Here is a 72089-nt window from a genome sequence, read left to right as displayed (position 1 = left end):
AGGACATCTTCGAGGGATTTTTCATGGCATAGCCCTCCGACTCGGCGGGCCAGCTCGGCGATGGATTTGTCGGTGGACAACTCGGAGGGTTGGCAGATGGCTTTCACAACGGGTTCTCTGGTAGCGGACGAAGGGAGGGAAGAAAGAATTTTGTGCCAGAAGGCATTCTTTTCATTTTCATGAAGGGGATGCCCCCCGGCAGGAGGAGGAATGGCCGGGGCGCGAGATGTTTGAGCGGGGCTTTGAAGTCGTGAGGATCTTTTGGTGCAGCATTGAGGAGTCATCTTTTGCAGAAAGGAACTGAGACGGAAGAGGAGAAGATGCTGGGGTAATAGCTTGGCTAACTTTGCAAGGCTGTGGAGGGTTTCAAAAGTGGCAAGTGAGAGAAAGAAGTTGAATTTAAAGGTTAGGATAAGAAACAGTTGGGAAATCGTGTCTCATCATGGCAAAGGTGGAATGATTACCTCAGGTAACGTGGCACGGATTTTGGGGAAACGGGGGTGCCGCATTAAATGAAAGTCGCAACGGTTGCTGCCGATTGGTTGAAATTCAAATTGTCAAAGTTGTGACATGGCTGGAAAGGACATATCAAAGATAGTGGTTGAGATTCTGTGGATTCACTGACCCCGGCGTCACTTCGAGGCACGTGCGTACCTATGCAGAGGCGGGCGGACTAAAAGCCGTCGCCACAAGCCTGCCTATGGACTCGGGTCGCCCGGAAGAAGAGGGCACGGCTGGAGATCCAAAGTGTTGATTGCAAAGGCTTTATTTATCAGGCCATGTTGGCCATTACTTTTCACTTCTAGATTTTTAAGGTTTTTATGTCTTAGTCAGTATTCTTAGGGATTTCGCCTTATTTCTTACTTAAAGACACACTTAGCTCTCATGCTTCGAGCTCGGTGTCTTGTGGACTTGTGAACTGGGCGAGACCCCAAGGTCCCTCGCCCAGGGAACCCGACCTCAGGCGGGGAACGCGCCATGACATTGGGTCGCCCTTTCCGAAGCCCAACAGGCCCATTTGGATGAGATAAAGGCGCCAAAACCCAACTCTACCTCTATAAATAAGAGGGAAATACCAATTGTAAGGGAGTCTTAGCTCATTTGAGTAATAATAGCTTTGAAATTCAGTTATACTTTCTCTCTCTAAGCGGTTAGAGCTTCTCTCTCTAAGCATTCACATCACATTCCTCACACTTTGGGTACTACCTTCCCTCTCTATGTTCTAGCACGGAAGAATCTGGTTTAGTTTTGTGCAAAAACCCCTTAATAAATCTAAATTAAATCTTTCAACCCACTTTTTCTCTCTCCTAGTCACTATTCACGAAAATTTCAATATTAATAGATTTATTTTTAATTAATTTTTATTTTGATGACTTATTTAATTAATTTAATAACAATCCTAAGTCCATTTCTAATAAATATTCATTTCTGCTGTTTTAACGACAATTGTCTAACTACAGAATATTTGCCTACGCTACATGACACAGTTTAGCCCTAAAATATAACAACAATGCTAATGACTTTAGCTCATGAGAACTCCCTACATTCTCATGCATCATGCATTTCGAACATTCTCATAATTCCAACAACAGTAAATCATTCAACATAAATCCATTTACGGAAAAACAAACAACAGACAAATTTCATATATTACCATAATAATATACTTACTTCGTAATAACTTATTTAATAATTTTAGTGTCTTACAGTGGCGGCGGTCGGCGGTGGCGGAACGACGATCTGACTTGGGGGTTTTGTTGCGGACGGCGAGCGGAGTATGATGGTGGTGGTGGTTCCCTCATATGGCTCGTGGTTTGGCCGGGATCAGAGAGAAGGTTCGTGACTTAATCCTCTTCCTCCAGTGCCTGGTTCTAGAACGGTTTTTCCAGATCTGTAATCTTTTTTCTTTCTCTTCTATCTTCTGCTTCTTCTTACGACCTGGACAAGCCACTTCCTTCATGGTGGAAGATCTGGCAGATCTAGTGTTGGTGGGTGTTGTAGCATACCTCATAATGCTTCTGATCAAACTTGGGCTTCTTCAAAGGCTTAGCTTTTCTACCTACAAACCCAAACAGATCAAGCAAAAATCAGATCTAATCGGGGAGTACGAAAATCAGATTCGAGGCGGCTCATTCCATGGTCCTATTTCTAAAATACAGAAAGAAAGATCTGCCAGATCTAGATATTCTTCACTATGTTTTTAGTTTTTGATTTTAGTTCATAAAACTCAAATGGCTTAGTTTCTGCAACTGTTTACTGGAAATTTGTTTATCAATGATGGAGATGGAACCAAGATCCCTAATTCGATTTCTATGAAGCTAGGAATGGAAGAAGGAGAAGGTATTTGATGTTTGATGAAGGAAGAAGAATGAACATGAACCCAAAATTATGGGTTTATTTTTTATAATTTTGTATTTTATCATTTTTTATTTTTGTGATTAATAAATATTTTTTTTTTAAACAGGGAAAGCCTGCAATAGCAGGTCAAAAGTGGGTGGTGCAACCTTGCACCACTTTTTAGTGGTGTATAATAAACGACTCCATAAACAATTAAGAAAATAAATCTGAAGAGAGAAAAACGTGCTGAGCAAGTTGTTCATTTCCAACGTGACTAGGTTTCTGTTTTCTCAGAGTTTATTTAATTGATTCATTTCCATGTATCAAGGGAAAAATAATGAAAGAAGAATATGAAAATAATAAAAAAATAGAAAATACATTAATTGCGGGGCTTTATGCCTTTATCCACTTGGGCCTTGAGCGGTGACTAGTTTTAGGTTAAAAACGTTTCATTTCATCTTTCCCTTACACAAACAGACATTGATAGGCCTTATTTATTCTTCACACCATCATCATGCAGTCGCTTATGGTGCGACGATTTGGAACCCTCGTCCTCAACTCGCTCTCCCACCACCAATCACTAATTCCACACTCCTTCAAGCAATCGATTCTTCTCATCGGCATTTCATCGAACACTTTTCCCTACACCTCACCCCTTCCATCCTCCCCTTGGTTCTCGCCTCCTTCAACCTCACCGCTCGATGCCTCGCCTTTTTCACCCTCTACCTCCTCTCACACCCCGAACGCTCAGTCCACCGCCTCCTCCACCCCCTGATTCTCACCGGCGCTGCCAACCTAGAGTTGATACTCGAGGAACTGGCACGTGCCCTGGAGCGTCTCAACGTCAACACCACCAGTGTCTTTGATGCTCTCATCACGGTATATTGTGAACTCCAGAAACCCGATGAGGCTCTGGGAAAAAGGGTTTCTGCCAAAGATTGAAACTTGCAATCAGATGTTGATGTTGTATCTCAAGTTGAATAGAAACCAGGCTCAGGAGTTTATTAGGCACTTGGAGACTATTGGGGTGAAGCCTGCTATTTATACTTATAACACACTCATACACGATGGAGAGTAGTTCGAAGCAGTTTGTGTGATGTTTCAGGAAATGAAAGATGATGGAGTTGTTCTAGACGCTTACAACAATAATTCTTTCAATTTTGTGATGTATAAATAAGGAAGGCTAGAGGAAGAATCTGATTTACTTCCTAAGATGTTAGAATCGCAGTCAGGGTTGGTGCCACATGTAGTAACATATGATGCCTTGATTGTTGAGTGTTGCAGGAAAGAGGATATAGGTAAGGCTATTGCCTACAAAGATGAGATGATAAATAGAGGGATAGAGCCATCTCTTGTCACTTACAATTTGTTGATTGATGCACTGTTCGAGGTAGGGAGCACTTGGGAAGGTAAGGAAATGATAGAAGAAATGCAAGAAACAGGATTGAAGCCGGATGTTTATACTTATAACACATTGATGAGTGGGCATTTCAAATGCCGTGACCAGAACTTCCGCCTCTATGATGAAATGGTGGAGAAAAGGATTCAGCCCACAGTGTTGACATATAATACCATGATGCTAGTGTACTGCTTCAATGGTAAAATGAAGGAAGCTCAGAAACTTTTGGATGAGATGAAGACTGGGATTTCAAACCTGATCATATTAGTTACAATTTACTCATTAGTGATTACAGTATAAGAAGAGGTGATATGAATGAGGCTTTTAGAGTCTGTGATGAAATGTTGAAGATGGGATTTGATCCTACCATTACCAGTTACGATGGTCTTATAATGGACTTGTGCTTTAAAAACGAATTTGAGCATGCTGAAGAGCTCCTCAAAGAAATGGTTAGTAAAAACATTTGTACTCCTGATCATCGGAAATACTTATTTTTAACTAAATTTGTACGTAGAGAAATATGATGGTATTAACACACAACATTTTTCCTTAGCTCACTTTTGTTACTTTTGTTAGGAGATTATAATTTTTTTTATTTCGACAGTGATATTAGTTATGAGAGACTTTGACAAAATATTTTCTAGTGTTTTTATTTGAGATTTAGAAAATAATAGCTATCGTTTGATTTTGCTTTCTTGCATAGACGCAAAATGAGAAAAATATTACTTTCTTTTCTTATAAAGCTAAATACATGTTTATTCTTTTAGTCTGGTTTTCAGTCTAGCTGAATAAAGACCACGCCTACTTTTTACATTAATTACCAAAGCTATCTGACACTAGCTTTGTTTAATACTTGTTTACGCTGAATTTTGGTAAACAAACAGAATCCAAAAGCAATTCGAGGACCGGATTCAGAGTCCTTTCTGGGTTCTTTAGTGAAGACGTTTTAAATGTCAAGGCTGGGTTTTTGTGAAGAACGGTATGAACAAAAGGGAAAAAAGAGTAGAAAGGTAGAAGATTGAAAGGAAAAAAGAAGAACAGAAAGTAAAAGGAAATCAAAATGGCAAAGGAAATAACATTGCATTGAACATAAAAGGTGAGAATCACAGCACACTCTTAGTCTATTTGTAGTCATTTGTCACATGAGACTTGGAGGCATCCATGGAGAGTTTTGAGTAATTGTGTGAGTCTGCCTATTTTTACAATCAAATGTGCTATTTATAGAGCAAGAAATGAAACTGCCACAAAATCCTACGGTAGAGATTAAATATTAGAAAATAACTCCCTACACTAGAGTCATACACTTGCCATAATTACAAATAAAATAACTTGCAGCAACTTGTATCAACTTCCCGTAGCTATATTTATGGTAACTCCTTGCACCACTTCCACCTCCATGATTGCCACGTTTCACTTTCTTTGACAGCTGTCATCTTCAATTTATTCCATTGTTTCTTCAAGTTAGTTTCATCTTCATGCTACATGGATAACCACCTTCATACTCTTGTCTTGGTCGAGAAACTGTCTAATGCCTCTAATTTTCTTGGTCGAAATATGGGGTGAATATCACAACATCAATTTCGACAAAGAAATAGGACATAGTATATTGCCAATACAACCAATAGCACCACTTAGCCATATTAATTTGTCAAGTGAAATTTGGGTATTAACAGAGGCCCCCCAAAATATTGTTTCTCGAAGAAAGTGAGAGGAATAACATTTTGAATTGCAACACCAAAATTGAACGAACACTTCATGGGCTTCTATGATCATTTAGCCATCAAAATTGACAAAACATTGTATGGCTTTTAGATAACTTGGCCAATTTCAATAGCATAAGTTTTTTTCAACCTCTGTTTGAGTCTATAATGGCTCTATAGTGTTTCTTATTTCAGGTCGAAAAGTAAGCCAAGACTTTGCCAAATTTTCAAGTCTAGAAAATGATTTCCAAAGATACTAAATTCTGGGTCGAACTATTAATAATAAACTTTTGTAAAATTAAACCACTTTTTACCAACATTGTTTATGCCAAGTCTTCCAATAGCCATTATATAAAATTTCGATGCAACATAGAGGTTCAAAGCTAAACAACAATGTAAAAAGTTGCATCCGTATATACCTGGCATTCACCTTCTTCGACCCATACTTCATAGACCTTCGAGCCACTCAACAATTGTCCCTTTGCCATTTCGACTCACAACACCCCATTTCACATTAAAATACGAATTGTATATCCACTGGCCTTTAAAAGTGCTCTCTTTTTTCATTGATTTCGGCCACGAAAGACATTTCTCCCTTACTTTCGGCAATGTGTGCCGAATTTCAAACAAAAAAATTTGTATTTCAACCAATCCCTTTTGGGTTTGAGGTCCTTGGCAAATTCTAGCTCCTTTTCACCATAACCCTTTGATAGTCACTTGTAGTCTTCAATCCTCTAAAGGATTTTTCTGGAATTTTTCTCTTATTCTCACCCTCATAAGTATAAGGAGACCTAGGCTTGAATTCAGCCATATTCACTTCATTCTCATCACTATCATTATCCTCATCAGATTGATCAATTTCATCTTAACAATTTTCAGGATTTTGAGTGGCTCTTATGCAAGAACTTTCTTCTCCTTGAAAATTTTCTTCAGGCTTGTATTTCTCAAGCCTTAGTTTCTCTACTCTTTTAACCTTATGAGCCAATTGAGTCATATCTATGAACTCATCATTAACCAAATTCTTTTTAATCGAATAGTCTAGGCCCCCAATAGCCATTTTTACTAACTCGAATTCAGGCACATGAGTAGAACATCTAGTTTCCATATGCCTAAATCGAATTACGTAGTCATCTATTGGCTCATTCGGTTGCCTCTCAACATTAGCCAAATCCAGTAATGACACTTTGGTTTCTCCTCTAAAGAATTGCTCATGAAAAGCCATCTCCAATTCATTCCAATTATGGATCGAATTAGGAGGTAGAGTAGTAAACCATGTTGGGAAATAATCTCTGTTGGGGAAGATGCTGCAACACTTGGATTGATGAAGATGTTGATGACGGAAGCACTTGAAGATTCAAAGCGTGCATAAGCACTAACCTTTAGGTTCAATTCGCCCCCACCAATTAATGTATATTGGATGCAACTGAGAAAACTGGCGAATTCCCTTCAGGATACTTTGAATTCCTTGATGTGGTTTGCACAACACACCAAGCGTATCTTTGATAATAGTTTACAGAAGTATGATTCCCACACTTCACTCATGCATTAGTGAAGTGAAGGATGATTTAGAATAATGGAAATGAGAGATAAATTGGTAAGGAAGATGCCAATTTCACACATGTATTCTGTCTAAATTTCCTTCCCAAGTATCTCTTTATATAGAGATGTAACATCCCTTGATGAAGGGATGTGTCTCTTGGAAAATAACTGTCTGAATCAGTTATATATTATTAATGTTCCACAAGAGACATGACCATTCCATGGCTCAACTGTCAATCACATCTGATGGCCCACGCGAGTTGAAAGTCGCGAGTTCGAATCCAAGGCGCTGCGTCTTTTTGCCAAAATTTTGAATTTTTGATCATTCAAATAAATTAATAAGAAAAACGGAGCCAACAGGTTTCGAACCTTGCACATGGATGTAAAGGGCTTGTGGCACACCCACTAAACCAATATCAATGTATTGATATAGTCTCCAACATAAATAGCTATAACAATTAATACAAACATATTTCCAACTACATATTTTGGAAATAAATCTCACAATCCTCCACCATTTACAAAATATGACTAAATCCATATTTTTGGAAATATCATGGTTTCAGATAATGGTATCTTACGATTTGAACCATTACTTAGTAAGAAATGGGTTCCACTCATCCCGAATAGAAATTGGTAGACAAGCTTTGAACCAACTATTCAATAGAACAAGTGTGCATAACTTACACATGAAATCTCGGTATTATCAAAAGAATTTAAATTTGACACATTCAATAAGGCCTTGTGTCACATATCCTTTTCATGAGAATTTAAGAGTCAAGCCCTTTAACTCTATGAAGCGGCTCCACTTCATTCTCATATAGGTAGACTTTATCAGAAATGCACCCATAATTATGCATTCCAACAAATATATGTTATATGTCCATTAAGAAGAAACCTTCATCCTACCACTTTATTCTTATGGTCTAAGTACTTCTACTCTTTGGGATGTATCGATAATTAAGTACTTGCAATCACTCTTATAGTGTACTTTCACCATTGATATGGGCTTGAGACTCATCCCCAATGATGTCTGAAGGTGCGAAAAACACTAGAAAGGGGGGGGGGGGTTTGAATAGAGTTTTTAAGCAAAAGCTTTCCCTTTTCAAGTTTTGACGAACTTAAGATAAGAACTAGGTGCTGAAGAACATGAAGTAGAGCACGCAAGTATTTTATCCTGGTTCACTTGAGATAAAAGCTCAAGTTAATCCAGTCCACCCGTGAAGGTGATTTCTTCCTTCATCTGATGAAGGCAATCCACTAAAATCAATGAGTGTTACAACTGCACTTGCAACCTGCTAAGTGACTAACAATACACTGATTTTCACACTAGTATACTCTCAAGAAGCTGATCTACCGATCCTCTCAAGACTAGCTAAACACTGAACCAAACTTTATTCAGTCCTCTCAAGATCCGACCAAACTTGGTCTCTCAAGGAACATTACAAAGTGTTTGTAAAAGGTTTTGGGTTTACAAGAATTGCTTCTAAAAAGCTAATGGTAAACTCAGATGTTTAAGAACACTGAAGAAATATTGCTAAGAGATCGGTTAGTATGAGTTCAAGAATATCAGCAAAGTTTCTTAGCTTCTTTCTTCTATCTTCAGCCCTTATATACTCCAAGACATATGATGTAGCCGTTGCTAGGGTTTTGTCTGTTGGAGTGGCAATCTTGTAATATCAGACTGCTAGACTGAACGAGGTAGGTGGCGGGCAGGCTATGACTGTACGATGTGTACTATGACAGCGACCTGTCCTTTCACCAGCTGACTTATGATCTGGAGTGCTTCAGATGGACGTTGGTGAAGCTTCAGATCAGAGTCAGACGGAAGCTTGGATCCTCTGACCTTGCAACTTCTGCTTCTGGACATGTTCCTCAGAACTTCTGAATGTCAGAGCTAGAATAGCTTAGGTCTTCAGAACCAACTTCTTGCAGGTCTTCAGAACTTGAGTCTTCTACTTCTGGACCGTTCCGCTGGAACATCTGGTCTTCAGAACTTCTGACTTCGGTTCTTCAGTACCTCTTGAGAGCTTCTATCTTCAGAACTTCTGAAGGATTTGCCACTGTTCTGAGCGAACATGGTAAGCTTTACAACTCTCTTTTGGCTACCCTTGGGTCTTTATCTTCTGATTGAATAAGCTTGGGTCATAATCAGAACCTGCTTGTCACAACTAAAAGAGACAAACGTTAGGGTACCACAATTGTTCATCATCACAAACCTTAATTGTAATCATCAAAATATAGAGATGCAACCACTGATCAAACCTTGATCTTACAATATCTTCAACACCATTTCCTTTGTCAGACCTTTCGTCAAAGGATCTGCAAGATTCTTTCACAGTTCTTACGAACACTATGGAGATTACTCCATTTGTAATTAAATCCTTCACATAACTATGTCTTAAACCAATATGTCTGGATTTTCCATTATATACTTGGCTGTATGCTTTTGATAGTGTGCACTGACTATCACAATGTTGAAGGTGTGAAAAACGACTAGAAGGGGGGGGTTGAATAGCGTTTTCAATATAAAAACTTTCCCCTTAAGATTTAAAGTAAATCTTTTCAGTTTCTCTAAGATAGATGGTGCAGCGGATAAAGATAGAGAGAAGAGAAAAGCACACAAGTATTTTATCCTGGTTCACTTGATAAATCCCTCAAGCTAATCCAGTCCACCCGTTAAGGTGATTTCTTCCTTCTTAGAATGAAGGCAATCCACTAATCAGATAATTGTTACAACTGCACTTGAAACCTACAAGTGACTAACAATACACTGACTTAGCTATCACTAAGATTCACTCTCTTAGTCTTCTCTAGGATCCGATCAACCTTGATCTCCTAAAGGAATCACCACTAAGATTCACTCTCTTAGTCTTCTTAAGGATACTGACCTACCCGGTCCCTTAAGGAAAATCAAACAACTGTTTGAGGTTGGTGTTTACAAAGGTTTGCTTCTAAATAAGCTGAGTGTAAACTAAATAAGAACAGATGAAGAAAGTAGAGGCTTGAATCTTTTCTTGTATTGCAGCTCTTGGTTTTTCTCTCTTAGCTTTCTTCTTTTCTTCAGCCTTTTATAGTCCAAGGTGCAAAGGATATTTCTGTTGAGAGAATATGACCGTTGGAGGGCATTTCTGGAACTTCCAGAACCTGCTGTGGCTGAACCTTGGTAGGTAGGCTTTTCAGAATAGTACACTGCTCTTGTACTTCTCGATAGAGACATTTGCCTTTAACCATTGACTTCTGATCAGAGTTATGCTTCGTGTTGGAACTTGTGAAGCTTGGTGATCAGAGTCAGAGGGATGCTTGGATCCTCTGACCTTCGTAACTTCTGCTTCTGGACCTTCAGAGCTTCTGAACCTTCAGAGCCTCTGGTCCCTCAGAGCTTCTGGTCTTCAGATCTTCTGATCCTCAGATCTTCTGATCCTCTGATCTTCTGATCCTTTGATCCTCAGATCCTCTGATCTTCTGATCCTCTGATCCTCAGATCCTCTGATCTTCAGAACTTCTGACGAATATATCTTCTGGTGTCAGAATCAGAACCTGTTTGTCAAAACACTCAAGACAAACATTAGAGTATCATAGTTGTTCATCCACAAATAAATACTTGTTATCATCAAAACATAGAGTTGTACCACATGACCAAATCTTGATCTTACAATCTCCCCCTTTTTGATGATGACAAAACCATGTATTTTGATGAACAACTCTAAACAAATAAACTGAATACACTCAGAGTATAAGGTATCAGAGTTAAAACTTATCCTGATGTGTATAGTTTATCTTGCTCCTTCTGAATCCAAGACTCGTGCTTGATTCTGAGCTAAGCTCCCCCTGAATCTAATACTTAATATCAACGTTAGTAATATCTAGATTCTGAGCTAAATAATATAGGAGTTGTCAAGATACTATAAGTTCTCCCCCTTTTTGTCATAATCAAAAAGAATGAAGGTGGAAAACAAATAGTAAGAGCATAAGACGAAATACTCCCCCTCAGAAGGAATACCAAGGGATACTTGGCTGCTGATTAGTATATCTTCTGATGAGAGCAGAAGTGTGGTTCTGGTGACATCTCCATTCTGGACAGAATTTCATCTTCAGATACTTCAGAATGAGAAGCTAGGAACCTACTCTTCTTCTGATGACGCAAGTCAGAAGTTGTAGTAGCATCTTCTGATGTTGTTGCTTCTGGTTCGACAAGTTCTGAGTCTTTGTTTCTTTCTGAAACGGTCATGCTCATCTCTGCAAGCTTTTTCAGCTAGCTTTGACTTGACCAAATCTTACTCTACTGATGCCTCCAAGATTAACTTCACCTTCAGGTTCAAGTTTTGGATCTTGGGACATATGTCTTTCTCCCGTCATGTGTTGCCTGCATCCACTGTCCAGGTTCCATGGTTGGAGTTTCGATGGACCTATTGAAGATATCTGCAACATATATAATCTTATCCCTAGGTACCCACTTTCTGGGTCCTTTCTTGTTAGTTAGCCCAGAAGTTCTGACAACTTTGGGTCTTTCAACAGGATAATGTAAAGGAATTTGAGCATGATATTTTGACATTGAGAAAGTTCCTTTCTTAAGAGATGATGCAGCAACTGCAGAAGGTTTAGAATGACCAATGCCATATATTCCATTTCTGCTTACGCCATAGATCATTGAAGCCATTAAGCTTCTGTCTACGCTTTTAGCCAGGAATCTTTGAAAAGATTTTTCATACTTAGATTCATTTCTACAATCAGAGGCATCACAAGCAACTATTTCTTCTAACTTAGCAATCTGGTTCTTAAGCACAGAGTTAGAATTTACCAAAGCATGATTATCATTTTTCAAATCAGAAATAATTTTCTCATGTTCAGAAGGAGTCTTGGAAACAGCAGATAAGTTCTTTTTCAGCTTCTTATGCTTAGACAATAAGGAGTTATACTTATCCATAATATCAGACAATGCATGTTTCAGTTCAGAGGTAGAGAAAGAAGCGAATACCTCATTTTCATCGTATGAGTTAGGATCTCCTTCTGATGCTGAGTCAGAGTCAACAGTATCCTTTGACTCTGCTTCTTTGTCTTTGACAATAGCCATGAGTCCTTGAACTTCACCATCAGAGTCAACATCCTCTGACTCTGATTCATCAAAAGTCACCATCAGACTTTTCTTTGGTTTGAAATGCTTCTTTGACTTTTTGTCCTTTGATGAACCTTTGTATTTGCTCTGCCTGTGCTTCCAGATGCAGTTGAACTTTCTGGATATCAGAGTCAGCTCATCTTCATCAGAATCTTCTGATGCTTCTTCAGATTCTTCTGCTCCAGCTTGGAGAGCTTTTGACTTCTCAGATTTAGCCTTCTCAGAGCGCTTCAGCTCATGACATTTCAGTATGCTGATGAGTTCTTCTAAACTCATATGCTCAACATCTCTTGTGAGCTCTATTGAAGTCACCAAGGGCATCCAGCTTTCAGGAAGACATCTGATGACCCTTATGACATGATCTTTAGTTGTGTAGCTCTTGTTGAGAGGTCGTATTCCAGCTACGAGCGACTGAAATCTGGAAAACATATCCTCAATGGATTCGTTAGGTTCCATGATGAAGGATTCATATTTCTGGATCAAGGACAGCGCCTTTGATTCTTTCACCTTCTTGTTTCCTTCATGTGTCATCTTTAAGGAATCAAGGATACACTTAGCGGAATCACGATCAGTAATTTTCTCATATTCTTCATATGAAATGGCACTTTGCAGAATAGCTCTTGATCTGTGATGATCTCTGAACTCCTTCTTTTGATCTTCACTCATCTTCTTCCTTGGGATCTTTACACCATGTACATCAACAGGAGGGGTGTAGCCATCAACAACAAAATCCCAAAGATCAGGATCAAAGCCAAGAAAGAAGCTTTTGATTCTGTCTTTCCAGAAATCAAATCTCTGACCATCAAAGATAGGTGGTCTTGCACTGTATTGATATTTGCTTGTAGTAGTGGTGGAATCCATGAGTTTTTCACACTGGCCCGGATCTACTGAACACTGTTAAGTGTGGTAATCAGAACTTGCGCTCTGATACCAATTGAAGGTGTGAAAAACGACTAGAAGGGGGGGTTGAATAGCGTTTTCAATATAAAAACTTTCCCCTTAAGATTTAAAGTAAATCTTTTCAGTTTCTCTAAGATAGATGGTGCAGCGGATAAAGATAGAGAGAAGAGAAAAGCACACAAGTATTTTATCCTGGTTCACTTGATAAATCCCTCAAGCTAATCCAGTCCACCCGTTAAGGTGATTTCTTCCTTCTTAGAATGAAGGCAATCCACTAATCAGATAATTGTTACAACTGCACTTGAAACCTACAAGTGACTAACAATACACTGACTTAGCTATCACTAAGATTCACTCTCTTAGTCTTCTCTAGGATCCGATCAACCTTGATCTCCTAAAGGAATCACCACTAAGATTCACTCTCTTAGTCTTCTTAAGGATACTGACCTACCCGGTCCCTTAAGGAAAATCAAACAACTGTTTGAGGTTGGTGTTTACAAAGGTTTGCTTCTAAATAAGCTGAGTGTAAACTAAATAAGAACAGATGAAGAAAGTAGAGGCTTGAATCTTTTCTTGTATTGCAGCTCTTGGTTTTTCTCTCTTAGCTTTCTTCTTTTCTTCAGCCTTTTATAGTCCAAGGTGCAAAGGATATTTCTGTTGAGAGAATATGACCGTTGGAGGGCATTTCTGGAACTTCCAGAACCTGCTGTGGCTGAACCTTGGTAGGTAGGCTTTTCAGAATAGTACACTGCTCTTGTACTTCTCGATAGAGACATTTGCCTTTAACCATTGACTTCTGATCAGAGTTATGCTTCGTGTTGGAACTTGTGAAGCTTGGTGATCAGAGTCAGAGGGATGCTTGGATCCTCTGACCTTCGTAACTTCTGCTTCTGGACCTTCAGAGCTTCTGAACCTTCAGAGCCTCTGGTCCCTCAGAGCTTCTGGTCTTCAGATCTTCTGATCCTCAGATCTTCTGATCCTCTGATCTTCTGATCCTTTGATCCTCAGATCCTCTGATCTTCTGATCCTCTGATCCTCAGATCCTCTGATCTTCAGAACTTCTGACGAATATATCTTCTGGTGTCAGAATCAGAACCTGTTTGTCAAAACACTCAAGACAAACATTAGAGTATCATAGTTGTTCATCCACAAATAAATACTTGTTATCATCAAAACATAGAGTTGTACCACATGACCAAATCTTGATCTTACAAATGTATGGATACTTGTCTCATTAGTTTTGGCCAAATAAGTATCTCATATAATAAATTTCTTAGTCATACAGTCTCTTTACTACATGCAGCAAGAGCAATAAACTCTGCAGTCATGGTGGAGTCGGCATTGCAAGTCTGTTTCTTTGAACCCCAAGAAACTGCACCTCCACCAAGGTTGAAGATCCATCCACTAGTGGAAGCATGATCTTCTACATAAGTTACCCAACTGGCATCTGTATATCCTTCCAAAACTGAAGGATAACCATTATAGGTCAAACTACAATTAATTGTCCCGTTCAAGTATTTCAATACTCTAATAACAGCATGCCAATGGTCTTTACTTGGATTACATGTATACCGACTTAACCTACCGACAACATATGCTATATCAGGTCTAGTACAGGTCATGGCATACATTAAACATCCGATTGCCTTTGAATATTCAAGTTGTGCTACAGGACATCCCTTATGTGGTTGTAACTTAGTATTCTGATCAAAAGGGGTAGAAACTAATTTGCAATCAAAATAATCAAATTTCTTAAGCACTTTTTCAATATAGTGAGATTGGGATAAACCAATACTCTCACCATCTCTTATGATTTTAATTTCTAAAAGCACATCTGCTTCACCTAGATCTTTCATATCAAAACTATTGGATAAGAAAGATTTAGTCTTTTCTACCTCATTTAAATCAGTGTCAAAGATTAACATATCATCCACATATAAACAAATCATAACACCTTTTCCATTCTAAAATTTACTATAAACACATTTGTCAGATTCATTTATTTTATATCCATTAGCAAACACAACTTGATCAAACTTTTGGTGTCATTGTTTGGGTGCCTGTTTTAACCCATATAACGACTTAGTCAATTTACACACTTTATGTTCTTGGCCTTTGACAACAAACCTTTCAGGTTGTTTCATATACACTTCTTCTTTCAACACTCCATTTAGGAAAATTGTCTTAACATCCATTTGATGGATTACAAACTTATAAATAGAAACTAGTGCCAACAACACTCTAATTGATGCAATTCTTGCAACAGGTGCATATGTATCAAAATAATCAATACCTTCCTTTTGTGTAAATCCTTTAGCAACAAGTCTAGCTTTAGATTTATCAATGGTACCATCAACTTTCATTTTCCTTTTAAAGATACATTTACAACCTATTGGTTTAGATCCTGGAGGAAGATATACTAGTTTCCAAATAATTTCATACACTACAATGTATAAAATAATTATTTTCCTTTCCCCATAATATGCATATAAAACATGTTGTTGGAAGATATATTTCGCTGATATAGAATCATATATAATTTCAATGTCTATGAAACAACAAGTAACAGTTGGTGCAGCTGTAACAGTCCACTGATTTAATTCTCCTGGACCGTGTTCGATTCCTGCCCCTCTTTCGTTTCAGTTTCTTTAAAATTCTGAAACTACGTGACTTTTAAAAAATAAACGAAAAGGTGCGTCAACATGGATCGAACACACGCACATGCGCCACCTTCAGCGAGGAATCACCACTCTTGCCAACGTTCATTTTGTATAAATCTTTTCAAAGTTATGTTATTAACCATATGCATAGCAGTCATAGTTTCTCACAAAACGCAACAAGAAACATTCAAGCAACAAAAACAATGAAGCAATGTAAACCATGATTCCTTACTTCTTGCTCGAATTCATTAATTTGCATATGTTAATGTCAATTATCACAACCATATATCATGCAACGGAAATCATTCAACAGCCATATATCATGCAACCATATATCATGCAACGGAAATGCATGCTTATGATTCAAACATTTAACTATAATTTCAAACATCATTCATTCATGCATAAGGAATGAAAACACACATTGAAACATGGACATCAATAATTCTATATTGCAGCAATCACATAATCTCATGCAGCAGAAAATCAATATACTTAAGTTCTCAAAACATTAAGAGAAATTTTGAGACATTATCCATGGATCAAATCACCATTAAAGAAAAACTACAAATTCTCTAACCCATGCTTTGCTACCACATGTAAACTTAATCATATTAAAGCATGTAGAAGATATATCAGATCTTAAGAATTCATAGTATTCACACAATACGAATGTTGTGGGGTACAAACCTCTATTCATACGTGTAATTGATCTCATTTGTTCTTCCTCTTGTTTCAGTCATGGTTTCATTTTCCTTCTCTAATGATCTTGTAGTGTTTAGAACACACACCACTTTCAGGATTGTAAGAAGGAATTGCATCTTCTTCTGCCATCGGTTGAACTTTCCTCCATCAAACTTGTCCAATTTCACAAAATTAGACGTCATGTCTTTGAATGATGCAGCCATTGATTACGAATAATTGAACCTAAAGATTGTTGGGAAATAATCTCTGTTGGGGAAGATGCTGCAACACTTGGATTGATGAAGATGTTGATCACGGAAGCACTTGAAGATTCAAAGCGTGCATAAGCACTAACCTTTAGGTTCAATCCGCCCCCACCAATTAATGTATATTGGATGCAACTGAGAAAACCGGCGAATTCCCTTCAGGATACTTTAAATTCCTTGATGTGGTTTGCACTAACACACCAAGCGTATCTTTGATAATAGTTTACAGAAGTATGACTCCCACACTTCACTCATGCATTAGTATAGTGAAGGATGATTTAGAATAATGAAAATGGGAGAGAAATTGGTAAGGAAGATGCCAATTTCGCACATGTATTCTGTCTAAATTTCCTTCCCAAGTATCTCTTTATATAAAGATGTAACATCCCTTGATGAAGGGATGTGTCTCTTGGAAAATAACTGCCATAATCGGTTATATATTATTAATGTTCCACAAGAGACATGACCATTCCATGGCTCAACTGGAAATCACATCTGATGGCCCACGCGAGTTGAAAGTCGCGAGTTCGAATCCAAGGCGCTGCGTCTTTTTGCCAAAATTTTGAATTTTTGATCATTCAAATAAATTAATAAGAAAAACGGAGCCAGCAGGTTTCGGACCTTGCACATGGATGTAAAGGGCTTGTGGCACACCCACTAAACCAATATCAATGTATTGATATAGTCTCCAACATAAATAACTATAACAATTAATACAAACATATTTCCAACTACATATTTTGGAAATAAATCTAACAAACCATGTGAAAGCATTCTTCGTCAATGAACTTGAAAAATATTTCATTTTCAACAGTTCATTGTTAGCAAGATCACAAATTTCAAGTTGGTACCTTGCAATATGTTCAACAGTTGATTCGCCTGTGTCTCCTGAAAAGTTAGTAACTTTTGGAACCTTCCATCCCCTTGGGAGTTCTGCTTGAAGAACTACTTCAGAAAACAGAGACGTGAAACTTGGACAATTGGCATCTCCAACATTGAAACCATGATGATTTAGAACTTCTTCGAGAGCATTGGCCACATTTTGTGGCCCCCCATAATCATTTTGATTTCGATTAACTAAGACATTGTTGTCTAAATTCTGATCAAAATTCTGTGGCTGATTTTGGACTGAATTTTCTTGTACATTCAGAACTTCGTTTGGACCAAAATTCTGATATTGAGGCTCATTTTGACAAAAATTCTAAACTTGAGAGTCAAATTAAGAGGCTTATTTCTGCCATAATCAGTGTCTCGCTGAAATGTTGTGTCCAATGGCAGCGCCTCTAAAACATCAGCAATTCGACCCAGTTGTTGAGCCGCTTGAATGAGAGGATTAAACATAGTTGACATTTGTTGTGTCAACATGTTCACCATATTGTACCTACTTTCATCAATTTGTTGCCTAATTGATTGTAAATCAATATCAGTGGTTGAATTCGAAGGAAATAAATTCAATGAACCACTTTGAATCAAAGGCATGGTCATTCCCAATGTGCTGAACTGAATCTGTTCATGACCATTTTGATTTTCTCTCTGCCCAGAATTTTCAGAAATGGCATCATTTATCATTCTGTCATTAAACATTTTCTCAAATTCTTCACTTCTTAAATTGAAATCAAAAGGACCAATTATAATTGGCGGTGGACTCCAGCTTTTGATCCAAATTCGAATTCAATTTAGAGGCCAAATATATCTTCTTCGTATGAAACTAGTGATATATAAGAAAAATATGGCCTTTATCAAGTAAAGAAATCTGGGTATAGTGATATTGGATACACGAACAGTGTCAAATCATTTATGGTCTTAATATTGAATCCTGAAACCCAAATAGATTCAAGACCAGATATAAATGACACTTTAAAACTTAGTTTCCACTAAAATAGTCCCACCAGGTGTGCCAATTTGTTTACGCTGAATTTTGGTAAACAAACAGAATCCAAAAGCAATTCAAGGATCGGATTCAGAGTCCTTTCTGGGTTCTTTAGTGAAGACGTTTTAAATGTCAAGGCTGGGTTTTTGTGAAGAACGGTATGAACAAAGGGGAAAAAAGAGTAGAAAGGTAGAAGATTGAAAGGAAAAAAGAAGAACATAAAGTAAAAGGAAATCAAAATGGCAAAGGAAATAACATTACATTGAACATAAAAGGTGAGAATCACAGCACACTCTTAGTCTCTTTGTAGCCATTTGTCACATGAGACTTGGAGGCATCCATGGAGAGTTTTGAGTAATTGTGTGAGTCTGCCTATTTTTACAATCAAATGTGCTATTTATAGAGCAAGAAATGAAACTGCCACAAGATTCTACGGTAGAGATTAAATCTTAGAAAATAACTCCCTACACTAGAGCCATACACTTGGCATAATTACAAATAAAATAACTTGCAGCAACTTGTATCAACTTCTCGTAGCTATATTTATGGTAACTTCTTGCACCACTTCCACCTCCATGATTGCCACGTTCCACTTTCTTTGACAGCTTCCATCTTCAATTTATTCCATTGTTTCTTCAAGTTAGTTTCATCTTCATGCTACATGGATAACCACCTTCATACTCTTGTCTTGATCGAGAAACTGTCTAATGCCTCTAATTTTCTTGGTCGAAATATGGGGTGAATATCACAACATCAATTTCGACAAAGAAATAGGACATAGTATATTCCCAATACAACCAATAGCACCACTTAGCCATATTAATTTGTCAAGTGAAATTTTGGTATTAACAATACTTTAATCATTGAACTATTAATTTAAGCTGCCATGCACCTTTACTAAGAAAATAAACACTATAGATTGAGAAGAAGAAAAAGAAGAAGAAGAATGGATGAGTTTAGAGAAAAGACAATAGATTAGTGAAAGATAACATGCTTATGCCACTTTTCACTCCATCATTGGCTAAGGTTGATTGTAATGTATTATGTGCCTTATTATGAAATTGTGTCCTAGTTTTTCTCAGTCAAAGAACCTAAAGACTAAAGTTGGAAGTGTTGTCCTGAAATTTTCCCCTAAGGAAAAAGCTAAAGGGAATGATCGTCGAAATTAACCATGTCGAAAAGTGATAGTGCGAAGTTAAAAATGGCTAAGTGTGGAATCGTCACATTGTCGACAAGAGGTAAAAGCCAACTTGTAGAGAAATCGACCCTGTCAATGATTCAATGAAGATGATTTAATTTATCGACAAACAAAGGCCAAGGAGCTAAGTCGAGCTTCAGCCAACGGTTACCATTAGCAACGTAACTGGCCAAGGACGTGGGGCATGGAGAACGTGGCCACTGTAGGGCAAACCAACGAAGCCATGATCAGAACGTCAACAGCTTCTAGACGGCAGTGGTTGGAAGAACGGCTTATAAATAGAAGAATTGTAGAGTTCAAGGGGGTTCGCAAATTCACAATCAGAAAAAATACTTATGAGCTCTAAAATGTCCGAATCACTGAGACCCAACGAGCCCTTGATGTTTGTCACTGAGTATGTGTTTGCTTGAACCAACAATGTCTTTATGTTTGTGTCTCCGTTTTATAATCACTCTTTTGTGCTTTCCGATTCAAATAATTAAATTTTTTTGTCAGTTATTAGCTTTTGTGTTTATGCATTTTTGTTTCAAGCAATCCTTTTAATCAAAATTGTCCTCAACTTCTTCTTTTAAGTTTGTTTGTTTCACTTCCGATAGCGTTTTCATTAAAGAACTTGCAATTAACTTGATTTTCCAGTTTAAGAACTTGGGATATTTATTTACCAAAAACCTTTGTAAACAGGAAGATATATATACTACCACTCACAACAAGAATTTTGAAAAGTAGCCTACAAAACATACTAGAAATTGGTAGCAAATTCCTAGTAAAAGGTGTTTTTTTGCAGCAAAACTAGGTTTAGCTACCAAAATCTTGGGAGCATGATATGATTGACTGGTTGGCTACCAAGTATTTTGGAACCTAAACAGTAGCAAATATAAAAAATCTCCCAGCTATGAAGCACGAACACCTCTCACCTAAGCCGTGTCCCGGTGTCGGACACCGATATTTGTACGACACCTACACGACACGTGTCAGATACTTCCTCGCGGTGTCCGATTAAAAAAAATATGTTTTTGCGATTCAAACACTTGAGTCGACGCGTCTTCTTGGCTAGACACCTCTAAGACACTTATTTTAAAAAAAAAAAAACATATAATTTTTAAGAGTGAAGCATGAAATAAATTGCTAAGTTATCACTTGAAGAACGAGAGTCAAAAGCATTTTCAATGATGAGGATCAATAAAGGAGTGAAAATTAGTAGATAGATTAGCTCTTTTTGAAGAAAATTAGCTTTTTTACAAAGAAAACATCAAAGCAATTTTCTAAGTTTTATGAAAAGAGTTTCATAAAGAAAACTAGGATATATGTATGTATGCGGTGTCCCCTAGTCTTGCTTTTTGGATTTTAGTCGTGTCATGGTACCGGTGTCGCGTCGTGTCTGGTGTCCGTGTCAGAGTCTGTGCTTCATATCCAGCTATGAGGCAGTTAAATTGCAGGAATATATTACATTATTTTCTGTTTCCCTGGCCATCTAACTAGGAAATTGCAGCTATTTCGTAGTTAATTGGCATGGATTTTTTTTTGTTAATCCTGGCTAGCAGTTATGAAGCAATTTAAATTATAGGATGTTGAGGCCGACGGGCTGGTAATTTACAGCTAATTCTAGACAAATTTATTGATAATAATAGTTTTCATTTTACAAATAGTCCATAGCTAATATTTATTTAATTATTTATTTATTTATATATTTTGTAAGCAATTTAAATTAATATTATTTTAGCTCCAAGTTATCATCCTAAAAGATGCCCTAGGCATTCCGTAGTTTTCGTTTTGTTGTCTTTACATTTCCGATTTATCAAAAAAAATTAATATTATTTTATTTTATTTTCCTAACTATATTTGTACAAATTAAAAGAAGGAAACAAAACCAACTAGTATATGTACACAACAGCAAATAATTATAAATGTTTACTAACTACTAAGTAATAATCAAATAATTTAAAATAACATGAAAGCATAAAATCCAAGTACTCAAATTTTATTTTTTTAAAATACAGTGCCCCTTATATTAAGGTGTGAAAGCAGAGTCTACAAACAAATCATGAACAGCATCATCTTGAGATCATCCCACCTCATTGAAAGGGAAGATACAAGTCTTAGAAGCCAAAATATGTGCCACGTTGTTTGACTTTCTCCATACGTACCAAAGCTCCAACTTGGCAAAATTGGCTGCAGTCCTACATTATTGGTGCCATCTGCACAGGGTGGCAACTAGCTGTGAGCTGTCATCAAAGCCCTGACCACCACACTAGAATCGATATCTCCATGACCACATGTTCCATGTGTAACTCCAGAGATAGAGACACATTGGCCACCGCAATGCAGTTGCCTCAGCGACGAGTGGGGTCAAGACGTAGAACTTGCAGCTGTGACACTGCGTACAACAACCGCACGTCTGCATCCCTTGCCCCGAAACCAAGATCAGTATAAGATTCCCCTGACCAATCTGCGTCCACATTTATCTTAATCAAGCCAGGCATCAGTGCTTCCCATTGTTCCTCATCCTCACGAGTTTGCTGCAGTGTTCGGTGATCCTCCTGAGCCTCCACCCAATATGCAAAGGCCATTATTGCAGCGGTCATAACAGCTGTTGGTTCATCAACCTTGCCATTGAAAATTCTGTTGTTTCTGGCCCTGCAAAATCTATATAACCACATAAGTTTTTCAAAAACAGCAAATCCATAGTATAAGAAACAAGAACATAACTAACAAATCCAATTTTTCTCAAAGTTATGAAAGATGTAGCATATTTGTGATATGTAAAAGCAGTGAATTTAGTAATTAAAGAGGTAGCATATTTGAGATATATGTAAAAGCAGTGAATTTACTTGTAGCATTATCATGCTCATGCTTAATATTCATTGTGTTCTTTTTTATCCTATTCTCTCTCTCCTTATTTTGGTGTTAGTTTAATCCCTAATCACAAACATGTTAGAGATTTTAAGAATTAATATAAATTTATTCACGAATAAGAAAAAATTGAAAAATTCACCTAATTAAAAAAAACCTGAATTATGTATTCTTTGTCATTTAAAAGATGTCAGTAAAGTTTGAGTCTAATTCAATGTTTTTGCATTTCGTGGCATTTAAAATGTGCCACTAATTGTAGTGTGTAACACCCCGGTTTCGGTGGCGTCACTTTAGTCCACAAAAATAAACTTAATGCGGAAAAACGTGAATATATATTTTTTTTGATAATAATAAAGACAAGACTGAATTAATTAAACGCAAATGCGAGAGATAGCAGAACTAATACACAATATATATTACAGCCCCCCCGCTGTAAGTAGCTAGCCTCATCACGAGTAAACCTCCAGTGACGGGTAATGAGAAAAGTAGCGCCCGTAGGCAAAAGGTACAGACCAAAAGGAAGGTCAAGTGTTCGCAACACTATCTCTCAAAAATGAGAATAAGCTGGCCCATCGGCCCAAAACAAGACCTCCTAAGTCCAACCAACTCTCTGTGATTCCCGTAAAGAAACCACACAAAAAGCTATAGGTGGGAAACTACCCTGTCCCCAAAGAAACAAATGATGTTCAGAGCTAAGACTCTACTCCTACACTAAACCCATCTCGAGGAGCTCACACTAACACTCAATCCTACATGCTAGCATGATTGTCGTCCGAATTCGAAATCCAGAACGACCTAGTCTATGTACACCATCCGTCCTCATCTCGCTACCGCGATGCGCTCCTGCTCCAACATCCCAACCCTAGTTCCCCCCGAAGGGTGAACCATCATGAACTAGTCCGCCATGGACATCTGACAAAGGGCGTTGTCCGCCAAAACACACACAGAAGACGCGAGGGTCAACTCCAAAGAATTATGTAAATAATAAAACCAGATATATAGATAAGAGATTAGCCACTTAGGCTTATAGCTAGGAATAACATCCTAGGGTTGCACAATGAATATAACGACAGCAATATCACATAGCATGCATCAGATAAAATTAACAATTATCAATCACACTCAGCAACTAAGTCAATATGCATGTTGCATGACATGATATGACGGTTAACCCAGTTAACCAAATGCATTCCGGAAACGGATGGACATCAAACGGATCAATCCTAGCACCAGCAACGGTGGGACCATTTCTGCCCGCGTGCCTCTTACTCCAACAACAACGGTAGTCAGATCAGCCGTAACCCGTAGGTCTGCCATTTCGGTCTGCTACAAGAGTCGTCTACAAACGCTCTTACACGGCATTCCGGGTCTTATGACCATTTTGGAAACCGACGACATTTTGGAATTCACCGAGGTCCGGTATCACGCCGTGTATTAACCTCCTATGTATGCATGAATGCAATGTGATTAACCAAACAACGTCTCCGACCTCACTCGACACGTTGTAAGGCCCAAGTTTTAACGTTTTGGATAAGTGAATAAAATAAAGGAGTTATTTGATTAAGATAAATTTGGGAAGGAAAGAGGTTCAGGAAAAGTCCAAGAATGTATCGAAAAACCGAAAGAGTTATAGCACGATTAACATACGCTAAATCCTAGGTCGAAGGTATTAGTGAATAGTTAATTTACGCTTTAGGACACGATGGAAACTAATTCCAAAAATCCTCAGAGAAATGTTAGAACTTCTCTTTTCCGTCCTTAAACAACCATTTCGATGCGAAATCCTGGAATGTACGAACGTCAAATTCCAATTCTCGGAAGTTTGCCGAAACGGAATCCCTGATAGTTCGAAAAACCTAAGATCGACAGACGATGAAGACTTTTTCTATCCGGAAACTCAAATGAAGATTCCACCCGCGTTCTCCTACTTCTCTCATCATTCCTAATCTTTCTTCAGAAGGAAGTTTTCTCATCCGACGATCACTGCAAAAAGTAGTTTTTCGGGATAAACCGACTTACACCGACTTATGCCGATTTTGGATCTTTTGGTTTAATTCCAAGAATTCTATTTTGAGTTCTGGAATTCTGTCGCCAGAACCTATCTTAGAATGCGCAGAGGAACGCGCAGGAAAAATCGGAATCGCAAAAAAATCATTTTTCCGTTTTTTCCAAAACCTATAAATAGTTGAAAAATTAGATTTTTTTCACAAAACCCATTTTCCCCACCCCTCCAAGCCGCGAGTTTCTAGAGAGAGAGAGAGATCCGGATCTTCGTCGTTTCTTGCCCGTTTGCTTCACCGTTCGTCACTAATCGAAGACCTCGAGGTAGGTAATCTATACTCTCCTTCGAATCGTCGTTTCTGTCCATTTCTCCTGCGACTTTCTGAGTTCAAAATTTTGAGGTTTTTGAAAAACTGTTCAAATCAGTTGATTTCAGCGTCTAAACTTCTTCCCTGCATGCTCCTGAGCGTGTTCTGCGGATTAGATTTTGTCAAATGTCGACGAAATGCCGCCGGGATCAATTTCTACCCTAAATACCCATTTTTCGCCAAAGTCGCAACCTTTACGCTCTAATCTATCGACTTGGCTTAGTGCTAGTAGGATTTGTCGTCATAAACGTCGTTGTGGACGTCCCCATCCAATTTGTTTTTCAAAAATCCGATTTTGAAATTCTGAGCTAAAAATAATGACCAAACTGCCCCTATATCAGTTTTCGATCCGAAAATTTTTCCGAGCCTAGAACCGTCTTAGTTACGGCTTATGTTAACCTAGGAACCAAGTTTGATCGAAGAAAAATCGACCCTCCCAATTAAGGAAAGTGGCCGAGAGCTATATCAAGGGGGGAGGAGAATCCGATTTTTCGAAAACTTGTCTTAACGCGTTAGATTGTCGTACCACGGAGGTAGTAGTGTACTGTGTAACCCTAGGACTCTTTGATTGCTGAGTTTCTGACTCTTGGTGTTGATTTCTGTGATTTTTGCTTAAGGTTCGTTTGAGGAGATTCCAAGAAATCAAGGAGAAGAGTTTGGAGAACATCTTGAGGAGGAAGCTGGAAGACCCACCGGTGAGGGCTACTCTCTGAATTACTAGATAATGCTTTAGGTGTCGATGAAATTCGACTTGATTTATGTGTTATGCACCTAATTGCTAAATGTCTGAAATGATTTCTGAGGCTTCGGCCGAACTTGTTGAGTACTTGATGCCATGATATTGTGTGCTAAATGATTCACATGCTATGTGCTACATGGTTAACTTAGGATGTGTTGGAATATGCTGTTTATGTCTTTTGGTTGAGCTGTTTCAATGATGCTATTACACTTGTACCTGAGATTCTGAAAAGTGAGGATTGCGGGCAGGTCATGCCGAATTTTTATGAGATTTTGAGAGAGTTTTAAAAAGGACGAACGGAGTTCGGACCTTGTCATGCTCCAATGGATCGAGACCTTCTCAGGGAATTACTTGGGTTTATGGGAACTTTGAACTCATAGGGAATACGATAAGACAAAAAGAGCTATTTTTATAAAGAAATTCATAAGATACTAAACAACCTCTAAACCTTTAAATAAAGATAACAATCACGGATGCAAGCTTTGGATTGAAGTTTAGTTTTGGAAAATGAGAAGTGTCGTCGGATCCAAGTGTTGGGAAGATTTCGAGTTTTGGGTATGTTAATACTCATTCGCTCTGGGAGCAATTGTTTAGCCATCCAAGGGATGAGCCGAGAAGCTTCACGGAGGTGTGAGACCTTGTGAATGCGTGATACTCCACTGAGGCGTGAGACCTTGTGGAAAGCATGGATCTTCACTGAGGCGTGAGACCTCGTGAACAGCATGAAACTTCATTGAAGCGTGAGACTTCGTGCAAGTGTGTAAATTCACTGAGGCGTGAGACCTCGTGAAAGCATAAAACTTCACTGAAGCGTGAGACTTTGTGAATGTGTGAGACTCCACAGAAGCGTGAGACTTCGTGAGAGCATTGATGACTCGAAGAGTTGTCGTGAGTGGCTGCACTCTTTTGTTTATGATTAATTGTATTTTGTCGCAGAATCGACATTTACCTTAGGGTATTCTTTTAGAGACTTTAAGTTAGCTAGAACACGTGGCGACGTGTCGGGTGAGGTCGGAGACGTTGTTTGGCTAATCACTTGCATTCATGCACTCATTTTGAGGTTAATACACGGCGTGATACCGGACCTCGGTGGATTCCAAAATGGTCATAAGACCCGGATTTCCATATTTAGGACACTACGGTGGTCCTCAGTAGCAGACGGAATGGCAGACCTACGGGTTCACTGCTGATCTGACTACTTTTGTGTGGTGTAAGAGACACGCGAGCAGGAAGGTACCCACCGTGGCTGGTGTTAGGGCCGTCTCGTTGATGTCCATCCTTCTTCCGGAATGCATTTTGTTACCCAGCATTGCATTTCATGCAACATACATGCTAACTTAGTTGCTGAGTGTGATTGGTAACTGTTTATCCTATTTTTTTGAGGCATGCTACTTGTTTTTGTGGCTCTTTATATTTATTGTGATACATGCAACCCTAGGAAGCTACTCCAAAACTTATAAGCCTGAGAGGCGAGTATATATTATTCTATAATTATATCTGGCTTTATTAATTATATAATTCTTTGGAGTTGACCCTCGCGTCTGCTGTGTGTGTTTGGGCGGACTACGCCATTTGTCAGATGAGTATGGGGGATTGGTTTACCATGGTCAGCCCGTCAGGGGGGACCAGGTACGAGATGCTTGACCAAGACGACCCAGGTGCATGGGTGGTCGATCCCGAGGGCCACCGTGCGACCTACACCGGTCGGATCATGGAGGACCGTGTCGATCGATTCGGACGCTTGACGGAGGGAGTGATGAGGAGGCACATAGTGAGCTTCAACCTGCCTCCAGGAGTACACTGTGGACCCGGCTTGGGAGTATCTCCACCGCCACCATCTCCTTCAGATGATGAGGACCCTTCTGAGGAGTTGCCAGTAGGTGGGGCTTCGACGGAGTCTAGTCCGTCTACTGCTGCTGCTGTCGTCGCGGATCTCGTTCCGGGCCCTGAGCCCGAGAGTCCAGTGCGGGAGCGCATTAGGGTGGACAGAGAGGGCAGTGTTGAGTACGTCGACCTAGTCGTCCTGGATGCAGATTCGGATGACGACCGCGCTAGCGTGTAGGATCGAGTGCTAGTGTGGGCTCCTCGGGTAGGGATAGTGTAGGAGTTGTGTCGATGCTCTGACCGTCATGTTTCCGTTTTTGGGGACCGGGTAGTTTTCCTACCGGTAGCTTTTGTGTGGTTTCCTATGGAGATCGCAGAGAGCTGGTTGGATTTAGGGGGGTCTTTTCTTAGGCCGCTGGGCCAACTTGCTCTTAGTTTTTGTAGGTTAGTGTTGCGGACACAGCATCTTTATTTTGGACTGTACATATTGCCTTCGGGCGTTACTCTTTTCTGTCACCCGACACGAGGCATGTATATATAGTTGTATAGTAGTTCCTTTTATCTTTTGTTGGGGAGTTTTATTGCTTTCTGTCTTTAGTTATATTGTCGAAAAAAAATAATTCACGTTTTTCCGCTTAAAGTATTTTCTTTTGGTTACTAAAGTGACGCCACCGAAATCGGGGTGTTACATTTGTGGTATCAGAGCTTAGTCGAGTCTTTCGGGAGTCTTTGGGGAATAGGTCTTCTGTGCTAGGTTGTGTGACTCTGCAAAGAGTAAAAATTGATTGTCTGCCAAGCGATTTTTCGCTTAGAATTGTTTGAAGTTATTGCTTAATCATATTGTATAGTTATATTAGATGCTATCTTATGATGAGCACTAACTGTTTGTTAATTTAGCAGAACATGGTGAACGCTAACCAACTAGCTGAGATGATGGCCACTATGGCCCAAGCTGTGACTGCACAGGCAAACGATAATGCTATGAGGCGTGCTGCTGAGGAGGCACGTGATCAGCACCAACGCCAGAGGGAAGTGACAATGGATCAAAACAGAGGCCTGAATGATTTTAGGAGACAGGATCCACCTAAATTCTCGGGGGGTACGGACCCGGACAAAGCGGATCTCTGGATCCAGGAGATTGAAAAGATCTTCGGTGTATTGCAGACTGCTGAGGGGGCCAAGGTGGGAATGGCAACCTTTTTACTGTTGGGTGATGCTGAGTACTGGTGGAGAGGCGCCAGAGGAATGATGGAAGCAAACAACCTGGAAGTGAACTGGACTTCGTTTCGTGCTGCTTTCCTGGAAAAGTATTTTCCAGATAGTGCGCGGGACGAGCGTGAGTCGCAATTCCTGACACTTCGTCAGGGTAGCATGTCCATTCCGGAATATGCTGCCAAGCTGGAATCGTTGGCCAAGCACTTTCGATTCTTCCGCAATGGGGTCGATGAACCCTACATGTGCAAGCGCTTTGTGAATGGGCTGAGGCCCGATATTGAAGACTCGGTGAAACCGTTGGGGATCACTCGTTTTCAGACTTTGGTTGAGAAAGCCACTGAGGTGGAGATAATGAAGAACAGGAGACTGAACCGTGTTGGGACAGGAGGGCCGATGAGGTCGGGCTCTCAAAATTTTCAAGGCAGAGGGAGATTTCAGAGTAGGAAGCCGTATCAACGTCCTGCAGGTAGAGGAATTGCTTCAGGATCTTATAGGCCCATGGTGGGTACTGCTGGAGGTTCTGGAGGTCAGACTGTGAACAGGGAGATGACCTGTTACAGATGTGGGCAGCCTGGGCACTATGCCAATACTTGTACTGACATGAGGCCCAAATGCTTTAACTGTAACAAGTTGGGGCATACTGCTGCTCAATGCAGAGCACCTAAGACAGAACCAGCTGTAAACACTGCTCGTGGGAAGCGTCCTGCTGCCAAGGCAAGAGTTTACACCATGGATGGTGAAGAAGCTGAAGATGTTGATGGTCTGATCAGGGGAGATTGCGAGATTGACGGTAATCTCCTAACTGTACTTTTTGATTCCGGAGCAACGCACTCTTTTATCTCTAGGGAATGTGCTACTAGATTAAAACTTCCCGTTACTGCTTTGAGTTTCGATCTTATAGTTACCACACCTGCCAAAACTCTGCTTGCCAATACTGCATGCATGTATTGCCCAGTAACCTATAGGGATAAAGTTTACCATGCTAACCTAGTGTGCCTAACTCTCAAGAACCTAGATGTTATCCTAGGGATGGACTGGTTGTCCCACTACCATTGTCTTCTGGACTGTAGCCGAAAGAGAGTGGTATTTCCTGACTCGGACCTTTCCGAGTATCTATCCGCCAATCATATTAATGTTTCTCTGAATGAAGGATCTCAAGAGTATTCAGTTTTGTTGAGCTTGGAGAGTAAAGGAAATTCGGAAGTGAGTAATATTCCAGTTGTGAGGGACTTCGCGGATGTTTTTCCTGGCGATGTACCTGGTTTGCCGCCTGTACGCGACATTGAGTTTGCTATTGACATCGTACCGGGAACAGGACCGATTTCGATTGCACCATATCGGATGGCACCTGCGGAATTGGTGGAGTTGAAGTCTCAACTTGAGGATCTTCTGTCGAAAGGATTCATCCGACCAAGCGTTTCACCTTGGGGAGCACCCGTCTTATTGGTGAAGAAGAAGGATGGGAAATCTAGACTTTGTGTCGACTATCGACAACTGAACAAAGTAACCGTCAAGAATAGGTATCCGCTACCCAGAATTGATGATTTGATGGATCAACTACGAGGAGCTGCGATATTCTCAAAGATAGACCTGAAGTCGGGTTACCATCAGATCAGAGTAAAGACTGAGGATATCCAGAAGACGGCATTCCGGACTCGTTATGGACACTATGAGTATCTAGTGATGCCATTTGGGGTGACAAACGCACCTGCTATCTTCATGGATTACATGAACAGGACATTCCATCCGTTCTTGGATCGATTCGTCGTGGTGTTTATCGACGACATTCTGATCTACTCAAAGAACGCTGAAGATCATGAAGGGCACTTGCGTCAGGTTTTACAAGTGTTGAGAGAGACAAAGTTGTACGCCAACCCTTCTAAGTGTGAATTTTGGCTCGAAGAGGTAAAATTCTTGGGTCATGTGATTTCTAAAGAAGGTATAGCTGTGGATCCAGCAAAGGTAGAGACGGTGTTGTCATGGGAACGGCCAAAGACCGTGACTGAGATCAGGAGTTTTGTCGGTTTGGCGGGATACTATCGTCGCTTCATTGAGAATTTCGCCAAGATCGTTGGACCCTTGACTCAACTTACGAGAAAGGATCAACCTTTTGCATGGACCGAAGCGTGCGAAACTAGTTTTCAGACAATGAAGGAACGTTTGACGACGTCACCTGTACTCGTCTTACCGCAACCAGAGGAACCGTATGAAGTGTACTGTGATGCTTCGCATCAAGGTTTGGGATGTGTGCTGATGCAGCATCGGAAAGTGGTGGCTTATGCTTCACGACAACTGAAGACTCATGAGAAGAACTATCCAAACATTGGAGGATTTGCTACGAGCTTGCGTGTTAGACAATAAGGGCAGTTGGGACACCCTATTGCCACTGATTGAATTCACATATAACAACAGTTTCCATACGACCATAGGTATGGCACCGTATGAGGCATTGTATGGCCGCAAGTGTAGAACACCTTTATGTTGGTATCAGGATGGAGAGAATTTGTTAGTAGGACCGGAACTTCTGCAACAGACAACTGAGAAGATTAAACAGATCAGGGAAAAGATGAAGGCTTCTCAGAGTAGACAGAAGAGCTATGCAGATCAAAGGCGCAGAACCCTGGAATTCGAAGAAGGAGATCATGTGTTCCTGCGAGTTACCCAGACTACAGGAGTTGGTCGAGCAATCAAGTCAAGAAAGCTGACGCCAAAGTTCATTGGACCTTATCAGATTACTCGTCGTGTAGGACCGGTAGCTTACCAGATCGCACTACCGCCTTTTCTATCAAACGTTCACGATGTATTCCATGTGTCACAACTGCGGAAGTATATTGCTGATCCGACGCACGTCATCGAGCTGGATGACATTGAGTTGAAGGATAACTTGTCTTTCGAGACACCGCCAATCAGCATTGGTGACACAAGGGTAAAGCAGTTGAGGGGTAAAGAGATCGAGTTAGTGAAGGTTATTTGGAACAAGGACACCGGTGATGCAACGTGGGAGCTGAAGGAAAAGATCAAGGAACAGTATCCAGAACTTTTTACTGACCCTTAAGTTTCGAGGTCGAAACTTTCTTTTTGGAGGGTAGTAATGTAAGGCCCAAGTTTTAACGTTTTGGATAAGTGAATAAAATAAAGGAGTTATTTGATTAAGATAAATTTGGGAAGGAAAGAGGTTCAGGAAAAGTCCAAGAATGTATCGAAAAACCGAAAGAGTTATAGCACGATTAACATACGCTAAATCCTAGGTCGAAGGTATTAGTGAATAGTTAATTTACGCTTTAGGACACGATGGAAACTAATTCCAAAAATCCTCAGAGAAATGTTAGAACTTCTCTTTTCCGTCCTTAAACAACCATTTCGATGCGAAATCCTGGAATGTACGAACGTCAAATTCCAATTCTCGGAAGTTTGCCGAAACGGAATCCCTGATAGTTCGAAAAACCTAAGATCGACAGACGATGAAGACTTTTTCTATCCGGAAACTCAAATGAAGATTCCACCCGCGTTCTCCTACTTCTCTCATCATTCCTAATCTTTCTTCAGAAGGAAGTTTTCTCATCCGACGATCACTGCAAAAAGTAGTTTTTCGGGATAAACCGACTTACACCGACTTATGCCGATTTTGGATCTTTTGGTTTAATTCCAAGAATTCTATTTTGAGTTCTGGAATTCTGTCGCCAGAACCTATCTTAGAATGCGCAGAGGAACGCGCAGGAAAAATCGGAATCGCAAAAAAATCATTTTTCCGTTTTTTCCAAAACCTATAAATAGTTGAAAAATTAGATTTTTTTCACAAAACCCATTTTCCCCACCCCTCCAAGCCGCGAGTTTCTAGAGAGAGAGAGAGATCCGGATCTTCGTCGTTTCTTGCCCGTTTGCTTCACCGTTCGTCACTAATCGAAGACCTCGAGGTAGGTAATCTATACTCTCCTTCGAATCGTCGTTTCTGTCCATTTCTCCTGCGACTTTCTGAGTTCAAAATTTTGAGGTTTTTGAAAAACTGTTCAAATCAGTTGATTTCAGCGTCTAAACTTCTTCCCTGCATGCTCCTGAGCGTGTTCTGCGGATTAGATTTTGTCAAATGTCGACGAAATGCCGCCGGGATCAATTTCTACCCTAAATACCCATTTTTCGCCAAAGTCGCAACCTTTACGCTCTAATCTATCGACTTGGCTTAGTGCTAGTAGGATTTGTCGTCATAAACGTCGTTGTGGACGTCCCCATCCAATTTGTTTTTCAAAAATCCGATTTTGAAATTCTGAGCTAAAAATAATGACCAAACTGCCCCTATATCAGTTTTCGATCCGAAAATTTTTCCGAGCCTAGAACCGTCTTAGTTACGGCTTATGTTAACCTAGGAACCAAGTTTGATCGAAGAAAAATCGACCCTCCCAATTAAGGAAAGTGGCCGAGAGCTATATCAAGGGGGGAGGAGAATCCGATTTTTCGAAAACTTGTCTTAACGCGTTAGATTGTCGTACCACGGAGGTAGTAGTGTACTGTGTAACCCTAGGACTCTTTGATTGCTGAGTTTCTGACTCTTGGTGTTGATTTCTGTGATTTTTGCTTAAGGTTCGTTTGAGGAGATTCCAAGAAATCAAGGAGAAGAGTTTGGAGAACATCTTGAGGAGGAAGCTGGAAGACCCACCGGTGAGGGCTACTCTCTGAATTACTAGATAATGCTTTAGGTGTCGATGAAATTCGACTTGATTTATGTGTTATGCACCTAATTGCTAAATGTCTGAAATGATTTCTGAGGCTTCGGCCGAACTTGTTGAGTACTTGATGCCATGATATTGTGTGCTAAATGATTCACATGCTATGTGCTACATGGTTAACTTAGGATGTGTTGGAATATGCTGTTTATGTCTTTTGGTTGAGCTGTTTCAATGATGCTATTACACTTGTACCTGAGATTCTGAAAAGTGAGGATTGCGGGCAGGTCATGCCGAATTTTTATGAGATTTTGAGAGAGTTTTAAAAAGGACGAACGGAGTTCGGACCTTGTCATGCTCCAATGGATCGAGACCTTCTCAGGGAATTACTTGGGTTTATGGGAACTTTGAACTCATAGGGAATACGATAAGACAAAAAGAGCTATTTTTATAAAGAAATTCATAAGATACTAAACAACCTCTAAACCTTTAAATAAAGATAACAATCACGGATGCAAGCTTTGGATTGAAGTTTAGTTTTGGAAAATGAGAAGTGTCGTCGGATCCAAGTGTTGGGAAGATTTCGAGTTTTGGGTATGTTAATACTCATTCGCTCTGGGAGCAATTGTTTAGCCATCCAAGGGATGAGCCGAGAAGCTTCACGGAGGTGTGAGACCTTGTGAATGCGTGATACTCCACTGAGGCGTGAGACCTTGTGGAAAGCATGGATCTTCACTGAGGCGTGAGACCTCGTGAACAGCATGAAACTTCATTGAAGCGTGAGACTTCGTGCAAGTGTGTAAATTCACTGAGGCGTGAGACCTCGTGAAAGCATAAAACTTCACTGAAGCGTGAGACTTTGTGAATGTGTGAGACTCCACAGAAGCGTGAGACTTCGTGAGAGCATTGATGACTCGAAGAGTTGTCGTGAGTGGCTGCACTCTTTTGTTTATGATTAATTGTATTTTGTCGCAGAATCGACATTTACCTTAGGGTATTCTTTTAGAGACTTTAAGTTAGCTAGAACACGTGGCGACGTGTCGGGTGAGGTCGGAGACGTTGTTTGGCTAATCACTTGCATTCATGCACTCATTTTGAGGTTAATACACGGCGTGATACCGGACCTCGGTGGATTCCAAAATGGTCATAAGACCCGGATTTCCATATTTAGGACACTACGGTGGTCCTCAGTAGCAGACGGAATGGCAGACCTACGGGTTCACTGCTGATCTGACTACTTTTGTGTGGTGTAAGAGACACGCGAGCAGGAAGGTACCCACCGTGGCTGGTGTTAGGGCCGTCTCGTTGATGTCCATCCTTCTTCCGGAATGCATTTTGTTACCCAGCATTGCATTTCATGCAACATACATGCTAACTTAGTTGCTGAGTGTGATTGGTAACTGTTTATCCTATTTTTTTGAGGCATGCTACTTGTTTTTGTGGCTCTTTATATTTATTGTGATACATGCAACCCTAGGAAGCTACTCCAAAACTTATAAGCCTGAGAGGCGAGTATATATTATTCTATAATTATATCTGGCTTTATTAATTATATAATTCTTTGGAGTTGACCCTCGCGTCTGCTGTGTGTGTTTGGGCGGACTACGCCATTTGTCAGATGAGTATGGGGGATTGGTTTACCATGGTCAGCCCGTCAGGGGGGACCAGGTACGAGATGCTTGACCAAGACGACCCAGGTGCATGGGTGGTCGATCCCGAGGGCCACCGTGCGACCTACACCGGTCGGATCATGGAGGACCGTGTCGATCGATTCGGACGCTTGACGGAGGGAGTGATGAGGAGGCACATAGTGAGCTTCAACCTGCCTCCAGGAGTACACTGTGGACCCGGCTTGGGAGTATCTCCACCGCCACCATCTCCTTCAGATGATGAGGACCCTTCTGAGGAGTTGCCAGTAGGTGGGGCTTCGACGGAGTCTAGTCCGTCTACTGCTGCTGCTGTCGTCGCGGATCTCGTTCCGGGCCCTGAGCCCGAGAGTCCAGTGCGGGAGCGCATTAGGGTGGACAGAGAGGGCAGTGTTGAGTACGTCGACCTAGTCGTCCTGGATGCAGATTCGGATGACGACCGCGCTAGCGTGTAGGATCGAGTGCTAGTGTGGGCTCCTCGGGTAGGGATAGTGTAGGAGTTGTGTCGATGCTCTGACCGTCATGTTTCCGTTTTTGGGGACCGGGTAGTTTTCCTACCGGTAGCTTTTGTGTGGTTTCCTATGGAGATCGCAGAGAGCTGGTTGGATTTAGGGGGGTCTTTTCTTAGGCCGCTGGGCCAACTTGCTCTCAGTTTTTGTAGGTTAGTGTTGCGGACACAGCATCTTTATTTTGGACTGTACATATTGCCTTCGGGCGTTACTCTTTTCTGTCACCCGACACGAGGCATGTATATATAGTTGTATAGTAGTTCCTTTTATCTTTTGTTGGGGAGTTTTATTGCTTTCTGTCTTTAGTTATATTGTCGAAAAAAAATAATTCACGTTTTTCCGCTTAAAGTATTTTCTTTTGGTTACTAAAGTGACGCCACCGAAATCGGGGTGTTACACACGTCGCCACGTGTTCTAGTTAAATTAATGTCTCTAAAAGCTTACCCTAAGGTAAAAGTCGATTCTGCGACAAAATACAATAATCATAAACTGAGTGCAACCACTCACGATAACTCTTCGAGTCATCAATGCTCTCACGAAGTCTCACGCTTCAGTGGAGTCTCACACATTCACAAAGTCTCACGCTTCAGTGAAGTTTTATGCTTTCACGGGGTCTCACGCCCCAGTGAATTTACACACTTGCACGAAGTCTCACGCTTCAGTGAAGTTCCATGCTATTCACGAGGTCTCACGCCTCAGTGAAGATCCATGCTTTCCACAAGGTCTCACGCCTCAGTGGAGTATCCCGCATTCACAAGGTCTCACGCCTCAGTGAAGCTTCATGCTGTTCACGAGGTCTCACGCCTCAGTGAAGATCCATGCTTTCCACAAGGTCTCACGCCTCAGTGGAGTATCACGCATTCACAAGGTCTCACGCCTCAGTGAAGCTTCTCGGCTCATCCCTTGGATAGCTAAACAAACTGCTCAAAGAGCGAAGGAGTATCAACATACTCAGAACTTACAGTTTTCTCAACACTTGGGATCCGACGACACTTCTCGCTTTCCAAAACTAAGATTTGCCTCCTAAGCTTCCTTTCGAGTGTATTATCATTATTTGAAGATTTAGAGGTTGTTTAATGTCTTATGAATTTTCCTTATAAAATAATATCCTTTTAGTCTTATCGCAAATCTTATGAGTTCTCGGGATCTCCTAATCCCCAACTGACTCCAGAGAATGTCTCGATCCATGAAACACCATTACAAGGTCCGAATCTCATTCGTCCTATCAAACTTTCTCAAAACTCTCAAAATAAAATCGACATGACCTGCCCGCTATTCTCACTACTCAGAATCTCAGAATTCCATTGCAAAAGCATAATTAACTCATCACAGTCAACAAAACATGTTATATCTCAATACATCTCAGAATTAACACGTAGCACTTAGCATATAAAGCATGCATCACACATCCTAAATTACCCACATAGCACTTAGCATGTAATTCACTCTCAAAAACATTCAGTAGATGAATCATCTACATTGTCAGCCGAAGCCTCAGAAAACATTTTTCCAATCAAACACAAACAAGTGCATAAACAGTAAACAATGTCGAAAGCATCGACCCTAAGCATTAACTAGAGATTCAGTGAGTAGCCCTCACCTGTAGATTTTCTAGGATTCTCTTCGAATGCTCCTACACAATCAAAGCCTTGCTCCTCTGGAAATTCCTCAAAATCACCTATAGAGCAAAACCACAGAAATACTATCAGAATCTATCGGAAACTAAGCTACCAATACTTACTAAGGTTACACGAAGTAGTACATACTCCGAGGCACGATAATCTAGCGCGAAAGGACAAGTTTTCGAAAAAGGAATTTTTCCCCCTCCCCCTTATAGGCTCGGCCACTTCTGGTAATTGTAGGGTTCGATTTTTCTTCGATCAAACTTGGTTCCTATGCTTTCATTAGCCGTAACTAAGGGTATTCTAAACTCGGAAAAATTATCGGATCAAAAACTGTCGCAGGGGTATTTTGGTCATGATTTTTAACTTAGAATTTCAAAACTGAAATCCCAAAAAGCAAATTTGACAGGGACGTCACCAACGACGTTTATGACAACTAATCCTACTAGCACTAAGCTAAGGCGATAGTTTTCAGCCTAAAGGTTGAAGCTTTACTCCAAAAATGGGTATTTAAGGCATAAATTGATTCCGGCGGAATTTCGGCGACATAACGGAAAAACTAATCCGACAGAAGTGATCTTGGGCACGTAAGGAAGATGTTTAGAATCAAAAATGAAATATTCAGGATAGTTTTGCAAAAACCTCAAAACTATCAGCTCAGAAAAGTCTAGAGAAAAGCTATGGAAAAAGCGATCAGAGGTAAGGATTAGCGACTATACCTCGAAACCTTGAAGTAGCAACTGATTAATCGACGATCAAGCAAGAAATGAAGAAAATCTCTCCTCCTCCTTCCCTTGTGAAACTCGCGGCCTTGAATGGGTTTTTGGGTGAGTTTTGTGATTTTTTTCTCATTTCTTGGCTATATATAGAGGTTGGCAAAACGCGGTAAAATGAAAGTTTCGCGAATCTGATTTTTCCGGCTTCATTCTCCATGAATTCTAAGATAGGTTTTGGCGAAAGAATTCCAAAACTAAAATGAGGTCTCCTTGTATTTTTGGCAACTAATGCAAAGTCGGTGTAAAACTATTTTACCCGATAAGTTGCTTTTTGCATCGAATGTCGGAATAGAAAACTTCCTTCTGAAGAAAGATTGAAATCATCAAGAGAAATGGGTGTACGCGTGTGGAATCTTCATTTGATGTTCCGAATAGAAAAAGTCTTCATTGTCGGGTGATTCTAGGGTTTTGAAATACCAGGGTTTCGGTTTCGGCAAACTTCCGATGATTGGAATCGGACGTTCGTAGATCCTAGAGTTTCGCCTCGAAACGATTGTTATATATGGAAAAAAGAGAAGTTCTAACATTTCTCTGAAGATTTTTGGAATTAACTTCCATCGTGCCTAAAAGTGAAAACTAGCTATATACTAGGGTTTCTGACCTAGGTTTAAGCGTGTAACGATCGTGCTATAACTTAAATCGACTTCGATACAATCCTTGACTTTTCCTGAACTTTCTCCTTCATAAATTTATTTCATTTGGTAAACTCTTGTTCAGGTTTCCCTTCACGATACATCAACCCTAATCGTGAATAGGATTCTATTTACTTGGCATAAGTTTAAAAACTTGGGCCTTACATAGTGGCATACAATAAAACCGGCATTTAAGCAAAAAAAAATGCAACAAAGCTAGTTTTGATACCTGGAATAGTGGCACTTAAGGTGAATGCCAATAATAACACCTGTGGCATTTAAAATGCCACAATTTAACAATATCAATGCCACTAAAAATACTTTTTTTTTTAGTGATTAGGGATTAATTTAACCTTTTAATTATCAACTGCTTATTTTGTGTACTATCGGTTGATTGGTTTAAGTAATACAAGCTTGATTATCTTAAGTAGAGTCTCATATTCAAATCTTATATTTTTTTAGGTACGGCAAAGTGATATTAATGGAAGAACAAGGGATTCTTCAATCCCAAAATTACAAAGAGGAAAAAAGGTACAGAACAATAAGAGAGAAACAGAGCAACTCAGAAATACAAAGTTGCTAACAGGAAACCATAAATGTAATGCTAAGTCTAATTTCCTCAAAGGTAAAATTCAAATCTTATATATGTAAAAAAAAACGCAACTGAGAATTAATTCCGCGAAAATGTGATGGGTTGAACTTGAACATAATTAACTTATGTGAACTATTTAATGATATCTTTTCTAAGATTACAATGGTAATTTAGTCATTAATTAAAATTTGCTACCAAAATCAAATTCGACTAACCATTTATTTCTAGCTGAAAATGTGGATCTAGAAGGTCAGTGTCAAATAAAATGTCCGATGTACTTGTGCTAAAAGTTTTCTTTTTCTTTTCGTGATAATGTATGGATTGAGGAGGGTCCTATCGGTCTTAACCGGCAAAATAAATAAATAAATATTCAATATCATATTAAATTGACTTTTGGGGCTAATTATAAAATCGGGTATTCATTCTCTTCCACATGCTGAGTTTTTTTTTTTATTTCACTCGTGGTGGAACTTTAGCGTTAATAAATCTATGGCCAGAAAAGCAAAGCAGCTTATGAAGAAAAGTGGAATGGAGTTCAAAATCATGTTCTTTTGATATTTTAAAAGAAACAACAAAAGCCCTAAAAATGTTCATTTTTTTGCTCTTTAGAAAGAGTATAATTTCTAGTGAGTTCTACATTAACATTCAATCATAATCATATTTGTGCCTCACATATATAGGACCAATGGTTAAATTTGTTCTTAATTTTAATTAAAATAAAAGGGGTTAAATAAGGTTTTAGTCCCTGTATAATACACTAAGTTTGAAAATGGTACCTCTCCGGAGCAAAGTTCGAACTTTATCCCTATTGTTTAAGAAACTATATGGTTTTGATCCCTGTAGGAGGTGGTTCGGTGACATTTGCCGCATGACGTCATTGATCCTACGTGTAATTGCCACTGGCTTCACCAATCATGTCAGGATTATATTAATTAGTGAGTTAATGGCAAAAGTCACCGGACCACCACCTCTAACAGGGACCAAAATCAGGTAATTTCTCAAACAGTAGGAACTGAGTTCGAACTTTGCTCGAACTTTGCTCCGTGGAGGAACCAATTTCATACTAAGCGTATTATACAGGGACCAAAACCTTATTTAACCCAAATAAAAACATAATTACTTATGTGGCATAAATCAATTAAATAAATTCATAAATAAAATTTACACTGACGGTCCATCAACTTTTTTTCTTATCCTCAAATGATAAGTGGTAAAAATTGGAAGTGGTAAAAATTGGCAGACATATGGGTTGTGGAGAGAAAGATCTAGTGATCGATCCCTGAATGGTGCAAATTATCTTTCCGATGTAAAAAAAAAAAAACTTTTATTTTTCCTTTAGAAATGTTTTTGATTGAAAATGTCCATACTACTCTTATAAACATGTCAAATGAATAAGAACCGCTTCGGATTTTAAACCTCAAACTTGGCCATGAAAGTCTCATTTTAATTCTTTCAAACACATTCAACAGACATCCCAAATCATATAATTTGGGCACGTTTACCAGTTGATAGCAATTGCAAAGAATGCAACTAGTGAAGAATAAATTGTAACCATAATAAAATCATAAACGATATTCTAGTATAGCAAAACAGTAGGCAGAATCATATCCGCTCTTGATTTGAGCATAATTTGATTAATTTCACCCCTCAAAATAACCAACGTAAGTATGACTGTATGAGAATGATTTAAAGGAACAACCAGATTCGGCTCATCCATTCCTGTGGTTAGTTTCAGCATGTCTTCCACAATCCATTATTTTTAACTACAGAAGAGAACAAACGAAAAAAGAACAAGTTCATCAAACAAGAAGTCCATTCCATCATTGCCTTGCATATACCTATGGTTGATTACAAATCCTCGCTGCCAGATTGTCATATGGATACACTTTGGGTGCCTGACACAGTAATATAGAATTTATCAGCATATATGTAAGAAGAAACAATGCATATGAAGCTTCAAAAAAAGGAAAATATCATAGAAAATATGGCCATAAACATAGGCAAGAGTGCAATCGGGATATGTGAAGATTATACGAAGTACAAAAAGGATAATTAATCAGACCACATATTCATCTATGTTCTCCTCATTTCCCCCCTTTCGAATAAAATAGGTAACTTTAAGAACAAAGTGCTAAACTACAACCACGTTTCGTGATTTTTGAAGGATGTTAATAGACATTCTGATAAGTGATAACACCTGTTCATGCTTCAACACTCTACCCCCTCCCTCATTCTATCAATCTCCAATTCAAACTTCATTCACAAGTTCAGTTCTATATCATGTAATCACACACCTCAAATGTAATAGCAACTGCTCCTTTTTAAAAGGACAGGCTATAGGCAATGAGATGGCTGGTTCAGTAGCCAGCCTGCCTTGCCAGTGTGGGGATAACTGCAAATAAATATTATGCAGAGGAGTGAACCAATCCCAGGCCCACGTTAAATTGTTTCAGTAATTCCTCATGGTTTTTTGTAGTTTCTAATGGAACTTAGTTGGAATCCCGGAACAGTCTTTCTGATAGAATCATATATGGTTGTAATGAGAAAGCTAAATTCATGTTTTAGCCTTTAAGGTTAGTTGTAATTCTTCTACAGACAGAAGTTGACTTCCATTAGCAGCTGGGGTGCAAGTTTTCCAACTTGCTGCTGTCACTCCGTCAAAATTGCAGGTTGTAATGCACAAAGGATGAAGAATGGGGAAGGCGAACAATATCCTACCATCCTAAAGAAAGCACATAAACAGAGTAATAGACACAGGTGAGATCTTTATAGATGAAGATATGACTAGTAGTACTAGTACCCTAGAGCAGAGCAGAGTTCCGGGACTTTCCTGAGGCTGTTGCACCAACAATCTTTGCCATTATAACGGAAAATCATGGCCGCTATACTAGAACAGTTGTAAGTATCGATCCCCCCCCCCCCCATTTTCTGAGGTCAGAGGTTTGCAACCTTTTTTTAAGGTTTCATGATTTCCCGTTTATTGTTGGCATAGAAACATAATTGGGTTTGGAAACCTATTTCCGGAATCACACATCTTTTGTACAAAAAACACGAAGAGCTTAACTCTGTTGCAAACCAAGCAGTGACCAACTGCTGGATAGCACCATCTCCAGCCAACCCTAGCCGGCACACGCACTGCTCGCTAGCCGCTACTTACTCACAAGTCTATTTACGCAGATTTCTGTTCAAATTTTGTTTGTGCTGCGTTGCATAGTATATTCAAATTGTGTGTGTTTGTGTTTGTGTTTGTGCTAATTTCGAGGGTGGCCAAAGAAGTACTGGGTGTATCTAATGGTTTTGGATTAAGAGATAAGGAATCTTGGTTGGTGAAGAAAGTGAGCAAGAAAAGGTAAAATTTGAAAGGGAGTGTTTTAAGACTTTACATGGATACAACAGCGCTGAAAATTGGAAACACTATTGGAAGGCTAGAAACAAAGCAAGGAAAGCTGTGAGTGAGGGACGATCCAAAGCGAATGACGAATTTTATAGAGATCAAGTAACAAAAAATGGAAAATGAAAAAAAAATTTATAAGCTTGCCAAAAACATAGAAAGAAAATCAAGAGATTTGGACCAAGTGAGATGTATTAAGGTTGAGGATGGAAGAGATTTAGTTGCTCATGAAAATATTAGAGAGAAATGGAAGAATTACTTCGATAACTTTTCAATGATGGACACGGATCAAACATTAACATGGAAAGCTTGGAAGTGAGAGAGGATGAGCAAAATTTAACTATCATACAATTCAAGTCGGAGAAGTTCAAGAAGCTCGCTCATAAGCGCATGGTCAATGCTAAAGCAGTGGGTCCTGATGATATGCCAATTGAAGTTTGGAAATGAGTAGGAGACCAAGGTATCAATTGGCTAACTAAGTTGTTCAATGAGAATTTGACATCCAAACATATGACAGATGCATAGAGAAGTGCTTTGGTCCCTATGTATACCAAAAAAGGGAATCTTCATAATTGCAGTAACTATAGATGGATAAAACTTTTGAGCCAGACTATGAAATTACAGGAAAAGGTGATTAACATTGACTAAGGGAGCAGTGTTATCAAATATCGGTCATGGTGGCGCCATGACGAGTTCTAACGACGGTTTTTTGGCCTCCGCCACGGTCGATATCCTGCCATAGGCCACCATTAATTGATATGTATGGCGGGTTTTTGGCTCTCCGCCATTAATAAAACTGTAAGGGAGGAGACTAGGATAAAAGGGAATCAATTTGGTTTTATGCCAGGAAGGTCTACAACATAAGCCATCTGCCTCCTAGGAAGGCTGATGGAAAAGTATCGAAGTATAAAGAGAGACTTGCATATAGATTTTATCCCCTTCGAAAAAGCATATGATCGTGAGCCTATGGAAGTGTTGTGGAAGTCTATGGAAAAGAAAGGTGTTTGTGTAGCATATATTCGAGCTATACAAGACATGTAAGAGGGGGAAACAGCGGGGTGAGAACTCCTCGGGGCGTGACTAATCACTTCCCAATAAAGATAGGTTAACATCAAGGCTTAGCCTTGAGCCTGTACCTTTTAATTTGGTTTTGGAGATGCTTACCAGGGATATACAGAAGAGCATTCCTACCAGGGATATAGTTCTAATTGCAGAATCCAGGGAAGCGGTTACTAGTAAACTTGAGATTTGGAGGAAGATTTTGGAATCTAAGGGTTTTAGATCAAACAGGAGTAAGACATAGTAATAGTATATGCATTGCAATTTTAGTAAGACTAATGTTGGAAGAAATCTAGAAGTAAAATATGGAAACGACATCATACCAAAAGTTTCAGGGTTACCTTGGACCGATTATACAAAATAATGGGGAAATTGACAAAGATATTACACACAGAGTTCAAACTGGAAGTTAAAGTGGAGAACCGCAAAGAACCTATCAAACTCAAAGGAAAGTTTTACCAAACCGCTATAAGACCTGGTATTCTCTATCGAAGATATATTGGGCAACATGAGAACAAAGCTGGAGTAGCAGAAATGAGAATGTCACACTAGAAAGGTGTGGGGTGACACCTCTCGTGGAGAAGCTGACAGAAAATCAATTAAGGTGGTATGGACATGTACAAAGAAAACCTTTGGAGGCACGGTTGATAACATGGTTCTTAGTCTAGTGAAGAGAAGTAGAGAGAGGCCAAAAAGAACTTGGGAAGATATTGTTAAAAATGATATTTATTATCAATAACATTTCTCATAATCTGGTTTTTGATTGAGCTCAATGTCATGGTGAGATCCATATAGCCGATCTCACTTAATGGGATAAGGTTTTTGTTGTTGTTGCTGTGTTGCATACTGCATAGTGTTCAATTTTTGTTTGTGTTGTGTTCTTCACACTCATAACCTCTCTTTGTACCTTTTTACTAATTAAGTCCATCATTTTCCATTTTTATGGTGATAGAGAGTTTAGGACTTTAACCATGGATGCCTTTAATTTTGAATATTCCTTTAGTTTTTAGCATTTATGCGTGTGTGAAATATAAATTTAGTCTTGCATCTATAATCTTCAGTGCAGCAGCCATACCGTCATAGCATTTTCGAGGATGGCCACTTTGCACCACTAACTGAGAATGATAACTATAAACAGTAAAAAACTTCCAACACTCATTGACCTCATAACATAACATTTCAATTTGATGAACAACTATCACAAAATTGAAATCAGCAATAACCATACCTAGCTAAATATCACCAAATCCCAGTCTAAAACTAAGCAGGAACACACATATAAACTTACAAATGGAATCTTGGAGGCTTTATCATTCCACACTGCCAACAATCCCAGAGACGCAAAACAACTCAATCCCCCACAGAGCCAGGCCAATGCTTCATACTGGTTTCAAATTAACAAAAAAAAACCCAATTATCTTATGCTTTCAATTTTACCCAGAAATTTCGATAATGAAAAAACAGTTACCTTTCCAACAGTATCAGCAATGCGATCTATACAGGGTTCGGGTAATGAAGTACCATTATCCCACACAAGTTCATCATTCGCAGGAAGCTGAAACAAACCCCAAATTCAAAAATGGAAATTTTTAGGATTCTGGAAAATTTTCAGAATGGAATGTGATAGGTTAAGAGAGAGAAGCTTACGGGTTTGTCAGGGACGATGTGTTTGCCGACGGGGGGACCGATGCCGGAACGGAGGCGGAGAGAGGAAGCTACAGATCGGAGAACGACGCCGTTTCCACCCAAGATCCTTGATGCTGAGTTCGTCAATCTTCCTGCCATGATCGATTCGATTATCTTCTCTCTCGGTTCTTTGTTCTTCCTATTCTTCCAGCTGAGCCTATTGTTACAGTCACCCAGAGACTAAACGACATCGTTTTGGATCATTTTCTTCTGCCTTTTTTGTTTGTTCTTGGTCCAATTTAAGTTGGATCTTTCTTTCATCCCTTTTTACTATTTTGAAACTGTGAAGGTGTTATGGCCCAATGCTAAAGCCTACATCCACAGTCACATACACAGGTATTATTAAAAAAAAGCCCAAGAAAAAAAATATTTGCTCAAAAAGCCTAAAGAAGCACCCTTTAAGAAAGAATTATTGGATGTTTGGATAAACGGTTGATTTCACTTTCGGAAGCATAATTGATTTTGAAATAAACTACTTCTAGTAACTTTTGTGGTAGGAGAATTAGTTTTATAAGATCTGAACATGAATTCAAAAATGTTATTAATATTTGGCACCACACGACATTTGTGACTTTATTTTTTCAATGTTTTGTTGGATGATATTTGTTTAAAACTCTTTTATAAGAAGAATCCATTGTATAGGATTTTATGATTAAGTTAGAGCTTGGACGTACTTTGATCTCTTTTTTTTGAACTCCCCCTTCAATCTTTGGCGGCAAAGAAGTCAGGGGCGGATTTACGGCCCGACCTGCTTGGACACTTGCCCAGGCTCCGTGGCCTAAAAAGAATTAGCTTGGCCCGCAGAGACAAAAACTTTTTTTTTAGGTCAGGCTGGGCAAAAACATACACCCTTGACCCTTTGATTACATATATAAGCAAAAAAAACATTGAGTGACTCTAAAATGAATGAACCTAAAATGTTCTCAATAATTGAATGAGTCTAAAATATTTTTTTTTCTTCTTATATATGTAACCGGAGGAGGGTGTAAGGCACTACAATTATTTTGTTAAACATAAACCTGACCCATCCCATCTAAGCATCCCTCAACCAAAAACATAAAAAGAACTGGCCCACCTCTCTCACTTTCTCACCCATGAGTCACCCATCTGCAGCCGCACAACAGCACACGGTTTCTGGAGAGTAAACTCACTTTCTCCTCTCTCGCCGGCCGCCGCCTCACACACGCGGCACGCCCACTGCCACAGCCCACATGCACCGCCCCTGACCAAACCTCTGTTTCGCAAAGCCTTGCCTTGATTTTGCAGGTAAAAGCTTTGAATCAATGGAACTATCATTAACTATGGAAGTTACAGACTTACAGTTATGGAATTGATTTGGTTCATCATGTTTACTTAGTAATCACTTAGGCTAGCAACATTTGGAATGAGAAAAGACCAATGTATTTGCATTTGCATTTGCATTATCTTTAGCTTCCAGGAATTTCGTTTGTTGATTTCTTAATATTCAACGAATCATAAAGATGATATCAAATTAAAAGAGAAGAGCTAAAAGCTTACCTTTCTAGTCCCAATCATAGTCTCTTCGTTAGGAATACTTGAACATGTAGATATAGACTAAAGGTTCTTCATCCCAAGCTCATATTCAGTGAGAAGAAAATAAATTAAAATAGGTTCTGATTTTTCATGATTTATATCGAAATCATAAATCCTTAAACATACTCTTCAACCGGAGAGAATAACATGACATTGCAAAAACATCTCACAAAAATTGTGAAATTATTTGAGTGCAATGGCGTCGGGTGATCCACTTAGCCGATCTCATTTAGTGGGATAAGGGTTAATACGTTTGTATTCCGGTCTCCAACTTACTTTGCTCGATTTCTTGATATTTCTGCAGTCCGATGGCGAGTCGTTTCTTCTCAAAAAAATTGGGAATCCGTAATTTGGCTTCAATATTTAGAGTTGGAGAGTTTGTGAGAAGTAGCAAGTCCATTAGTGACACTTCAACTTCGTTGCCATTGAGATCTTCTGTTGCAGTTTTCGACCGCAAATATGTGTGGGGTTTCAGGGAATACCATGACGGAAGGCCAAGGGGTCCCCTTTGGAGGGGAAAGAAGCTCATTGGCAAAGAGGCTCTCTTTGTGATATCCGGGTTGAAGAGGTTCAAGGACGACGACGATGTGCTTCACAAGTTCATCAAAACCCATGTTCTGCGCCTCTTGAAGGTTGACATAATTGCTGTTCTCACAGAACTTGAGCGCCAACAAGAAGTTTCTCTCGCTTTCAAGGTTTCTTCTCAATCCCACCTTGCTGATCTTTTACTCTTTTATTCTTGTGTTAGTTGCCTGCAATCTGTTTGTGAAAATGATTCATTGGTAATTTTTTTCTGGGTCCAATGAAAGCAATGTGTTATAGCATGCCCATTTATCTGGAAATTGTTGATTGATGCTTAGGTTTTGTTATTGGTGATTCATGTAACTATATCTGTAATATTGGGATCACAAGAAACTGAATGGATTTTCAGGTGTTTAAGGTGATGCAAAAGCAGGATTGGTACAAACCTGATGCATTCTTGTATAAGGACTTAATTATTGCACTTGCAAGGTCTAAAAAGATGGATGAAGTGTTGGAATTGTGGGAAAGCATGAGAAAAGAGAATCTGTTCCCTGATTCTCAGACTTATACTGAAGTCATAAGGGGCTTCTTGAATTATGGTTCTCCTGCAGATGCAATGAACATATATGAGGATATGAAGAATTCTCCGGATCCACCAGAGGAGTTGCCATTCAGAATCTTGTTGAAAGGACTCTTGCCACATCCTCTTTTGAGAAACAAGGTGAAACAAGATTTTGAGGAGATCTTCCCGGATTCCAGCATTTATGATCCTCCACAAGAGATATTTGGCGTCCGATAAGGTTCAAACCTTTTTGCTCTTCTCCTCACTCTGTTAGGTGTTGTCCTGTTTTCAATAGTTTGCTTTTTAAAAAACTGCTTTTTTTTCCTTGGTATTCATGAGCACATTTTTGTACAAGGTACAATCTAAATGAACTTAATTTAAAGACTCCTCCTCCAGAATCACATGTTCTTGAACAAACCAAATATATGTGTGGGTCAAAAGGTGAAAAGACATGAAGTTTGATACCATTAGATTATTGAATTGAAAATATATGGAAAAATTCAACAATGAAGAATATATTATTGGTACGTGATGTGAAAATTTGTTCTGTGAAGAAAAACATGAGTGTTTCATTTATTGGCAATGTTGCTGGATACACATGCTGCCATAATTTGTTTGAGGATAAATCTTTAATCCTTCTTGATTGTTACAGATAGTGTTTCAGATGCAAGGGGGATCACCATCATTATTTCATTGTGTTGTCATAAACCACTATATTTTCTTAGTAGTTAGTAGTTGGTTGTTGCTGTTAGTTGAATTGGCTGGTTAGGTAATTGTGCTTCATTGTTGCTAGTTGATTTTTAGTTCGGGTACACCATGCATTTGGGTATAAGTAGATGATCAGTATTGTTCTATAATCATCAATTGAATCAATATGCACCCACCTTGATTTTCCTCTATCTCCTTCTCCACCAAGACTCCTCCCTCTCCCTCTTGGCTAGGTCCATCTTAATTTACTTACCAGACCAGAATGGATGTCCTGTCTCTCCAATAGTAACAGCCATGATTGACTCATGGCTTTTGTGATTGTCATTTTTACCATGGTTTCAGAATAGGAAGAGACAAGTGTTTTCATCTGGGTCGGTGGAGGCATTGAAACTATTTTCTTGCTAAAATACATGTCATACTAAACCTCTATTATAGCTGACACTTATCTTTCACCTACTTCAGTTTCAGTAGTTTAATACCTTCTCCATTTTTTATTATTTTTTCTATAACTAGACTTCTTAGAAAATTTGGAATTAAAAGAAATATTCTTTCTTGTGAAAAGAAATATTTTATGTTCTGAACCAGTTATCCAGTGAACATGAATGGCTTATTGATCTAAGATTTTTCCCCTTTTTTCTGTTCGCAATACTTTTTGATTTAAGCTCTTCCGTTTATTCATACTAAAGAGCTAAGATATATGCTGTCTTTTTGTACAGAACATGCTTCTCCGATGAAAGAATGTGAGCTGGTCAACCATTTTCTGATGCAAATGTTGTGTTGGACAGTGAGTGGTCTGTCCCAGTGGTTATTTGGGACTAAATTGACAGTGAGTGTTCTGTCCAGGGGTCATTTGAGACCAAATTGCAAGATATTGGTTTCTCGCATATTTTGTATGCTTGAAAGAATGAGTAGAGTTGCAGAAATCCATCATTATCGAGTGAATATTACAGATCTTTCTGTAAGTTGTGATTTATCTAGGATGTGATTGTATTGCACTTGATTAAAGATGAGTTTTTTCTGCATAGCTTCCTCCTTTTCATACCCGCAACATATCTGTGCATTTGATCATCGACAATTCTTCTGATTATCTTGATCATGATTCATGATCAAGTGTTATGATGCGTATTACAAAAACTGCAGTTTACGGTTTGTTCATGTTTATTCCTGTGCATTTTGTTTTGATTTTTTGTCAGTAGTAATAAACTATTAATATACTCATTGCTGCCAATTTTATATACTAGATGCAGTTCAATTCGGATGGGGTTATCAGATTATACTTCTTCATATAACACAGAAGTTAGTTTTTTTTATAATGTACATTGGTCGTAATTGAAATTGTAGTCTTATCAATCTTATTCTTCTTCTGTATGTTCAATTTCACTTTATCACAACTGCTTGAAGGCATGGGTAATAGATTTTTTCTTATTCACTGATACTGCTGTATTTCTTATGGATACTCTTAATTCGCTATGGGTATGCATTAGGTACACGTCTTCTTTTATTTTCATATTTCACTTCCATGTAACCAACCCACACCTCAGATGGCCTACTTTGAGAAGTCTATATTGGTGAAAATAGATGACACACTTCAGTTGCAATAGTTATTTCTTCATCTGTGCTCAAACACTTCCTCGTAACATTAAGGGCATGTTTGTTTGCAGTTTTCAAAACAATTTTCAGTTTTTAAAAACTAAAAACCTGTTTCATACGACCTGTTTTTAAAAACAGCTTTTGAAAACAGTTCTCATTTTCAGCTTTTAAAACTACAAAACTAAGCAACCCTTATAGAGATTGATAACTTCCTTTCACTTATTTTTTTAGAATGGATAAATTATTGATATGCACTTTGTGTTTGTATAAACCATTCGGTATTCTGTCACCCTTCGAATTTTCTCCTTACAAGTATTCTGCAGGATCAAACCGGAAAGCTCTTCACGCACACTCAGATTGCGTTGTCACGTGAGTTACAAGTCAATGCACCTTTAGAAATAAATTGCAAATTTTTATAATTTCTAAATTACTTATTCTAAAAAATAAGTGAAATAAGTAAGTGTTACAGTTTTTAAACTCTTGATAAACTAAAAAACAAGGAATAATAGGATTATCATTTATCATTATTAATTAATTACAAATGAATTTTTTATATTTTCGACTTTTTTATTTGTTTCTAACCATTCATTCATTTTGATAATTTATAGATAAATGGACATCAAATCATAAATAGATTATGTTATTCTTTTTAAAAGGGAATACTATTTAAAATTAAGATGAAACCGGCTCAACAACCAAACCATCTGAGCAAAAAATAGACAGCAATTTTATTTTATTTTACAGTAACAATAGACAACAATTTTTTTTTTGTCTTGACTAAGGTATCCCAACTGCCGACAAGTAACACCCCGAATTTTACATCTAAGTAATTATAATTATTTATAGTGTTTTAATTTTTAAAAAATAAGTTAGGAGGTGACGAGGAATTTAAGGAATGATTATTTTAAGGGGAGTTAGAGGGTTAAATCCTAATTTTAGGAAATTTGAGAATGAAATGCAATATATGGAAGCATGAACGAGGGGTATTGTAGTAATTAACCTTAGGGGATTTAATTAGAAACCCTAATCCTCCCACTCATACATACATACATACGGTTCAGAAGAAAAATAAAGGCTTAAAAGCAACCTTGGTCCCCCACGATTACCTTTTGCGTGCTAGTAGTCCCCCACAAAATTTAATTACACTTTAGAACCCTGACTATTAGCTCCGTTAGCAACTTTAGTTTTCCATCTAAAATCCGTCAAAAGTCTAACGATTCTCTCTCCTGTGGCACCTGACTAATGACGTGGCTGACAAATTGGAGAGAGAAAGGGCCACTCAAGTCATCACGTGCAAGTCACGTGACTCCATCACCTGCTTTCTTCCCCAACGGTCATCTTGTATTCCGGAACCCTAGAAAAGGGGGGAGAAGCCATTTTCGACCTCTGCAATTCATCGACAAGTAGCAAAATGTTCCAGAACCTGAATGATTATTAGCATAGTGGAAGGCAGATCAATATTCTGGTTCGAACTAATGGGTGGATTCAGCCAAGTCTCATCTTCATCTTCTGCGTCTGAGAGAAAGAGGAGATCGAACAAAATGTGCGATTGCGGTGTTGAATCGCCGCTGGTGACTTCCTGGACTGGAGTGAACCCTGGTAGAAGGTTCTACGGGTGTGGCTTGTACGAGGTACCCAATTTGTATTCTTCTGTTCCTTTTCGTGTTCTTCTTCCTCTATAATTTGTGTCTTTAAGCTCACATGTTTCCATTCGTACAGGTCTATGGCAAGAGGTGTTGCAAGTTCTTTGAGTGGCATGATGATGAGGGTAGTGCAAGGGATAAGAAGGTTATTGCTGGACTGATTAAGAAAATTGAAGAGATGAAGAAGAAAGAAATAATGTTGATGAAGGGTTTAGGGTTGCTGTCAATCATCTCCACTGTAATGTTCATTTTCTTGTTGATTGGTTATGTAAGAATGTAGTTAAAGGAGGGTTGAAGGAGGGTTATGTAAGAATGTAGTTGAAAGAGGGTTTAATCTGCAAGTACTTGCATTCTAAATCTATGAAAGTGTTGCATTTGTATGAAACAAAGGTTTGTTAATGAAAAAACTTCTCAGTTTTCATACTTGCACCATATGATTAAACTCCATGTAAACTGATAAATGAGAGACCTACTTCAAAGTTAAAACATATATATTCATGGAATCATGGAAAATAAATTGAATGGAAAATCCATAGGTCATAGGCCCTGGAACTGGTTCATTACAATTGCAGTGGAACTGGTTCATTACAAATGTAGCAGAACTGGATCATTACAATTGCAGTGGAGCCAGTTCCATCATTACCAAAGAGGCACATATGTCATTAAGATACCAAAAGAGGCTCATAGGCCCTTAAATTGTCATGAACACACCAAAAGAGGCACATAGGCCATTCCATTGTCAACATCATAAGATAACAAAAGAGCCACAAATGCCATAAATCCTGAACCTCATAACAGAACATAATAGGCACAAAGTGTCACATGATTAAACTCAAAAGTGTCACAAAAGAGGCACAAATGCCATAAATCCTGAACCTCATAACAGAACATAATCCTGAACCTTAAATACTAAACTTGTTCATATTTAAATGACAACAAAAGTGGCTCATAGGCCCAGACAATGATACTATCCTATTACATCCTCAAAATCCATCCAACAAAAGTGTCACATGTTCCTACTCCATCTGCTCCTTTCCTTTTCCAGTGTTCATCTTCTTCCTTGCATTTTGTGGTTGTGGTTGCTCACTCTGGGACTGAGAAGGCTGAGTTGCAGGTGGTGGAGGCATGCTCTGGCTGTTTGCTTGTGACCCTGGTTGCTGAGAGCTGCTGCCAGGTTCATTGATGCTAAGCTGCCTCTGCCTCTTCTTCCTCTGTTCAGGCTGCAGAGCTTCAGTATTATCCTGAAATACAACCAAGAGTAGACAACATGAAAGAGTTTATCATAATGAAAGTGTTAGACATAATGAAAGTCCTTCTATTGGTCTATACCTTGTTTCCCCCAGTTGGAATGGTCCTCTCAGCTAAAGCTTTCCCCTTACAAGTCCTCCTATTGTGGCCATACTCTCCACACCTTTTGCACTTGACAGTATTATGATGTCTCCTAAGAGTGTTTGGGTTCTTTGGTTCATCATTTGTCTTTCTTCTAGCCTTCTTAGGCCTTCCTGGCTGTCTTCTAACATATGGAGGGTTCAATGGCAAAGCATCGACTTCAGGCCACAATTTAGGTCCATTGTTAGGGAGTATTAGGTATGAGTAGGTTGAAAGGAATGTTGATTTCCTGCATAATTTAACCAAGAGTCATAGTTAATATATTTCATGCATGATGGACAAAAGCTTTTAACTTATATGCAATAAATGAACAATGATCCAATACCTGTAAGCAGTGTCCACAAATCCTTCAGGAGCTCTTCTAGCAAACCACATGCATGCAACTGCATGAGAACATGGGATTCCAGTTAAGTCCCATCTCTTGCACGCACAGGTCCTTGCTTCCAAATCAACTACATATTTGTCGCTATCCCTCACAGCTTCAAATGATGTAACATTTGGTTCATTACCACACCAGACAGCAGCCCATTTGTCAGAGTATTTCTTGGAGGTTTCAAGCTTTTGCTGAATGATTGGGAAAATCCCAGTCCTCCATCGCTGCATAAGGCTCTTTTGCTTCACAATCCTGTTATTCAGATAAAACTTCAAGCCCTCCAACAGTGAAATTATTGGCTTCTCCCTATGCTCCAGTATAGCCCGATTGAAAGCTTCACACATGTTATTAACTTGAAGATCACAGCGAGTGCCTATGCTGAAATAGGCATAAATTTCCTTGCCAGCCATAGTCTCCTTGCTTGCCTGTTTGTAGAAGTCCTATAACAAGTATGGTCAGGAGTAAAACCAACAAGTTGCCAGTAGGGTCTAGTGGGGGTTTTACTAATCCTCAAGTTAAACGGACAACCCTTCTGACATATCGCTACACATCTCTTCTTGTCATTTTTGTCGATCTTCAAATCCTTCTTCTGTTCTAGAGCAAACTCTTTCACAGCAGTCTTGAAAACATCCTTTGAATTGAAAATTTGACCAAGCTTAAACACAACAGGCTCACCTTCCTCAACACCCTTAAACTTGGGGAACCTCTGGTTGAGGCCTTCCCCTTCACCTTCACTCTCAGATGGACTATCTATGTCCTCTGAGTCACCATCTTCATCAGTGAAGTCAGCAACAGAAACTGGAACTATATTCCTCTGATTCTCCTGCAATTGCTCCCCTTCAAATGTAGGATCTGGAACAGCAACTGCAACCCCAACAAGTGACTCAGCTGGTAACACAGTTGTCCAATCCCAATTCTCTGGATAATCAGTGTCATCTAGTGATACATCAGACAATGTTTCTAATTCTTCCTCCTCATCTGGAAAATAGCTTTCATCAGATTCAGACTCTTCATTTTCAACTCTTCCAGATCCTCTTCTCTCAACTTCCTTTGTAACTTTATTTTTCTGGTTTCCAGTCACAACTTCACTCTCAGGCTCTACCACACTCTCCTCCCTCACAATTTCCACTTCAGGCTCTACAACCACTTCATCAATGACAACCTTGTTGCTTTGTACAGTTTCAATGTGGTCAACAAATATGTCCACTTTAGTTTGTCCTTTCACATCTTCCAAGAAGCACCTAATGTCAGCATCACAATTGAGTGGTCTCATCCCACTTGACCCAACAATAGTAGGGTGCTTATACCACAACCCTTTAAAGTTGGGATACCCCAAATTCTTCACAAGGTTACCCAACTCAATTGATGAAATCTCATCCATATCCCAGTCTTGGAGTACCTTACAATCCCCGTTCACATATGGGTCGGTTGGGTTAAAGGTCATTTTGCCCCCATGGAATACATTAATATCAGGCTTATGAGGCACAGTAGGTCTGAAACCAAAGAAAGCAATAGACAATATTCACAACAACCAACATCACAACATGACAAAAAAAGTAATAATCTATAATGAAAGTGCACAACAACCACAGATTCAACGACATTGAGGTCAGAGAGGGGAATAAAATACTTACATAGCCACATGGTTTGTAGGAAGAGTGTCCCATAAAGCAAAAAGATTAGCTGTGCTCCTCTGAGGGACCACCGTTGTGCTTCTCTCAAGGAACACCGTCGTGCTTCTCTCAGGGACCACCTTCGGTTCCGGTTGACTTCGATTTTCGCTGAGACCACTACCATTATCGTTCTGCAACTTCGTTGGGTTATCCTTCTTCGAGGTTCTCTTCTTTGGAGTCCTCTTCCTTGCCATTTCAATTGTCGTCGTGCTTCTCGCAGGGATCGCCTTGAAACCTCGTTGCCTCCGTCAATGGAGAATGAACACTGCTTCTTTTTTCAGATTGGGGCAATTTTGGCCCCTAGGGTTCAATTTAGGGTGAAGGCAGGTGATGGAGTCACGTGACTTGCACGTGATGACTTGAGTGGCCCTTTCTCTCTCCAATTTGTCAGCCACGTCATTAGTCAGGTGCCACAGGAGAGAGAATCGTTAGATTTTTGACGGATTTTAGATGGAAAACTAAAGTTGCTAACGGAGCTAATAGTCAGGGTTCTAAAGTGCAATTAAATTTTGTGGGGGACTACTAGCACGCAAAAGGTAATCGTGGGGGACCAAAGTTGCTTTTAAGCCAAAAATAAAAGAGAGGAGAAGTCATTTTCGGCCATAGACATTCCAGCCCCTGTAAACTAGCGTTTCTGGGTTCGTTCACCGTTGGATTGAGCTCAAACTTGGACACAAGCTTTGGGACACATAGACCTTCATTGTCACCTTCCAGATCGTCTATAAAATTTCTAGAACTGCAGATATTCACCTCGCACTGTAGCAGTTTTTATGAAGAAAGAGAAAGGAAGAGGATGAATGAGATCAATGGAAAAGTTTCTAAGGAGGAACCGGATCATGGGGAGCTTGGGAACTTGATAAAATCTTTCTCAAGAGGATTAAGGTGACAATAGAACCACTAAAACCTCCTTGTGTGTGTGGTTTCTTGATTTTATTAGGTATGGATGTTAGGGCTTTTAGAATGAAAACTCGGCAGAAATTTACGAACTCTTGAACTTTTTTCGAGCTTTGTTAATGACCAAATTCGTCGAAGTTGTCTTCGTATAAATTGTAGCCCTTATTGTTAGTGAAATTTTCCCGTTAGTTTCATATCATTTGAACAAGTATATCTCTAGTTATGCCCAATTTGTTGACCAAAGGTCAAGCTGTTAAATGAAGTTCGTTTTCCCACAAAGATCCGTTCGGTTAGGCCTTTAAAAGTTGGAACTGGAAAATATGTATCTGATATGAAATGTTCTCATGTATGTTATGGAACATTTGACACTAGTCTTATGTTATTTAGATATATTTTGGTTGAGTTATGACTAATTTACTTAGTAGAGGTCAGCATAAGAAATTCAGCAAAATCTGTTTTGCATTATAGATTTAGTCTCGCCCATGAGGCGTTTGACTTAAGTTCTAAGTGAGATACATAAATGAAACTTTTTCTTAGATTTCTAAGAGGATAGATATCATCGAATTCAGTTTAGCTTAACTCAACTAATGTCATGAGGAAAAAGATAGGTAAGTTAACTATTTGAGTTGAATATGAGAATTGGTTGAGTTATATGTGTTATTATGCTTGTTGCTTCATAACCTTATTGGATGAATTGAGTACTGAGAATATATTCATGATATGAATGTTGGTTAAGATTGAGTGAGTCATATTGTATAGTATTATGATACACATGATTATATATTTATCTTGTATAAGTGATATGTTTGTCTGATTAAAACCGTACATGAGTGATGGTTGTATGTTAGGCTGTGTTAAGATTCACACATGAAGAAAATGACTATACTTGTATGTCAAATGTTAAGGCATGGCTGATGAAGAGTAAAAGTAAAGAAAGACATGCTGCATAAGCAAAGAAAGACTATAACATTGTAGGGCAAACCTAGCAACCTTAAAAAGGCTAGTATAAAGGCGAATCTTGAAAGTAGAATAAAAGTGAAGTGAAAGACTATTACATTGCGGGGAAAACCTAGTAACCTTAAGAGGGATAGTATAAAGGCGAATCCTGAATGTAGAGTAAAAAGTGAAAAGAAAGGTTACAACAATGCAGGGCAAACCTGGTGACTTTAAGAGAGCCAGTAAAAAGGCAAATCATGAGTGTCAAGTTAAAATGTGATGACCAAGATACGAATAAGAACTTGTGAAAGGTGACATAGATAATTGTAATAGTGTATGCGTGTCTTGTATGTCTTTGAAGGAGGATTTTTCATACCTTCCACACGGGTATGTTGGAATGTCATTGTTGTAAATGTTTTTACTATTCTCACTGAGTTTTATTCACTATGCTTTGGGGTTATGACATTCCAGGTTCTATAGAGGAGGTTAGGTCATAGTTCAAATTAAAGTAGTCGGATCATGGTCACAACGTGGGTTTGTACACTTTATGGAGTCAATGTACTTATACTTTCAAGGGGTTTAATTGTACTATAATTGAATTTGGTACAGTTTTCAAGTGATGTAAATATTTGAAATGTTAGGGCATATGTGTAAAGTTTTATTCCGCAAAGTTTTTTTTAACTCTATTTTGTATAGATAAAAAAAGTTTCTTATAAAAAGAGTATTATTTTTCTGTATTTAAAGTTAGGGTGTTACACAACAGCCGTGAGACTAATTTCTCGCCTCACGGTCAGCGCACTAAACGGTAGGGGGCTGACCAAGGGGTTTTTTCTATTCGCAAGAGTTGGGATTCGAACCCCAACCACTTGCTTAAAGAATGAAGTGCTGAAACACTACACCAACCCACTTGGTTAACAATAGACAACAATTGAATAGGTGTAAACCAATTTTTTTTTGAGACATGAAAATTAAAAACTTTTAATAAATATCACTCTGTACCCAACCCGCACATCTAAAAAAACATCATTATTGCCAGTGTTAAGAAAACCGAACCGAACTGGCCGATCAGACGGGTTCAACCGGAAATCGGACCATTAACCGACTCGATTAGGGTAATTGAACCGGGAATTATTGAACCAGTGTCTGGACCGGCGAACCGGGAAAATCGGTCAAAACCAGCCGGTCAATGGTTTGAGAGAAAATTATTTTTGGAGTAAATTTTGTCCTCACTATGGTTTGAACCTTGGACCTTGGAGTTTCAAAAAGGTTTGTATACCAATAGGCCACAAGTTCTATTGGGATTAATTGAATGTATTTTAATATTTATTATAAGTACATAGTGATTGAGGAAACAAATCTTGCATACAAGACACATATTTAACTTAAGTAACAATTTTTAATAATATATACATATTACTTAACATATATTTGTTTTTATTTATCTAACATTAATATATATTTTATATTATATTATTTATTTTTTTATTATTATATAGAAGAAAAATAAATTTACTAGTATGTACATATTAATGACATAAACTAAGTAATAATTTGAGTAAATTTGTAATATTATATTTCTTTTATTTTTATATTTAATAAAAAGTATTTTCTTATAATTTATTAATAAGATATTCATTATTCACTAAAATAACATATATTATCTATCTTAATATATATCTAATGTATTATTTATATTACCACAGTCGGACCCCGGTTCGACCTTTGAAACTTGAACATGTGTCTCGACCGGTTTGATGACCGGTCCGGTTTTCAGAACATTAACTATTACAGAGATGGAGATAAAAACACATATATGTGGGAAGAAGCCAAGCTGGTGTAAACCAAATTTTATTGTTAAAAAAATTTGATACAAAAATCAAAATATTACGTTATCGTGTATGTAAATTACAAGTAATCTTGTAACAAAAAAAATACAAGTAATCTGTAGTAATAGATATTCTTGAATGTTGATTTTTTTTTTTGAAACCAATCAATTGGGTATATTGAAATAAATAAGTGAAGGAAATATTTTCCGTGCTTATTATTGATAATAGATCGGGTATTTATACAAAGTACAATTGACTAAATAATAATGACTAAACCTAATTACAAACGTAATTACAGGAAATAGAATAAATAAATTATTCCTATTAGTCTATTCTATCACACCCCCGCAGTCGAAGCGGGAGGTTCGCTGACGTTGAGACTGGAACGAAAATCATCAAAAAGAACCCGAGGAAGGCCCTTGGTAAAAATGTCCGCAATTTGATGACGGGAAGGAACATGAAGGATGCGAGCCTGGCCACGCGCGACCTTTTCCTGAACAAAGTGGATATCCATCTCTATATGTTTGGTACGCTGATGGTGCACTGGATTTCTAGAGAGGTAGATGGCACTAACATTGTCACAGTGGACCAATGTTGCTTGAGAGAGAGGAAAGTGAAGCTCCATAAGTAAATTGCGGATCCAACAGGACTCGGAGACAACATTAGCAACAACACGGTATTCAGCCTCAGCACTAGAGCGAGATAGGGTGGGTTGCCGCTTAGATGACCAAGAAATAAGATTGTCACCGAGGAAAACACAGTAGCCAGAAGTAGAGCGTCTGGTGTCAGGACATCCCCCCCAGTCAGCATCCGTATAAGAAACAAGTTTCTCAATAGGGGAGGGATACAAGTGAAGGCCATAAGTCAGAGTGCCACGAATATAGCGTAAGACACGCTTGAGGGAAAACATATGCTCAGTGCGGGGAGCATGCATGTGTAAGCACACTTGCTGAACAGCGTAGGAAATGTCAGGACGAGTGAAGGTGAGGTACTGTAAGGCACCAGCAAGACTCCGATACAGAGTGGCATCCTCACAAGGAGTCCCAGAAGAAGAATTGAGCTTCTGCTTGGTGTCAACTGGAGTAGCAGAAGGGTTGCACGACGCCATGCCGGCGCGGGCAATGATCTCACTAGCATAAGTGCATTGACTGAGGAAAAGGCCACCGACATGCCGAGTAACAGCGATGCCTAGGAAATAACTCAGAGGACCCAGATCCTTCATAGCAAATTCGGACGCAAGAAGTGCCATAAAGGATTTGCGGAGATCATGAGATGAAGCAACGAGGATGATGTCATCAACATATAGCAGAATATAGGCAATGTCAGTACCTCGCCGGAAGATAAAAAGGGAATGATCTGAACTGCTGTGGTGAAAGCCAATAGAGGAAACATAGTCAGCAAACCGTTGATACCAAGCACAAGGCGCCTGTTTCATACCATAAAGAGACTTCTTTAGACGACAGACATAGTTCGGGTGCTGAGATTCACGGAAACCCAATGGCTGATGCATGTAGACAGTCTCATGGAGATCACCATGCAGAAAGGCATTCTAGACATCCAACTGATGAATGGGCCAGGATCTGGAGAGAGCAATGCTGAGAACTGTCCGTATGGTAGCCGGTTTCACCACGGGGCTGAAAGTCTCGTCACAATTCACACCTGCAATTTGAGACCTGCCATCACCGACAAGACGAGCCTTATAACGCTCAAACAAACCATTAGTATGGCGAAAAATCCACATAGAGCGAATAACGTTAACATCACAAGGACGGGGAACCAACTCCCACGTATTATTTCTAATAAGAGCATTAAATTCAAATTGTATAGCGGACTTCCAATAGGGATCGGATAAGGATTGTTTTGGATTACGAGGCAAGGGTGAGATGGACGGGTCATCAATAGAGACTGAAAGGCTAAAAGGATTTTTAGGTTTGGAGATGTCGTGCATGCTACGGGTAGTCATGGTCCGTACGGGTGGTGCAGGTGGGACCGGAGGCAAGGGCGAAGGCGAGGGAGAGGCATGAGGGGAGACGGGAGCCGATAAGGGAGCCGAAGAGTCAGGGGGACTCGACGGCGGGACCGGAGGGTTAGGTGGTCGGGAGTGTAAGATCAAGATTTGGTTATGTGGTACAACTCTATGTTTTGATGATAACAAGTATTTATTTGTGGATGAACAATTATGATACTATAACGTTTGTCTTGAGTGTTTTGACAAACAGGTTCTGATTCTGATACCAGAAGATATATTCATCAGAAGATCTGAGGATCAAAAGTTCTGAAGATCAGAAGATCTGAAGATCAGAAGATATGAGGATCAGAAGATCTGAAGACCAGAAGCTCTGAAGGACAAGAAGCTCTGAAGGACCAGAGGCTATTTGGTCATGTGGTACAACTCTATGTTTTGATGATAACAAGTATTTATTTGTGGATGAACAATTATGATACTATAACGTTTGTCTTGAGTGTTTTGACAAACAGGTTCTGATTCTGATACCAGAAGATATATTCATCAGAAGATCTGAGGATCAGAAGTTCTGAAGATCAGAAGATCTGAAGATCAGAAGATATGAGGATCAGAAGATCTGAAGACCAGAAGCTCTGAAGGACAAGAAGCTCTGAAGGACCAGAGGCTCTGAAGGTCCAGAAGCTCTGAAGGTCCAGAAGCTCTGAAGGACCAGAAGCTCTGAAGGACCAGAGGCTCTGAAGGTCCAGAAGCTCTGAAGGACCAGAGGCTCTGAAGGTCCAGAAGCTCTGAAGGTCCAGAAGCAGAAGTTACGACGGTCAGAGGATCCATGCTTCCCTCTGACTCTGATCACCAAGCTTCACAAATTCCAACATGAAGCGTCGTCAGATCAGAAGTCAATGGTTAAAGGCAAATGTCACTATCAAAAAGTACAAGAGCAGTGTACTATTATGACAAGCCTACCTACCAAGGTTCAGCCACAGCAGGTTCTGGAAGTTCCAGAAATGCCCTCCAACGGTCATATTTTCTCAACAGAAATATCCTTTGCACCTTGGACTATTTAAGGCTGAAGAAGAGAAGAAAGACTGAAGAGAGAGAAGCCAAGAGCTGCAATACAAGAAAAGATTCAAGCCTCCACTTTCTTCATCTGTTCTTATTTAGTTTACACTCAGCTTATTCAGAAGCAAACCTTTGTAAACACCAACCTCAAACAGTTGTTTGTTTTTCCTTAAGGGACCGGGTAGGTCAGTATACTTAAGAAGACTAGGATCTGTGTATCTTAGTGGTGATTCCTTAAGGGACCAGTTAGGTCAGTATCCTTGAGAAGACTAAGAGAGTGAATCTTAGTGTTTACTAGTTCATTGTATTGTTAGTCACTGAGCAGGTTGCTAGTGCAGCTGTAACAAACTCTGAATAGTGGATTGCCTTCATTCTAAGAAGGAAGAAATCACCTTAACGGATGGACTGGATTAGCTTGAGGGATTTATCAAGTGAACCAGGATAAAATACTTGTGTGCTTCTCTCTTCTCTCAATCTTTATCCGCAGCACCATCTATCTCAGATAAACCGAAAAGATTTACTTTAAATCTTAAGGGGAAAGTTTTTATATTCAAAACTCTATTCAACCCCCCCCTTCTAGTCGTTTTTCACACCTTCAGGGAGGACACGGTTTGCCAATGGTGGATCAAATAAGGAGGGAGGTCCTCAGTGAAGCACTCATAAGAAGGGGCAGGATTCAAGGACAGGTCGGCAAAAGGGAATCAGGTTTCATAAAAAATGACATGCCGCGATATTATAATTTTTCTGTTTGACGAATCATAACATTTATAACCTCTGTGATTCATCGGATACCCCAGATAAACACACGGAGTCGATCGGGGTTGCAATTTGTTAATTGTAGCGGAAGGAAAGAGAGGAAAACATAGACAACCAAATACACGTAAGTGTGCGTATGAAGGGTCACGATGATACAACAACTGAGTAGGAGAATCATTCTGAAGAGTCTTGCGGGGCAGAATGTTCAGAAGGTAAGTTGCCATTTGAAGGGCATGATGCCAAAAAGAAGGAGGAACAGACAAATGAGCCAGCAGAGTGCGGATCATATTGTTAATGGTGCGAATTTTGCGTTATGCTTTGCCGTTTTGAGAAGAAGTGTGAGGGCAAGAGAAGAGAAAAATAAGACCATTAGCATTACAATACCGGTGGAAAGATTCATTGTCATATTCACGTCCATTATCACATTGGAGACATTTAATATTTGCTGAAAATTGAGTTTTAATGAGTGTGGCAAGAGTAGTAAATATTTCATAAACTTGAGATTTCTTACCAATTGGAAACGTCCATAAAAAATCAGTGTGATCATCCAAAAACAAAACGTAATAACGATGACCAACAGTGCTTAAAATAGGAGACGTCCATAAATCACTATGCAAAATATCAAATGACCTCAAAGTAATAGTTTCAGAGAAACTAAAAGGCAACCGAACATGTTTACCTAAAACACAAGAATCACAAACAACACTAGAACACGAAGGTTCACAAAAAAAAAAGTTTATTATTCCTAAGGTGATTTAAAGTTGAGGAAGCAGGATGACCAAGGCGGTTGTCCCAGACACCAGAAGCAAGACCAGCAAAAGGAGAGGAACGGGTGACTGGGTAGAGGTCGCCAAGGCTGTTACATCTCAGGAGAGGCATCCCCGTCTGGAAGTTCGACACCGAGAACCCAAAGGGATCAAAAGAAACAGAAACATTATTGTCAGTTGTGAGTTGTCGCACAGAAATTAAGTTTTTAATAATTCGCGGAGTGTGCAAGACATGGTTGAGTGCTAATGGTTTGTGAGGGGTGAGAATAGAAGTGTGTCCCGAACCCTTAATTGGAATGCCCAGACCACTACCAACTATCAGTTTCTGATTTAAATGACTTAAATTAGAATAAGACGTGAGAGTACCTTGAGATGCCGCAGTATGGGACGAGGCGCCAGTGTCCATGTACCACATAGTGTCTGGAGGAGTCAAGGACATGGTGTGCATGGCAGCAGCAATATCAGTGGGTGTTGGAGAAGTAGTAGCAGTGTAGGCCTGAGGAGCTAACCTAGAACGTCGGGTTGCTGCGGAGGACCCATGGGACGTGACCACTGAGATGTGGGGTAAGGACAAGGAGGCATGCCCCAAGGGGAAGGAGCCCAACCAGGGGGAGTAGCCCAACCCCGGGGATTGTTCCAGGATGCCTGCGGAGGCGTGCGCCAGGGTGGAGGGGCTGCAGCAGGTGAACCAGAAGAGACAGAGATCCAGGATAGCGGGAGCCACCTTTCTTTTTAGGTTTACCAGAACTACCCTGATAGTTATGATTTTGCCCTGGCCCAGAACGGTTGTTGGAGTGTCCCTGATTGCTGCGGCGGGTGGTGCGCTGCTGAGAAGAGTCATCAAAGTCCCGTGGATGGGAAGCAGGGGTGTTCAAAGCAGTCTGAGAAGTAGAGCCTGACATCTTGGCGAGACCGGATTCCACTAGAATCAGCATGGAGCGGACCTTGAGGAAAGGAGGCAAAGGCTCGCTCTGACGGATCAGGGTGGCAACACCACGGAAAGGCTCAGTGAGACCAGAGACCAACTGGAGGACAAGACGATGGTCACTGACTGGAGCACCAACATTCCTCAACTGATCAGAGATATGTTTCAGACGCTGACAGTAGGCTGAAACATTAGGAAAATCCTCCATGCGAGTGGTGATGAAATCCTGGTCGAGAGCGACCGCACGGGAGTTCTGATTGTCCTGAAACATGGAAGCTATACGGTTCCAAGTAGCCATAGCAGTAGAACCTTTCTCCATGACAGTGGCGAGAAGGTCAAAGGAGATGGTGGAATAAATCCACTGTTTGACGGTAGAGTCAAGAGTAGCCCACCGGGCATAGGAAGCATCGGTGCGCGCAGGAGGCTCCATGTCAGCTGGAGGAATGATGTGGTGGAGTACCTGAGTGGCGTGAGCATGAGTTTCAAACAATTCAGCCCACAGAGCATAATGATCCTTGTCAAGCTCGAGTTTAAAAGTAATGTTGTTTTTTATATTTGTGACAGCAAGGGCCGGATGAAAATCCGGCTTGACAGAGGAGGACGACGGCGCCGTTGGCGTGGGAACCATAGTGGTGTCGCCGGTGGGAGAACCAGTAGTAGAATTAGTATCAGCCATAGAACCTGCAAAGGAAAAGAAAACTATTTTTTGTTTTGATGTTGTGGCTGTGAACCGGTTCGGTTGAACCGCCGGCCGGGTTCACTGGTGAACCGGGCTGGTTGAGCCGCTGGGAAAGGCTTCTCGGGTTGAGAAGCTAGCGGGTCGGATCTGGAGGGAGATCCTGGGTCGCGGGTTGCAAATTAAAGGGGATGCAAACCCGACGCGGCGGCGCTGCTCCTGGCTGGAAGAAGGGAGTGTGGCGGTCATCCTTGGGCAGGCGACGGCGGACGGAGGTAGCCGGAGGCGTGGCGGCGTGAAGGAGGCGTGGGGCTGGGAAATCCGAGTGGATCTGGACGCGTGGGCTGCAGGGGAGATCGTGAAACGATCTGGACGCGTCTGAACCGGCGGTGCGAGCGGCGACGCTTCTGGGAGAGGCGCGGGGGCTGGCTGTAACCGGTGGCTCGGCGGTGGCGGCGGCTGCACGATGAAGAAGCTGCGGCGGCGGCTAAGAGTAGTGAAGGAGAAGAAGGAAATAAAATAATATTAAAATAAAAATTAGGTCAGATAGAGAGGGATATGAACCTGCTCAATGATACAATGAAGGAAATATTTTCCGTGCTTATTATTGATAATAGATCGGGTATTTATACAAAGTACAGTTGACTAAATAATAATGACTAAACCTAATTACAAACGTAATTACAGGAAATAGAATAAATAAATTATTCCTATTAGTCTATTCTATCAATAAGATAGTCTAAATCAAATCAATATTTTTATGAGATTAATGAGGGTCCCCTGACATTGTAAACCAAGTTTACATAGTCGTGCAACAGAAACTTTCCATTTTGCCACGTCATCCTCATTTTTTAAGATGATAAATTTTTTAACTAAAAATAAAAACCAGACCAGTAAGCTATTTTCCCTATCAATCTCCTTTTAGATAAAGAAACAATCTAATTGAACCACACATAACACAATTCTAATTCAGATCTCAAAGTGCTTGGAATTGAAATCAGTCTTGCACGAATATTTTCAGAGAGAAACAACCAAGAGAAAGTGGAATGAGTTGTAAGTAATGGAGGGCAAGGAGAGTTGCAAGTGTATATAGGTTTGTCCTCCAGAGTCTTTTTTCCTTGATGGTGCGGTTAGGGGACTTTACAGAGACAATTTTTTAAAATTCTATTTTAAAAGTGGTAATAATGATATGGCAAATCTCTAAAATGTCATTGGTTGACGGTTTAAAATGGCATTTACACTGTCAGTATATTTACATTAAACTCTACTTTTTAGTACAAATAAGAAGTAAGATATGACGCACAATCTAGATACAGGGACGGACCCAGGTATAGTTGAAAAGGGTAGACCGCCCCCTACAATGCAAAAATAATTACAGTACATGTACTGAGAAAATTGAGTTCACCCCTAGCTAATTACACGGTTTGCCCCTTAGCTAATTATACGGTCCTCTGATAGCCTAGCTTCTTGCTTGACTCTACAGCTAGGCTTAATACTAGTACTCTATCTTTAGCCTACACACAAAACTAACCTTTTATATATTCACTAGTTGAATAACCCGTGCAATGCACGGGTGACCGTTATTATATGCCCTAATATCTAAAATTTATGTTTGTAATTTTTATAATTTTTTGTTTGTTTGTTCAAAAAAGCTTTTTATAATTTTTCATTGCACAAAAATATAAATGTTTGTTAAAAAAAAATTTTTATGTTAAATTATTCTCACAATTCCGACCCGGGTGTGATGAAGGTCAAAAGACTACCTAAATATTATTTATATATTTTTTTAATAAATATAGAATTTGTTTTAAATCAGATTTAGTATTTTTTTTATCTTTCCAAGAAAATAGGGTAGTTAAATTTAAAATTTGAACAATTTATTATGAATTTCTTATTAAATTGTTGATAAGATGTTGATGGAAGGGCGACTTATTGCTTTGATTACTTTGTAAGGGATGCAAAATTGACTATTCTAAGGATGTGGTATTCTTTGAAGGTCATATTTGTAATTGTAATAAGACTTCAATTTGAAAAGGCTTAAATAAATTTTTGGTCCCTAACCATTACTAAATGCTTGGTTTTCGTCCCTCGCCGGAGCAAAGGTGGGTTTTAGTCCTTAACCTTTGTCAAAAGGTTTGGTTTTAGTCCCTCCGGAGCTCTGGGTCAACGCCGGAGCTCCGATGGCCCATGTGGCATTGCCACGTGGGATTTATGAGGCCAGGTGGATTTTTTTTTCATTTTTCATATAAATTATAAAAAAAAATTAACCTATGTAATTAAAATCTAATTTACTAATTTAATCCCTCACCTAATTATTAATTATAAATCTCTTCATCTCCAAATCTTTCATCAAAACCCCAGATTTTCTTCTTCATCCATCTCTTCCTTCTTTTCTTCATCTTTCCTTTCACATACTTACACAAATCCACTCACCTAATTATTAACATCTGAATTGAACACAGATTGAAGAAGAAACATTGAACTGAACAAGCAACAAGAAGCTTGTTCGAATTTACCCAGAAAATCTCCAAATTTCTGTTGTGTTTGCCTACCCAGAAATTCGAACAAGGAATGTCTACCCAGATTGAAGAAGAAATGAAGAAGAAACACTGAATCAAACCCAGAATCTAAGCAAGCATAACCTTGGTGTAAATCTGTCACCCCCAAAAACCAGATTAGGGAGAAATGGGTAAGAAAGGTAGATCTGTGATTTGTCTCTTCCCCAAACCCCATGCCTCGATTTGTCTCCTTTTCTCATCACCTCAGCAGATCTGCGAGCCTAAGGAGCCCTACCACATCGTCGCACCATCACCACCATGTGGTCTCACCATGGATTTCATCTCCCTCAAAATTGTGCGGCGAAGGAACAAATCTAGGGCTTGGTTGCTACAGTTCGCCACCATCGCAATCACCTCTTTCTCCTTCGATCTGCAGTTTTCCACTCTATTATCTTCTCTTTTTCTTATGTTGTGGTGAGTTACTTCAAAGGATTTGGGTGGGGATTTTTGGGTTTGTTGGGATGAGGGTTGGTTTATGGGTGGTGGCTTAATTGTAGAGGGATTAATCATCCAAGGGTATTGAAATGATTAAGTGAAAACGAAGCTTCAGAAAATTTGGTTGGTGGTTTCAGTTTCATGGGGAGAAGAAGATGTTGGTGGTTTCATACTGAACGATGATGAAGCTTTAGAATATTAAGATAACGAATAAAAAAACCCTTGGATGATTAGTTAATATCTGTTTTATAATTTAAGATATAGTTAATATCTATTTTATAATTTATATGAAAAATGAAAAAAAAAATCCACCAGGCCTCATTAATCCCACGTGGCAAAGCCACATGGGCCACCGGAGCTCCGGCGTTGACCCAGAGCTCCGGAGGGACTAAAACCAAACCTTTTGACAAAGGTTAGGGACTAAAACCCACCTTTACTCCGGCGAGGGACGAAAACCAAGCATTTGGTAAAGGTTAGGGACCAAAAACTTATTTAAGCCATTTGAAAACATGCAATCTTAGTTGCTTTTCCATTAAAACTGTTCTAAATTATAGCATCACATCATTTCAACATATATTCACAACAACATCAAATCATTCCAACATCAATCCACGCTACTGGTACTGTCGTGACTGCCTAGTGTCATACCTCCTGGAGGTCTCCGTCACAGGGTTATCATCTCCACCTGAAGCCAATGTCATATTCAAGTCTACCTCAGTGGCAGTCTGTGTATGACTGCTGGATCCCTCGCCAAAACCAGCAAATAGATTGGCGCCACCAACCATAGCCCAGTCATGATAAGAATCCAACCCGCCACCTTGACGAACAGGTGTCCTAGTGGTCGTCTGCATCTGGCCTATAGGCAAATTCGGCGTGTAAAACATGCCCTGACCAAAGGTCTGTTGTGAGGGCTCCGTTAGCTTCTGCTGTGAGACAAAATCTTCCATCTCGAAGATGGACGGAGTCGACTGCACACCATAGTCTTGCAACCCTATGGGATCAGCCTGATGAGTGCTAGTGAGTTGCACAAAGTCATGGGTGCTAGACAGCTGCACAAAGTCCTAGGTGCTAGTCGCTTGTACAAAGTCCTGGTACCCCGACGTACCAGACGCTTGTCCGAATGGAATATCATATGAGGTATATCCAGCACCAAGGTGTTGTGGAGGAACATGGTACCGACCCGGTGGTGGATCCCCAACTCGCTCAACCGTAAGGACTTTAGCAGTCAACAGCTTCCGACCACGATGAATACCTTTCCTTCTTTCTTCCAACATTTGGGAACTCATCCCTATTTAACTGTGACAACACCATCGTCGGAGGAGGAGCAACATGTGAAGGTGCCAAAATATTGATGATGATTCAAAACTTATTTTTATTATATTGATGATGATTCGAAGCTTCTTTTTATTATATCGATGATGAGTTATTTATTAATATTTTTTGAAATATAGCTCTTTATTAAATTAATTCTAAATTTAATTTTTTTTATTAAATTATGGAGGGGTAAAATTTTATAATTAATGCTTATGTTTGAAATTTGAAGTTTTTTTTTTGAAAAGAAAATAGTATTATTAAAGAACCAAAACATGAGATAAAACTCTCATGAAAAGCACCATACAAATTGTATCCTCAAGGTCTCCAAAGAAAACTACGCAAAAGTGGCAAAACAGAACCTAAAAGAGTGCCTCATTAAAAACCTTGCTAGGAAAACTCAGTGAGAAAAAACCAAGCAAGGAAAAAGAGTACACAACTCAAAGGAAACCACTTCTGCAAACCTAAAGAAAATAAAGCTGCTATAAACAATACAAATCAGACCCAAAACACTGATATATCATCAAGCAACTCATTCAAACCCCACGTTATGGGACATAGCTCTTCTCCACACCACTTCCAAAACTAAATTTTAATTTAGTCCATCAAATAGAAATGACATTCTAAAGGTTTATTATATTCGAGTCGTTTTTAAAATTTCCAAATATAAATTTCTCAAATTTTATACTTTTTTCATTATTAATTACTAATTATTTAATAAATCCAAAAAAAAAATATTTAATCTAGAATCAACGTATCAATATGCATGATTTCCAAAAAAAGTCCATGATTTCATAAAAAGTAGATTATTTTTAGAGTGAATTGAAAGACAATCTCTTACAAATAATTATGCATTTATTTTTATTTTTAAATTTTGGAAGTCAATTATCCAATGCTACCATAATTTGGAGTATAAATCTCAATTGGATCAATATAATTACAAATTTAATTGTCTCAAATTTATTTAATTGCAAAATAAATTTATAATTTTATAGATATAGAATTGATAGTAATAAATAACATTAACTATTTGAATATTTTTTCTCAAAAAAACTATATGAATAATAATGTGGACGTAATTTTTGTTAATTATATTATAAAAAAATATCATGACTCATTTAAATGATTCATTTTATTTTTGGGGTTTTTCTTCAATATTAACTGTGAATTTTTTCCTATCTAGTAACAATGATGAGATGATGAGCAATTGATTGTGCTTAATGGTATTAACACTGCAGCAACAGAAGACCACAATATCTGGGTCGATTCTTTTTGGTTTTAGTTATTGCCCATAGGAGCTGGAGTGAGAATTTTCAATAAAAATAAATGTTGGAGAAAATTTGTAAGATCATTGCATTGATTAAAGATTATTGACGGATTGAAATAATGTTAAAAAAAAGCACAATCAAATTGGTAGTTCAAATTTGATAAAACAATGTTATCTTAATTTAGATTAATCATAAGAAATAAATAAATATATATTTTTTATAAAATAATGTTATCTTAATTTTGACTTTTTTATTGATTCCAATCGAGATGGATTTTGTTAAAGATTAAACAAATATTCTAAAAGTTACATTTTTTTAATAGTTATAGATATGACATGATTTTTCATGTTATCTACATCCAAGATCTCAAGTAGATGATTTTTAAACGTATCAAATTGGTTGTTCAAATTTGATAAAATAATATTATTTTTATTAAAATTAATCATAAAAGAGAAACAAAAAATTAATATTTTTGAAATTAGAAAGATATAAATTTAGAGAGAATTGAAAGACAAACTCTTAAGTCGTAATTTTTAACTTACATAAATTAATTTTTAAGAATTAAATTAATGTATATGAGTGTTAATGTGTTGCTTGAGTTTGCAGCCATTCGGCATGAGGACATCATTGTATTGTTGGATGTAGCACCCCTTGTGCTTCTAGTTAATGTTAGTTTTTTTTGGCTTTTTTATAAAAAATGTAGCATAATATAAAATTTTCTTTATAATTTAAAATTTATATTGCATAGTTTAATAGAGTACGTACTGGATTAAAACCAACCTAAAACAATCAAAACCAAATGTAAAAGCTACTCAAAATCCTAAACCACTTGATAGACTATAGATACATCAACAATATTTGATTCTATATGTTGAAGCTTGAACATGTATTTCCTTCACGGACGCCATTCGATGTGCAAAATTCTTTCCACCCTGATCCAAACTCCAGGCTCTATTTTCCCTTACGATCCTTCGAGACTTTGCATGTATGTTGAGTTTCGACTTGGTCTCTTAGTTGAAGTGAATCAGTTGTATTAAAAAATAATTTAACCCTCATTAGCAAAAACGATCATGGAGGAATTTGGACTACATAATTTATTGGGGATTCAGTGAAAAAATATAATAAATAGATATGTCAAAGAAAGCGATATAAGCGCAAGTACAAACCTGGTCAAAATCATTGCAGACAAAAAGATAAGCATAGCTCCACACATTGAAGAAACAAAAAATAAGTTCAATGGGAGGAGAAAATTAAATATACATGATGAGATGTGATGAAAACCTCACCTGCAAAAGTCAAAGCAAAAAAAGAAAAAGAATCTGTTAGAGAAAAAATTATGTATGTAGGGATAATTACATGGGGTGATTTGGTGTTTATAAACCAAAAAAACCGAGAAAAACCCTTTGTTGCCGTGAGTTGGGAGCTGCGAATATGTGGTGGTGTTAAGTGAATTCTTGCCTCTTA

At 39.1% G+C, this 72089-nt stretch overlaps 6 protein-coding genes across 6 annotated transcripts; 2 read left to right on the top strand and 4 right to left on the bottom strand.

Annotated features, from left to right (window-relative positions):
• Positions 1–1802: 1802 nt before the first annotated feature.
• Positions 1803–4524, top strand: LOC130712850 (pentatricopeptide repeat-containing protein At2g15630, mitochondrial-like). Its single transcript, XM_057562666.1, has 7 exons — positions 1803–1835; positions 2241–2340; positions 2858–3216; positions 3443–3504; positions 3622–3921; positions 4032–4185; positions 4504–4524. Exons 1-7 carry the CDS (start codon positions 1803–1805, stop codon positions 4522–4524), a joined length of 1029 nt encoding a protein of 342 aa, XP_057418649.1.
• Positions 4525–40706: 36182 nt separating this feature from the next.
• Positions 40707–45408, bottom strand: LOC130714871 (NADH dehydrogenase [ubiquinone] 1 beta subcomplex subunit 8, mitochondrial). Its single transcript, XM_057564842.1, has 4 exons — positions 45199–45408; positions 45020–45106; positions 44840–44935; positions 40707–40996 (listed from the first exon to the last, which is right to left on the bottom strand). The coding sequence occupies exons 1-4, from the start codon at positions 45334–45336 to the stop codon at positions 40940–40942; spliced, it is 378 nt and encodes a 125-aa protein (XP_057420825.1). The 5' UTR covers positions 45337–45408; the 3' UTR covers positions 40707–40939.
• Positions 45409–46252: 844 nt separating this feature from the next.
• On the top strand, positions 46253–49742 carry LOC130715478 (protein THYLAKOID ASSEMBLY 8-like, chloroplastic). Its single transcript, XM_057565584.1, has 4 exons — positions 46253–46503; positions 47096–47486; positions 47723–48113; positions 49300–49742. The coding sequence occupies exons 2-3, from the start codon at positions 47100–47102 to the stop codon at positions 48110–48112; spliced, it is 777 nt and encodes a 258-aa protein (XP_057421567.1). The 5' UTR covers positions 46253–46503; positions 47096–47099; the 3' UTR covers position 48113; positions 49300–49742.
• A 9502-nt stretch (positions 49743–59244) lies between these two features.
• LOC130712849 (uncharacterized mitochondrial protein AtMg00810-like) lies at positions 59245–60417 on the bottom strand. The gene has a single exon (XM_057562665.1). The coding sequence runs from the start codon at positions 60415–60417 to the stop codon at positions 59245–59247; it is 1173 nt and encodes a 390-aa protein (XP_057418648.1).
• A 39-nt stretch (positions 60418–60456) lies between these two features.
• Positions 60457–60870, bottom strand: LOC130712848 (uncharacterized mitochondrial protein AtMg00820-like). Its single transcript, XM_057562664.1, has one exon. It carries the CDS (start codon positions 60868–60870, stop codon positions 60457–60459), a length of 414 nt encoding a protein of 137 aa, XP_057418647.1.
• A 2398-nt stretch (positions 60871–63268) lies between these two features.
• Positions 63269–65612, bottom strand: LOC130714117 (uncharacterized). The gene is made up of 2 exons (XM_057564004.1): positions 63819–65612; positions 63269–63570 (listed from the first exon to the last, which is right to left on the bottom strand). The coding sequence occupies exon 1, from the start codon at positions 65051–65053 to the stop codon at positions 63962–63964; it is 1092 nt and encodes a 363-aa protein (XP_057419987.1). The 5' UTR covers positions 65054–65612; the 3' UTR covers positions 63269–63570; positions 63819–63961.
• Positions 65613–72089: the final 6477 nt, after the last annotated feature.

Source organism: Lotus japonicus, chromosome 4 (assembly GCF_012489685.1).
Source record: "Lotus japonicus ecotype B-129 chromosome 4, LjGifu_v1.2".
NCBI classification, from domain to species: Eukaryota; Viridiplantae; Streptophyta; class Magnoliopsida; order Fabales; family Fabaceae; genus Lotus; species Lotus japonicus.
Note: the sequence above shows the minus strand (reverse complement) of the source record. Positions and strands in the feature narration are given on the sequence as shown.

Coding starts and splice junctions, on each gene's coding strand:
- LOC130712850 (XM_057562666.1), top strand. CDS start 1,803: ATGGCTCGTGGTTTGGCCGGGATCAGAGAGAAG. Junction 1,836..2,240: donor TGGCCGGGATCAGAGAGAAG/GTTCGTGACTTA, acceptor CAAATGGCTTAG/TTTCTGCAACTGTTTACTGG. Junction 3,505..3,621: donor AATTCTTTCAATTTTGTGAT/GTATAAATAAGG, acceptor TGAGTGTTGCAG/GAAAGAGGATATAGGTAAGG.
- LOC130714871 (XM_057564842.1), bottom strand. CDS start 45,336: ATGGCAGGAAGATTGACGAACTCAGCATCAAGGATCTTGGGTGGAAAC. Junction 45,107..45,198: donor ACATCGTCCCTGACAAACCC/GTAAGCTTCTCT, acceptor GGTTTGTTTCAG/CTTCCTGCGAATGATGAACT. Junction 44,936..45,019: donor TTGCTGATACTGTTGGAAAG/GTAACTGTTTTT, acceptor ATTTGAAACCAG/TATGAAGCATTGGCCTGGCT.
- LOC130715478 (XM_057565584.1), top strand. CDS start 47,100: ATGGCGAGTCGTTTCTTCTCAAAAAAATTGGGAATCCGTAATTTGGCT. Junction 47,487..47,722: donor AAGTTTCTCTCGCTTTCAAG/GTTTCTTCTCAA, acceptor ATGGATTTTCAG/GTGTTTAAGGTGATGCAAAA.
- LOC130712849 (XM_057562665.1), bottom strand. CDS start 60,417: ATGCATCAGCCATTGGGTTTCCGTGAATCTCAGCACCCGAACTATGTC.
- LOC130712848 (XM_057562664.1), bottom strand. CDS start 60,870: ATGACTACCCGTAGCATGCACGACATCTCCAAACCTAAAAATCCTTTT.
- LOC130714117 (XM_057564004.1), bottom strand. CDS start 65,053: ATGGCTGATACTAATTCTACTACTGGTTCTCCCACCGGCGACACCACT.